Consider the following 70,815-nt stretch of genomic DNA (forward strand, 5'->3'; position numbering starts at 1 on the left):
GTCACTTTTGTCCTAACCCACTAATACTCCTCTCTTTCTGACCCAAATTGCAGGAATCCAACTGGTCTTGCTGCCACCCAGGACCCATTTTGTGTCAGTAAGCCCCCAAGTAAGTCCTTCCCTGTGCAAGCTGAGATCTCTCTGCCTCTCTTCCTTTGGTCTCATGGCACTTGGAGCCAGTCATCATAAACCAGGACTAGGCAGTCCCAGAAAAAGGGCATGGGCACTGCCAGCCTCTACTTTGTCTCTTTCTAGGGTTGCCAGGTGGTGAGATCAACAGGTTTGCTCCATGTGCTCCCACCATGGTGGACACCACATCCCAGAGCAGTTTCACCCCCAAGCATGGGCTGAAATATCCCAAACCATGAGCAGAACCAAACCCGCTTTTCCATAGGCTGATGATCCCAGGTGTGTGTTGGAATAACAGAAAGCTGAACACACTGTGTGACAGAAAGACAAATAGAGGTTGGAATGCTTTCAGCTAGATGGTTAGGGCAAAGACAATTATTCATTATGAGTTCCTTGTTTTCCAAGAGTGGTGCATTTAATTGGCAGTCCTAACAGGTGTCAGGTGCCATGGGGACACAGAGAGAAGCATTGTCAAGTGTTCGTGGACTCTGTCTCCTGGGATGGCTTAAGTCTCAGTGGATTGGTTCTGGATGGTGGGACCCAAAATCCCCACACTACATTACGTGGTCACATCACCCACCCAACCCAAAGTGTCTGTCGTGGTGGTGGAGAACCCAGGGCGCAGGGTCTCAGAGGCTCAAAACAGGTGCTCAGAAACCAAGTACCGGAGAACAGTCAGTATTGGGGAGGGTTGGGAGGGAAAGTGGCTGGGCTTGGGAAGAGAGTCTTTGGGAATCTGGGGAGGGGCAGCGAGGAGCTTCCTTCGTTTGGTCTCAATGTAGCGCCTGGTGCTTTTCAAAACGAAAGACTGCAAATGTTCTCCACTGGAATTAAAAAAAACAAACCAGGGAGTCTTGCAGAATGTATGTTTCACAATTTTATAACCAAACTACAAATTGCTTGGAGTTACAACATCCTAATTTGCTGCCTTAGGTAGAAACCTCTTTATGAAGTGAATTCTATTAAAATGTTTTTAAAATCTACCACACTTTTAATTTTATATATTTATCTCTGATGTGCTATTAGACTCCTTTTTTTTGCTGATGTTTAATTTAGAGACTTCTGTTTATTTAAAATGATAGTTTACTATTTTATTTTCTTGTATTTTCCTAAATTATTTAACTTTCTTTACTCATTTTACTTTGTTTAATAATAGTGCTAAACCTGAATATTCTTACATTGTGATGCTCAGGGGTTTGAAAATTGATAAATTTTAAAGATCACTGATTGAAATTTTGGCACTCCTAATTACCTTGCTTTTTGTTTCTGCTTTCAAGTCGTACTGCAATATATTATGGGATCAAACATTTCTACTCTGATGTAATCACATCTTCATTGAATTAATACCTAGTCAACGATGCAAGTTTGGGCTTTGCATATTTTTATGAAAATATATCAATACCTACAATCAATGTGGACTGTCATGTTATTTCATAACTCAGATATGATGTCCTCATGTGGTAATAAAACATCTGTGTAATGACTTCCCTCCACCAACAGGAAGCACACTTTGCATCCACTTGGAGCCAAAGGTTAAAAATGTAAATGACTGTAGGAAAAAGAAATTTAAGAAGGTAGAGAAAATAATCCACTTCCTAAAGATGGTTTTGGAGCTTGGTGGTGTCCAGAGTGCCTAAAGGAGTGGTGAAGCAAAGAATAAAAACCAGATCCAAGACCAATCCCCACCCCACCCCACAACCCTGTGCACGCGCACACAACAGAAGAAAGAGGAATGAGCTGGTTTGGGGGATCAGAGAAATCAATTCAGCTGCTGGTTTCAACAGTTGCCAAGTAGTTGCCTTCCACCGACAGCCCTCCAGCTGACTGTTTGCTAATGCTGACCACATCTGCCACGAGACCACCACACACCCATATCACACTCTCTAGGGTGATGAAGAGTGGTTTTTCTCTCCCTTAGTTGAGTAAAACCTTCAACCAAACCTCAGTGCTCTCTCTGGTTGGAGTTATCTGAGTTTTTCCATTTCTGTAACGACAAAGGCATTGGTTTATGTTAGGCATAGTGGTCTGGGAGGAATGGGTGTCCTTGTATTTCTTAGAGCATGATTGTGTTTGCAGTGTTCTCTACTCCACAGAGCATCATCACCAGCTGAAAGGCGAGGAGAATTTGCATTCTATAGGTTGCATGGTTGGGAGGCAGACCCAGGCCACTAGACCTGAGGACGGAGCTGCTAGGAACCCAACCCAAGATCGGTTTTTGCAAGGTGTGGGCCTGTCACTCACTTGAGACAGTCATCTTTCTCAGCTGAGCCTCAGCCTCAGGAGCACACTGAGCACGTGGGGATGGTGAGGAGTGCTAGTGAGAACAAGCAGGCACTCCCTAGTAACCCACACTCACTAGTACACCAGCACACACCAAGATAACAACACATGTTAGTGTAACAACACACACTAATATAATAAGGCACACTGATCAATACAACAATGCACACTTGTTAATAAAACAATATACCCTCATTACCCAATATACACTAATATAACAAGACACACTTAATACAAGGTACCAAAGTCCAGGGGAAGTAACTTTAAAAAGGTGTTTAATGATGTTTTTCCTCCCAAATAAGCATACTACAAGCTACACTGGTGTATTTCATATAGGAAAATATTGAAATTTGAAGGAAGCTGTATATTCAGAGAAGAAAGTTCAGAGAATATTTAAGCAATAGAAGGCTCTGAGAGAGTCAAGGTAATGAAGACAGAGATGTTGAGATATTTGTAAACAGACTCAGTTTCAACATGTCGATGAATGCCCTAAGTGATGGTGCTACATTGCATGAAGAACGTCACACTCAGAAGGCAGGTTCTGGGCCTTCCCCCAGCTCTTCCATCAAGCCTGATGGGAGACCCGCATGTCTAGCAGCATGATTGGGTTGGTGGTGGCCTCTGCCCATTCAGGATAGTGTGAGTTTGAACAAGGTCTCTTGGAGGCCCATCAGCAGGTGCAGATTCTATGTGGACCCATGGATCTGGTCCCCCTGAGGGAGCTGCACAAAGGAATGTGATCAGCAGCTGCGTCCAATCTGGAGAGAGGAAGCAGGATCAGAGGTGAGGAAACTGGGTGGGGCTTGATGGCTCCACAGGTAAAGACGAGATTATAAGAGAGAGAGTGCTTTTCCTGGTGATTTATTGTGAGGCTATTTTGTACTGATGGAGAGATGCTCATGGAGCAAGTTATTTGGTGCAGGGAACCAAAAGCACAGGTGGAAAAATAAGCTTTAAATGGGTTGAGAGAATCCTCTGCCATAAGGGGGAAGGGCTTAGCAGAAGTGGATTTGTGTATGTGTGTGGAGGGAGGGGTACCAGGGATTGGACCCAGGGTGTTTAACCACTGAGCCACATTCCCAGCCCTTTTATATTTTATTTAGAGATAGGGCCTTGCTAACTTGCTGAGGCTGACTTTGCATTTGGGATCCTCCTGCCTCAGCCTCCCAAGCCTCTGGGGTGACGGGTGTGCACCATTACTCCCAGCTATAATTGTTATTTTTATAACGGTTTTGTTTTTTTTTTAATTGTGATTTTGTTAAGTGTTAGACAAGCCTGTTGACTGCTGCTTCCCTGATCAAGCAGAAGGTCCCAGAGTGATGCTCAAGAAGGAAGGCCCCTCACACTGGGGAGATGCAACCTCTTCTTCCTGGACCGCCCCCAGAGGTTAGTCAGCTCCTCAGCTAATTGCCTACGGGACGTCGCTTTCCTCAGAAGATGCAGCACCAGGAACAAACCAGGGCCCTTTGATGAGTCTTCTGTTTCCCACCCAGGAGTCCCTGTCTCGCTGAGGTGGCTTTTCCAGGATTGGGTCCTGGAAACGTGTCTCAACAGACCTTGATTTGAAGTCAGTGACCTGTGGTCTGGGAATTATTTGGACATGGACCCCAAGGCTTGCTCTCTGAGGACAGGAGAAACGTGAGCTCTGCCCCTCACAGTGAGTAGGCCGGTGGTCTGTGCAGCCCGGGTGTCCGGGGTCTTGCTGGGGTCATGGAGTCCACGAACCTCACAGTTCCCATCCCAGTCAGCTGCTTCTGTCACTAGGGTGATGGTGATGTTGCCTGGGCCAGGGGAACTTCTGGGATTCAGAATTGTATCTTGTAATTTCTCATAAATGCAAGCCAGTGTCATGCAATTGCTTAGTATGACACCAACCCTCAAGAATTAAAATAAGAACACCATGGATAATGATGGCTGCGATGACTAGAAGGATAGATTCAGAGGCACTAGACATACAGGTGACACAGGTGCGCAGGCAGACGTGTAGCTAGACCCACGGCTCTGCACCCCAGGGGAGCAGTCCAACCCTGGAGCTCCAGCCCTGCAGAACTGCTGCAGAGGAATGGCTTACCCTGGCTTCTTCTTCCAGGAGGGAAGCTCTGCAGGCCTTTGAAATCGGGAGCTGCTGGCTCAAGCAGGGGAGTGGCGTCTGTCAATCAAAATGACAGAGTTTTAAATGACAGGACTGTGAGTCCCTGTGGATAGCAGCAAGGCTGGAGCCTCCCACCCCTCCAGGCTCTGCCACTCGCTGTGCAGAGCAGATAGACCACAGCGACTAGTCAGGAGAGTTCACGGTGCGAACAAGAAATGGTCTGACTTAAGGGGAAAAGGCAGCAGCATTGGTGTGAGAGTCAGGGCGTCTTCTCATGGGCCAGGAGACAAAAGGTGAGTCAAGAGGAACAGGACTTGATGTGGAAAAAGGTGTTATGATCAGCCTCTTGTTAATAACCAAGGGCTGTTTGGGACACTGTTTCTCAGGCTGTTTCTGCTGTGGCAGATCCGTGACGAGGGGGGACCTGGGCTGCATCATAAGCCAAGTATCTCCTACACAGAGCATCAGGTCTTTGTGAGCAGGCACAGTAAGTGCTGCTGGTTGGAAGGCATCTTTGCTGTAAAATTACAAACAGAAGAGGATAGATCTCCCTTTCCTCATTAAAATGTAAATGTTTATTACATTTCAGTTTTTTTTAATGGTCAAAATTCTGCTTTTTCCTCAATTTTGCTATTAACCTAAAAGTATTCTAAAATAATAACCTAAAATTTTAAATACACTTGAAAAAGTTTAAATAAAAGAATAAAATGGATTTGGGGCTGAATGCTGCTGGGTGAGAACCAGAGGTGTTGCAGAGGACAGGTTTTTCTGACTTGTGGTTCTGGTCTCCCTTTCTGGGGTCCCTCCAGGGAAGCACTTGTATATTCTCAGACTTGAGGTTCAGCAAGAACTGGAGTCTGCATGTCCAGGGCATCTTGCTTGAACACAAGGCCAGGCACTTCACCAGTGGGTGATCGTCTGACCTGGTCCTATGATGCCTGAGCAGACACAGGGTACAGTAACCACCGTTGCTCTTTCCGCTGGTTGGCAGAGTTGCCCTGGAGGAACGGTGCATCTGGGAAGTGTGCTAGGCCAGGAACCTTGATTCTGCCCCTTAGGAGAGGCTATGAGTACCCCGTCAGCCCATGGCACAGCTCTCTGCCTGCGGTGGCCGGAGGCTGCCCTGGGCTGGTGCCACGGTACAGGGTGTGGAGCCAGCTTGTGAATGAAACCCCATGTGAGGTTCTGGGCACAGGCAACCTCTAGGGTGTGGTGGGCAGGCCCCAGAGAGCTGCTCTCCCACACCAGGCCGGCAGCACAGCAGTGCCCTGAGACTGAAGGGTCATGGGGAGAGTTGGTGTCCCTGGCTGGTCATGCATGTCCCTGTCTTGCCAGCTCTGTCCTGAGCATTCCTGTTGCCTGATGCTTCAGGCACAGGTGTTCCTTGTGCCTTTCCCAAGGCTGCCTTGTAGATGCAGCAAGAAAATCTCAAGGACAGGTGCCCGTCTTTGAGTGGGTGGTCAGTACCTGTGTAAGCCCAGCCCTTCTTCCCCTCTTGAGTCCCCCCAGGGGCAGCTTCTCACCACACCTGGCATGCACAGGGCTCCCTAGGAGGAGGGCGGGAGGGGAGGCTCCTGCTCCCTCTCAGAGCTTCCTTACGGCCCCACAGCAAGTGAATAAAGGCTTCGCTGCAATTTCATTTGGGTCTCTGTTGCTCTCTCTGGCATCTCCAGCACCTCCCCACCCAGCCATTCCTGAGGTTGCCCACTTCCTGTTTTCCTCAATGTCCAGAAAGGCCTAGTGACTGTGCGACCCAGGACACTGGGAAAGTGCAGCCAGCCTCTCGCAGCACGCTGACCCCTTAGCGCGCACTAGACATCCATCAAGTCTTGGTAAATAGGGCCCCTCCCTTTCCAGGCAGCTTACAGTGTTTGCAGGTTTTCATGAGGTCAGTGGCGTCTGGATTTGGGGTAGACACAATTTAAGGATACAGGAGGCATAAAATGCATCTTACGAGGTTGGGGAGCCGGGACAGGGATGGGCAGGGCCAGAGCCAGGAGGACCTTGTCTCCTGAGATCCAGGATCTTGCAGTCACTCTCCCTGTGGGTGTCACAGGCAGCAGGTGAGAGAAGGTGCAGCCACGTGGGGGGCAGCCAGTGTGGGGAGCTGCAGGGTGCAGGGCTGCCCAGAGGTGCAGGAACGTGAAGGGGCCACTCCACCCTGAAGAAGGGGCCACTCCACCCTGGAGAACGAGGTTCTTCAGCTCACAGGAGCGTGTTACTAGCTGCATCTCTTTCCTCCGTCTGTGCAGTGCCAGGCTCTATACCAGCTTTGGCACAGCCGCTAGTGTGTCCAGGTTCTTAAACCAGGTCCTTTGCAGTCTCTTGGCAATTTTTTTTTCTCTCTCATCCTTCTGCATGAGCAGAAGGCTCTCTTCCAGAGGCACCCAAAGCCAGGTCCTCTGCAAGCCTCTCATGGGTTTGTGTGGGTGGTGTTGGCGGACATCTCGGCCAGCTTCTGCAGGCCTCCGGGGAGCCTCTGCCTGGCTCCCATGTTTAGTGTACAGATCCTCCACTAGGAATAGGCTGAGAATGTCTGAGAGTCCTGGAAGCCGTACTTAGCATGGCCCGGGCCAGGACGCCCTTGCTTCTGCTTCCCGTGCAGGGAGCAAATCTGCACCCAGGCGCATCCCTTTCTCAGAACCTGCGCGCTGAGCTCCGGGTGTGGGTACGCAGCAGGCGTCACCGGCTGATGGGTTGTGACATGAATTTGAATTGGGAGTGGTGGCCAATCAGACAATTTTTCAGAATGAAAATTGTATTCTGTTATTTAACATCTCCCTCCTTTTCTCATCTGAAAACAAAATGCAGACTTGTCCTGTGCCATTGGTTTATCCCCCTCTCCATTGGAAACCAGCTTAGGTTTATTTGGGCATTTTTCACTCCACGGTCCCGGTCAGGGAAGAGTGTCATTCAGGTGGTTCTAGGTCTGTGTCCACCCTGAGCCTGATACCTCATGAGGACCACCGCACCGTTCTGCAGTTGGCCCTACATGGTGTCTTTGTGTCAGTGCCATCCGAGAGGGAAGCCTTCGGCCCTGGGAGAGTCTCAGGCCAGCGTGGAGGTGGGAGCTGGAAGTGTCCCTTGGCTTAGTGGCCGTCAGGCAGACTCTGTCTGCTTTCTCCCAGGCATAGGTCTTTGTGAACCTTTCACAAAGGGGGCTTCTGCACCCCTGTCCAACTCTCTCTCATGACCTCAGGCTCCTTGGCCTCTCTCATATAAGTTTTGCATTTCCTTAAAATTTAATTGGTGGGGCTGGGGATGTGGCTCAAGCGGTAGCATGCTCGCCTGGCATGCGCAGGGCGCTGGGTTTGATCCTCAACACCACATGAAAACAAAAATAAGGATATTATGTCCAATGAAAAAACTAAAAAAATAATAAATAAATATTAAAAAATTCTCTGTCTCTCTAAAAAAAAATTAATTGGTGTTTTGCTCCAGTCAAGTTAAGGACTTTTAATAGATTTGTGTAAGTACTCTTTTAAGTGAATTTTAAAAGAATGATATAATGCATTTTAACTCTTTACTAGTAACATATATATTATTTTTCAGTATTTCTCTTTTTTGACCTTTGAAGACTTTTAACCAAATTTTCTAAATAATACCTAAATAAATAAAGTACATTTTTAACAATGATCTTCATCTTTGGCATTCAGTTATGTAAGTGTTCAATCTGGTTTTGTCTCCTGGACTGTGAAGAGAAGGGCACAAACGGAGTATGAGCACGTGTGGGGGCGGCCAAGAAGGGGCACTCTTTCCAACCCCCACCTGCGCCTGTGATCAGGTTTTCGTGAAGATTTTCGCCAGTGGCTGGCACAAGGCAGAGGCCCGTCACCCCTTCATCTGAAGAAAGCCTGTTTTCGTGGCAGTCACGGCACAGTCTTTACATACAGGCAAACACCCACTCCGTCTCTGGTCATCAATCACCAGCTCCAAAGCTGAAGGCGTCTGTGGTTTCCCATGGACAGTCAGTGGGCTGGAGGGAGAGGCTGTTGACCTCCAGGGCCAGCAGCACAGAGGGCTGGGTCTGCTGACCCCTTGGGCTCTCACAGGGCCTAGGCCCACCCTCTCGGGTCTCCTCCTTCCCTCTGCAAGGGCAGCTCCCTGGGAGGCATGAGCTGGGCCAATGGGAGCTCCCCCACGGGGTTCATTCTGCTGGGCTTCTCCGCCCACCCCCGCCTGGAGGCTGTGCTCTTCGTGTTTGTCCTGTTCTTCTACCTCCTGACCCTGCTGGGAAACTTCACCATCATGGCCGTCTCCTACCTGGATCCCGCTCTCCATACCCCCATGTACTTCTTCCTCAGCAACCTCTCCTTGCTGGACGTCTGCTTCACCACCAGCCTGGCGTCCCAGACCTTGGTGAACCTGCGAGGACCGGCAAAGACCATCACCTACGGCGGCTGCGTGGTGCAGCTGTACGTGTCCCTGGCTCTGGGCTCCACCGAGTGCATCCTCCTGGCTGTCATGGCCCTGGATCGCTATGAACCTGTCTGCAGACCCCTGCACTATGTGGTCATCATGAGCCCGAGGGTGTGCCAGCAGCTGGCCTCCACCTCCTGGCTCAGCGGGCTGGCTAACTCCCTGATCCATGCCACCTTCACCCTGCAGCTGCCGCTCTGCGGCAACAGCAGGCTGGACCACTTCATCTGTGAGGTGCCCGCTCTCCTCAAGCTGGCCTGCGTGGACACCACTGTGAACGAGCTGGTGCTCTTTCTCGTGAGCATCCTGTTCCTCGTGATCCCACCCATGCTCATCCTCATTTCCTACGGCTTCATCACTCGAGCGGTGCTGAGGATCAGGTCTTCGGAGGCCAGGTACAAAGCCTTCAGCACCTGCTCCTCCCACCTCACAGTGGTGGTCATTTTCTACGGCACCATCATCTACATGTACCTGCAGCCCAGTGACAGTTATGCCCAGGACCAGGGCAAGTTCATCTCCCTCTTCTACACCATGCTGACCCCCACCTTGAACCCCCTTATCTACACCTTACGGAATAAGGATGTGAAGGGGGCGCTGAGAAAGCTCCTCTCAGGAAAACTGTGTCCCCTGCGGACATGATGTGCCAGGAGCTGCCTGGGGATCCACACCAGCCTCTGCCAGCCAAGCCCAAGCCCCACACTCCACGCCCACAAAACTGCCCCTGCCTCTGTCCTCATGAGGGTTCACGAGGACTGAGCTGTCACGTATTCGCTGGGCCAAGAGCTGAGCCGAGGGAAAAAGAGCATGCTTGAGGTCCCTACTCACCCCTGATCTGCAGATCAGTAGGTATTGTTCAGCCCTTCCTCTCCGTCAGTTCTTTCTTATCTCAGACGCATGTCAAGATTCCCAGAAGGGTCAGAGGAATAAAACGTGTCAGGTGTTTTTTCATGACCTGGTGCATCTCCTTCCTGGTCTGAAGGTCCCAGCACGCATGGTAGACACAAGTATTTTGAAAGAAAATGTGATCTAATACTGCTGTTCTGACCATCTCATGATTTAATCAGTAAGACTAAGGAGAGCTCAAACAACAGCATTTCCTCTTGTGAAAAGCAGCTTTATTGAAGAGTGACTGATATGCAGAAGGTGTAAATATCTAACGTGTACAACTGAATGAGCTGTCTCCTAAGCAGACACCCTGAGAAGGTCACCACGGTCACGGTATTCAATGTGTCCACCACCTCTAGAAGTTTGCTTGTGCCTCCCTTTTGTTGTAAGAACCCAACGTGAGATCTACCCTTTCAACATTTTTGGTCCTGGGAACTGGACCCAGGGGTGCTCTACCCCTGAGCTACATCTCCAGTCCTTTTCATCTTTTGAGACAGGGTCTCAGGAAGTTGCTGAGGCTGGCCTCAAGCTTGGATCCTCCTGCTTCAGCCTCTGGAGTTGCTAGGATTGCATTGCTGGGATCACAGGTGTGGCCACAGTGCCTGGCTCCCTCTCAACATCTTGTTAAGTGTGCAGAGTAGTATTGTGCTCCTTGTGAGCTCCCTCAGCATGCATGACTGAAACTTTGCATCCATAGAAGAGAATTCCCTGTTTTCTCCTCCTCCAGCCACACCCTGGAAGCCGCCATTCTAAGCTGCACTTGTGCATCTGGACGACTTCCAATACCTCTTGGGAGTGGAATCCTGCCCCAGCTCTCTGCAGAGCCCTTCAGGGGCATCTGCCTCCCCCTAAGTGGCAGAGTCCTCTTTACTAAAAGCCAGAATGATAGTCCATTAGGTGGATATACCTTCTCTTTCTCCCTCCCTTCTTTCCGTATTTTAATTGCCACATGTCACACAAGTGTATACACAGTGTACTGTTTTGATATAGCTACATTTTGTGAAAAGGCGAAGTCCATGTAATTAAAATACACGCTGGGGCTGGGGTTGAGGCCCAGTGATAGAGCACTGGCCTAGCATGCATGAGGCCTGGGTTCAATCCTCAGTACCACCAAAAAGTAAAATAAAGATATTGTGTCCACCTAAAACTAAAAAAGTAAATATTTAAAAAAATAAAACCCACACTATCTAACATGTGTTTTGCTGTTTTGTGCTGAGGCTGTGTAATATTACGTTCTTAGCAGTTTTCAAGTGTAAGATAAACTGCTCTCAGGCACAATGGTGGCCCTGTGCAACGGATCTCCTGGCCTGGGTCCTCCTGTCTGCCTGGGGCCACATCTGTGAGGCATGAGACCCCGTAATCCGTTCTGGTCTCATCTTTGTGGGTCCGACTTTCTAAGGCTCTGCAGATGCATAGACAGGAGCTGGTGTGTATCTCGGCTCAGCCTAACAGGTCACTTCACACACCATCACCAGGTCCCCACGCCGGGGCCAGTGGGGGACTTCCCTATTCCTCGGGGCATGACCTGCAGGGTTCGTGCTGCAGGTTCTTTTCTGGGTGTTCCGATGGCTGGTGGCTGCACCTATGGTCACTCCCTGTGGCTCAGCCATGCGCACTCCCACCAACCCTGCAGGGGTCAATCTCTCTCTTTGCTGATGTTTGCTGCCTTCTGTTTCTATACGTCTTCTGCTTGACTGGGTTTGTGATAGAAGCTCTCCATGGAGTTCTTCCACTCAGTCGTTGCATTCCTCAGCCACAGATGTCCTGTTTCTTGTTTTATGGCTCCTCTCTGTTGACATTGTCCCTGTGCTGATGTGTTATTGCTTCGTTCTTGGTGTCTGCTCTCGGGGCCCCTGAGACACTTCTTTGGAACGGTGGCTTGATTCACAGGTCTCTCTCCGTAGTGTCAGTGACTGGAGATGTGCTCGCGAGCCCTGATGTCCCATGCCCTTCGCAGCTTTGTGCCGGACCCTCTCTTAGGACGTAGGTCTGGCTTCAGTGGGGTCAGACCTCACAGTTCTGCCACCGAGAGACCCCGGCAGCCCCGGGCCTTTTCCAGGTAGGAGCGTGTTGCACTCTTGTCTCCCGTGTGAGGACGCTCAGGCTGGCGTCTCCCAGGGCTGAGTGGGCTAGTGTCACCTCCAGCCTCTTTCCCTGCAGCACTGTGCTGACCTCCGGGACACCACCGCGGGCTGCGTGCCTTCCCTTCCCTCCTGTGGCAGATGTCTCGGGGCCGTGATCTGTCTGCCAGCCTGGTAGAGTGCGGGGGCCATCCTGAACTGCCCATCCTTTCCAGAGGGCAGGGAAAGACCTGGAGGCCACATCCAAGCCCCTGGGGGAAAGTGTCGGGCTGCGCTGCTTCTCCCAGTCCCACATCTGTGAACACGGCCCTCAGCCCTGCCCTCTACCAGGCAGTACTCAATCCACACAGCCCGCCAGCAACTGAGAGCTGTCAGGCCATTTCTTTCCTCTCATCTGCCCCAGCACCCGCATTGCTCCACTTCCCTCAGAGCTGGGGAGGAGTGAGGTGTGCAGCCTCGCGGTGCAGGGACAGGCGGGCATGACCTGCACACCTCACTCCTCCTCCTCAGGACCTCTCAGCTCTGCTGGCCTGGGTAGAGGTGGACCCTAATGAGGTGGACTGCTCTCCTGTTAACTCCCTGGCGTCACTGCTGGGTGTCTGGGGCTCTGCAGGTCTCCTGAGATGTGTGGCCACATGTCGTGGTACATGCGGTGTGTCCCTGGGGCATAGAGCTTCGTACTCTGCCACCTTCCTGCTCATGCAGCACCCTGGTATTTTCTTATAACTCTTGCGACTCAAGGAGAGAAGTGGAGTCAGGTCTAAGGAGACCCAGCTCAAGCTGCGGAGTAGAGAAGTCCCGGTGAGATTGGGTCGCACCTGTGAACCCACAGCCTGCTCTCCATCTGTGGCCCATGGGTCTGTGCAGACAGCAGCAAGTGCTTTGCACGTGTGTGTGTTGTTTGTAGGTGTGCATGCGTGTGTTGTAGTAGCTGGAGAAGAACAGGGCTACGGGGACAATGTGGCGATTGCAGAAGACAGATTTCATCAGCTGGGTAATCGGCACATGGGCTCCTGCGGTGATGGCTTTGACCTGTGAAGTGAGACACCACAGTTTGTTTTGTTTCAGACAAAGTAGTGGCCTTTCTGGGGAAGTTAATGATTTTCTCCAAAATTGGCATTAAATTATGTGTGTGACCTATTTTAAAGTTAGATTTATTAAGTGTGTCCCTGAGTGAGGAGAAACCACTTCCCAGAGCAAAACAAGGCATATCACTCTGCAAGTACACAGAGACCCGCTTCCAGGGACACTGCCAGCAGGGCCGACCACGCCTGCAGAGCCGACCACGCCTGCAGAGCGATGGCCACAGACCCTGAACAGCCAGCGAATCTTCAACAAGGAGGGAGCAGAAGGGGCCATCACACAGGACTTCACATTACGTCACAGCCAGCATACACGAGGCACTGTGGGGGGGACAGAGTGGCCCTCACACTCGAGGCCACATGCTGATGTTCCTCAAGTTTAAAATGGACGATTATTATGAACCTGGCTCCTGAGGGGAGGGAGGCCTGAGGCTTGGCTCTGCTGGGGTGGGCTTGACCCCTGGGTCCAGAGCTGGCTTTGAGCTTCTGTTCGTGGAGGACAGTCTGGAGGCTGTGTGTGGCTGACCTGGAGACTGCGCCACGGCCTCTGGCTTGGTGCTGGGCACTGCCCAGATAGGTCTTCTGTAACAGCCCTGAGCCCTGGTTCTGCTAGAACATGGTGCCATGGTGGACAGTCTGGCACTGGGTAGGCCTAGAGCTAGTGTCCATGGCACAACAACAAACCACTGGGTGGGCCCCACCTCAGAGGCTGCTTCTGTGGGACAAAGTGGCTCCCAACAGCATGGAGTCCGGCCTGGATTGTGGGTCCATGGTGAAGCTTTGGGGCAGGGGTAGGGTCATGGATTCACTTTGGTTGAGGTTGGGGGCAGGGAAGGCTGGCCTGTCACTGGCTGGGCCTGGCTACTAGATCTCTAGGTACCAGGTTGACCGTGAGGCGTGTGCACAGACAGGACCTGGAGCCATCTTGGGCTGCTCTCCCACTCTGCTGGACCTGAAGCCTGGACTCCCGGGTCTGGTCTGCACTGGACGGCTGGGTAGCCTGGTGTCATGGGCTGACCTGGTGGTGGAACAGGCTCAGGACTTCAGGTAGGTCAGGGGTAGGTGTCATGAGGGACCCTCTGGTTGTGGGGTCAACCGGGAGGCATGGTCCAGGGGTCCTGGCAGAGGGCCTAGAGCTACTGGGGCCAGTCCATACATGGGGCAGCCTGGAGCTGGGCGTGTCTGCAGCCTGGCCTGCCAAGGCTGCTTGTGGTAGGGCGGGACTGGACACCAAGGCTGCAGAGTTGCCTGGACCTTGGGCCCTGGGGAAGAGCCTGGCTCTAGGTTTCCCTGGGATGGGCCTGGCACTGGGGTCTGAAGCAAGGTCCAGAGCTTCTCCTGTTCGGAGACCGTCTCCACGTGGTCCTTGTGGAGTAGGAGAGGAACCACAGGCAAGGGAAGCTGCCACCTCCCTCTCCTGCTGCACACAGGAGCCACCATCTCTCCCCCAGCTCCTCAGCCTGGTGTGATTGGGTTTTGGCACGAGTGGCTGTTCAGGTTAATATTTCTGTGAAGGGACGAGTGTTGGAAAGTCCTAATCCACAACCTTAGCAATTAAAAGAGAATTGTTCAACAAATGAGGAAATAAACTAAGCAGCTTTAAAAAGTAAGGAAGGCTAGAAACACTCCACAAAATTAATAATGTATATTTATCAGAGACTACCTGCAGAGAAATACCAAACTACAAACAGGAAAACGATGTTCCACTCATTTCCTCCACAAAGAATCAGCATTCCTAATATAAAACTAGTTCCTACATACAAATAAATATCAACTCGACTTTAAATGAGGCAATATTTAACAGTACCACAAACAGACATCCAGTGGCCTCAGTTCTGGTGTGGGTACAAAACGGCATCACTCAGAGTGAGGACAGGCGCATGGACCAGAGCATCAAGGTCCACCTTTAAGATCAATTCACAGAAGATGCAAACACAACATTAACACTCGTCCTCTCCGTACACTTATTTGACTTGAGACAGGAAGGGCTGAGGAAGGACATAGGAATAGACCCATTGGGTTGTAGTTTAGGAAGAAAATAGAGGAACAGAAATTGAGTCCCAGGATCCATGTTTGGGCTAATGTCTGTGGTCCACATATGATTTTGAAGCTTCCCTTGCTTCAGAAAAATGCTGTGTGTAATTGAACTTTGGGTGCATGCGAAGTACTATACAATCAATTTCCAGTCTTCTACCTTCTTCCACATAAAGGAGGTATTTCCCACTAGTGCTGTCCACTGGGATTAATCAAAGTTGTACTTTGGTTTCTTTCTCCCAAAGAACATATTTTTAATGCAAGGAAACTTACCCCCAGAGAGCTCAGAATCATGCAAAATTTCTCTCACTAGATCTCATTTATTGGCCAGCATTTTTTTTTTAACAAAGACCATAAACTTGGCATTGTGAGGTGAACACCAGGCATGGTGCTCACCAGGTGTGTTCCTCTAGATTAGGGAAAGACGAAGATACCTTGCTCTGACCAGGGCTGCAGCACACCGTGAGATCAAGCCATTTCTCCATTTGGCCCTGAGAGATACTCATAGAAGCTGAGGTTCCATCTCAGACGAAGGAACAGGGGTTTGGAATTTTGAACAACTGAAGTTGCTCCATGACCCAGTTCACTAGCAATCAGTCCACACCATGCAGTAAGTCTGATCCCAGAGTTGGTGAGGAAAATGATAGAAATGCTATTTTACTTCTTTATCAGTAGGTTGCACTTTTGGATTTTCACATTATCTCCTTATCTGCTGTCTAGATGGAGGACCATGAATTTTAGAATAAATATTCATTTCTTTCATTTGTATGATTGTTATTTCAGATCTTGGCATGAATAGTGTATAATTGCCCAAAGTGTGGGGCAAAAGGAGCATGGTCTTCTAGCAGTCTCTACTTATGGCTTTGAACTATTCAGCAGTAACAGTTAGGGAGAGTGTGTAAGTGTGTGTGTGTGTGTGTGTGTGTGTGTGTGTATGTGTGAGGTTGAAGGGGTGTTCTGTGCATAGATGAAAGTGTTTACATTGGCTGAATTCTTAAGCATCCTCTTCAATGAGGCAATCCCAGTGTCTTGGCCCAATCCTGCTCGGCAGAGCCCACACCTGGGTCCTCCATCTCTGTCCCCATGATCGCTGTCTGGATACAGTCCTTTGAAGCCCATTTGAGTGAAGGTAGAAGTCATCTGGCTGCAGTAAGCCACAGTGAAGACAGAGCCCAGTGTGAGTTTGCTCCTCCAGCTCACAGGAGCCTTCCTCTGTGCCCTTGGCTGCGGTGTCCCTACAACATTGGGCTCATGGGCAGGTGGAGAGAGACAAGATTCCCAGGGAAAGACCCCTGGCCCATGCCCCTTGGGTTTCCTTCTGGGTGTTCTTGTGGACCTGCCCTAAGCGGCTCAGCAGTCAGTGGCTGCCCAGAGGGGAAACAGGCAGAGGAGGAGGTTGTACTGCTGAGAAGATGAGGGGATCTTTTGGATGTGCTGGAAAACTGTGGTGCCGATGGTAGCTGAGCTTTCATAAGTACACACAGGTGTTGAAACTCCTGCAGTTCTGCAGGGAGTTGGTTTGTTGTGCATACATTCTTGATCATGAACTGCTACGGGCAGAGAGTTCTATTGAGAGTGGCTTGACACACTCACAGAGACTGGGAACGTGGTCAGACGCCATTTCACTGGACTAACCCAACAAATACAGTGGGGGCCAGACACTGGAGAAGATGGTCACCGAAACTGCTCAGTGCTTCAGCCGTGCGGCCAGATGCTCAGGATTCTGCTGCTGGGTCCAGGTTGCGGATGAGAGCTGAGGGCCAGGGCATGAGAGGGAAGGCCCGTCCCAGTTGCGGCCCAGCAGCCCCTGAAGTCGGCACACCCTGATTCTCCTCCTGTTTCCACACGCTGTCTTCTAAACACCAGTCTGAAAAACAGCAAAACACCCATCAAGACCTGACCCAGGAGCAGCTCCCACCTGTCTCCAACAGCGCATGGCAAGGCCAGCGTGTCCAAACACCACCTGTGTCCCTCGTACCCTCTTGTCCACCAGAGCAGCTGCCCCCTGATGCTGTGCTTGGTTGCGTCCTCCACTAACATGCCCCCTTCAGAGCTCAGCAGCTGCTTCTGATGAGGCACGGAGCCCCGGGAGCTGTGGTGTGCCCCTGCGTGAGGCATCAAGGGGGGCGGTGCTCTCAGTCACTGTGGGGCAGGTGCCTTCCAGGTCACCGAACCCACTCACTCCACTGTCACCAAAGCTGAGAAGCCCTGAAGACCCCCCACCCCCCACAGCAACAAATGCACACTTCCAAATACGTCTGCTCCACAGACGGGAGCAGCCCTGCTGATTTCTCCCCACCTATGGGTACTTCTCTCTTCTGTGGATACTATCTTTGTGGTCAGATCCTTTTCTTCTCATGGTCCCCTGTAATTTTCTTTTTTTGTTTTGACTTTATAATTTTTTAGTGTGTTTTAATTAGTTATATATGATAGTAAAATGCATTCATGCACTTTGACATTTCATACATAAATGGGTTATAATTTCTCATTCTTCTGCTTGTATGTGTTGTAGAATCACATTGGTCGTGTAGTCATATATGTGCATAAGGCAGTAATGTCTGTTTCATTCTACCACCTTCCTATTCCTCCCCTCCCTTCACTCCCCTCTACCTAAGCTAGAGCAACTTTGTTCTTCCCTAGTGTCCCTGCCCTTATTATGAATTAGCATCTGCATATCAGAGAAAACATTAGGCCTTAGGTTTTTTGGGGTTGTCTTATTTCACTTAGCATGATATTCTCCAGCTCCATCCATTTACTGGAAAATGCCATAATTTCATTCTTCTTTAAAGATGAGTCATATTCCATAAATATATAAACCAAATCATCCTTGAAACTCTAGCCTGCTTAGACAGAAGACAGAAATTAAAGGGATACAAATAGATAAAGAGGAACTCAAACTATCACTATTAGCCAATGACATGATTCTATATTTAGCAGATCCAAAAAAAGTACACCAGAAAACTTTTAGAACCAATCAATTAATTCAGCAAAGTAGCAGGATATAAAATCAACACCCATCAATCAAAAGCATTCCTATTCATTAGCGATGAATCTACTGAAAGAGAAATTAGGAAAACTACACCATTCACAATAGCCTAAAAAAAAATTGGGAATCAATCTAACAAAAGACGTGAAAGACCTCTACAATGAAAACTACAGAACACTAAAGAAAGAAATTGAAGAAAACCTCAGAAGACGGAAAGATCTCCCATGCTCCTAGATAGGCAGAATTAATATTGTCAAAATGGCCCTACGACTTGAAGTGCTACACAGATTTAATGCAATTCCTATTAAAATCCCGTGTCATTTTCTATGTTAGTTTCATCTCTCCAGGTCCCTCAGGTCCTTCGTTGTATTTATTGAGGTTGTACTTTGTATCGAGTGTTGTGCTGTGTGGTCGAGATTTCAGGTAGCAAGATAGTTTCCACCTGTGCATTTGTGTGATCTGTCATGCAGCAGTCACCTGCCTGGCTGCTTCAGGGACGTCATTGCAGGCAGCCAGGCAGAAAGAGCTGTAACCCACTCTTCTATCCTAGGAGGAAGCCGAGCAGCTGCAGGTGGGAACAGCAGCGAGGCTGTGGTGTTTCTCCTCGTGGGGTTCGCAGACTCCTGGACGGTTCAGACCACACATGCGGTCCTGTTCTTACTAGTTTACCTGGCGGCTCTCACGGGGAACCTCCTGATCATCACAGTCACCACTGTGGACATCCGCCTGCAGACCCCAATGTACTTCTTCTTAAGACACCTGTCTTTCTTGGATTTCTGCTTTATCTCCGTCACAGTCCCCAAGTCTGTCGTCAGTTCGTTCACCCAGGACACCTCCATCTCCTTCTGGGGGTGCGCCCTGCAGGCCTTCTTCTTCATGAACTTGGTGTCCACTGAGACAGCCCTCCTAACGGTGATGTCCTATGACCGCTGTGTGGCCATCTGCTGGCCCTTGCACTACGAGGTCATCATGAGCCAGCGTGCCTGTGTCAGGATGATGGCCCTGTGCTGGCTGAGTGGCGGTATCTCTGGGCTCATGCACATGGCGGCCACTTTCTCCTTGCCATTCTGTGGGTCCAGCCAAGTCCATCACTTCTTCTGTGACATTCCCCAGCTGCTCAGCCTCCTGGACTCCACAGCGATCCTCCCTGAGGTCCGAGTCATGGTCTTCGTTACCAGCCTTGTGATTTTGTGCTTCAGTCTCATTACGCTGTCCTACGGGTACATCTTTTCTACCGTCATGAGGATCCCGTCCAAGGAGGGCAGGTGGAAAACGTTTTCCACCTGTGTCCCTCACCTCGTGGTTGTGACCCTCTTCCTGGTGTCCGGCAGCATCGCCTATGTGAAGCCCATTTCCAGCTCACCCTCCATCTCTGACCTTCTGCTGCCTGTGTTCTACACGGTGGTGCCCCCCACCCTGAATCCGGTCATCTACAGTCTGAGGAACAAGGAATTGAAGGCAGCCCTGAGAAGGCTGAGAAGGCAGTGTGGCATGGGGGCTCCACCAGGGCCTGCCCTGCGTGCCTGACCTGGTCTAGCCAGGAGCCTCGGGGTTCCCCACCGGGAGTCCCAGGGGTTGCTGAGCTTTTCTTTCTGTCTTTTTTTTTTTTAATGAAATTCAGCTGTATTCTAGCAAGACTTTCCATATTTTATTTTGTTGAACCCTGGATGGCACTTAATGTTACCTTGGACTGTGCCAAATATTAGTACTTATGGTCTTTATTCATTTTTTATGTGTTATTTTCCTAAGATTTAATAATTAATATTTTACTCATTAACATATCAATTATCACAAAATAAAAGTGTACTATAAATTAAGTATGTATAAATAAATATATTAATCACAGTAGAACAAGATCACAAGTATTAAAATGAACCAGATGGGAAATGAAGCAAAGCTGGTGTACTCAAAATGTTTTAGATGTGAGAAGGTGTGATCAGGCAGACCAAAGCCTCAGGGGCTGTCATCATAGTGAATTGAGGGTACATCCATCAGGAGGAGCCCAAGGTATACGATTTGCTCAGGAAAAATGGCAGAAGGAAACGTCCACGTTGGCTTGTTTTAATGACACAGTATTGGGCTCATGGACCCTAACCATCCCCTCCCAGGGGAGGCACCAGCTGAAAGGTCTGTGAATGTCTGCAAGTGTGCACGAGCCCAGGGCACTGTTCCCTCTGTGAGTCCATGCTTAAGTGCCCCTGTGAAGGGCATCATGACCTTGCTATCCATGTTTAAAATTTCTTTAAGTTTTATTTCTACTGAACAAATGAAAGTTGCATGCATTTTTGGAGCATAGTGTAAAGTTTTGACTAGTTTGCAACGTATAATGGTAAATCAGGCTCATATTTCCAACACCTCAAAAAATTATTGTTTCTTTCTGGTGAGAATGTTTAAATTTTCTTTTAGCTATTTTGGAACATAAAATGCAGCATTAGCTGTGGTCACAGTGCAGTGAGAGGTCACCAGAAGCTCTTCCTCCTGCTTACCACACATGGCACCTCTGACCCGCATCTCCTTCCCCGGTCCACCTCCCTGCCAGCCTGGTCCTCACCCTCACTCTCCTGCTCACTTGGTGGGCAAGTGTTCAGAGCCACGCATGAGTGGGGTCAGTCCTGCTCCTCATGCTGGGCCTGTTCCAGTTGGCAGCTGTCCTCGGTAGGAGCTGTGTTCAGAGGGGAAACGGTGACTGCTAAACCTTGTCTCAAGAGAAAAGAAAACTCTAAAGCCTTTGACTGACCTCTCCACCCCCAGGAGAAAAATACACCATGTGTAAACCAGCAGGAAAGACAGATGATAAAAGTGATGGCAGAAATTGATAAAAGATATTAAGAAATAAGCATGATGAGCAACACTGGAAGCTGTTCCTATAATAAATTTAAAAATTGACAAACTTCTTTAGGTCACCTAGAAAAAATGAAGGAAGACTTGTATTAATAAAGTCAGGAATGAAAGAGGAGAAACAGATACAGAACTCACAGCAGATAATTTTAAAAGTAGCTCTACAGAAAAGCTGTGAACTGCTGTGTGCTGAGTGGTATTCCCTCAACAGAGTGCTGGGGTTTCTGCCGCCTCAGAAGATGGCTTCATCTGGGAACAGGGTCACAGCAGGTTAAATAAGATGGGTTTGTTGTTGTGGTTAAGATGGAGACCCAGCCAGAGCCACAGGAGGGAAGGGCACATTGTCCTCCAGGTGGGAGAGGTAGAACCAAGTTGCCCTGATGGCAGATGCCGTGATGCTATGCACAGAAATCCTGAGACTCTACCCAAAGCCTGTTAAAACACACCCAGGAAAGCCACAGCACACAAAACCACATGCAAAACCCAGCAACGTCTAACAACAAAACCAGGGGAAGGGACTTCAGATAATTCCACTTATAATAACGTGAAAGAAAAGAGACTACGTAAATTTCACAAAGTCGGGGGAAGATTTATGCTCTGAAAATTGCAATCATTAATGAATAAACTAAATAGACACCAGCAAATGGACAGAGAACTTGTGCTCAGGGACTGGAAGCACCAGTATCACTAATTGGCCCTGCTGCCTAAATGACCCGAGGTTAATGGAATCCCTGTGCATTGGAATTTCCATACAGAGACTCCAATGCAATTTTTCATAGCAATAGAAAAAAATCCTAAAATTCACCTAGAACCACAAAATACTGACTAGCCCTAAGCTGCAGGTGTCATATTCATGGCTTCAAAATATATTACAAAACTAGAGTTATGCAAGCATCGTGGTACCATTATAGCAACAGCCATGCAGCCCAAGGCACCACAGTCGAGAGTCCTAACATAGATCCTCATGTCAGGACTTCCTGGCCTGTGGCAGGACTCTCAGGAGCACACAGTGGACAAAGGAGCTCCTAAGCTAAGGGAACATTGTGCTGCCAGGTCTCGTGGGGGAGCAGGGAGACACTGTTCAGAGGGTGTAGTTCTTCAGGCAGGAGGAAAGTTCTAGCCTCTGGTGCATGCAGCATGCCAACTGCAGGATGTGTTTTGTACTTGAAATGTGTTGGGATGAGGGTCTGACATCTTCTCCTCAGACCCACATGTGCAAGGTCACCATGATGTGATACGCATGTTGACCAGACTAACAGGTGTCATTCAATTCTCATGTTGCATATGTGCATCAAACTCCATCCTGCTCATCTTAAATGTGTATGATCTTTCTGTCAGTAATAATAAATCAATAAAGGTTGAAAAATACAAACATATCATGCAATCTTCAGTCTGTTGTCCCCTTTGAGAACCTTGGTGGCCACATATTGAGGCTACTTCACAAGGTGGTGGAAACATGGCTCAGGAGTCCAGCTGGGAGAGACTCCACCAACCACCTCTGAATGTGTCTTGTATTGGTCATGAGGCCTCTGAGTGGCAGGGATTGTGTCTGTAACACATCCTACAGGGCTCTGACATCACTGTACTTGACGTATTTCCAATGCTTTGCTCTGCTTTCTACCCCTTCAAAGGACAGTTAAAACTGTGGAAACCAGGGCTCAGGAAGGCATTAATCTGCCTGCAGACTGCACAGCTAGTTCTGAATCTGACAGAGGCCAATGTGTGGTTTCTAAAGTCAGTGTTGCAAGGATGTTTACCTGTGTCTCCATGTTTTCCAGGGCAACATACATTTATAATCATGCTGTATAATTACATTTTCTGTATATTTTAAAATTGTTTTACTGTGGATATCCACACTACTTGTTGAATAGATTTTTGCCTGTAAATTCTTTGTTGTCTTGCCAACAGAGGCATATGTGTGTGTGTGGTCCTCAGTCTGCCATGTGCCATTGGGTCTGTTTATCTGCTGATTTCACAAGACTGGGATACCACAGCTGCATGACAAGGCTTCCAGTTAGAATATGTCAGGTCACTTTATTTTCTTACTGTTTTGGATGTTCTGCAGGGATTTCCAAGTTCATTGATGATCAGCTTGTCACTTTCTCTAAGTGATTGTTGGAATATCTCGTTTGGAATTCCTGGAGAACTGGACTCTAAACATAGTGAGCTCACAGTGGTGACCAGCGTGACAGGTCTTTCCATCTGTGTACGTCATCTTCAATATCTCTCAGCCGTGTTTACAAGTGTTCACTGAAGCAACAATGTTTAATTTGCAAATGTTGTGGAGTTTTTCTGATCTCCGGATACTGATTTCTGATTTAATATTGTTACTGCCAGAGAGAATGTTCTACAAATGATCCATAATTTTAAATGGATTAAAACATGATTTATGGCCTACCACAGGGTCTGTTTTGGCGAATACTCTATTTTCATGAAAGACTGCGTTTTCATGATTATACCTGGCGTTCTCTTATTGGTTAAGTCCCGTCATCAGTGATATTTAAACTTCTGTGATGTGAGTGACTTCGTGGATCTACCACGTAGGAGAAGAGGGCAAAACCTTTCAACAAGGGCAGCTGTGTTTACCTTCAGTCTGGGGAACTTTGACAACAGGCAAGGCACACTTGAGGCTGTTTTATATTCCTCATGAACTATGTCTAGTGTCATTATAAACTTGTCCTGTGAGGCACAGCCCATCTCCGTAGGCTGGCTCTTTTCCTTCAGCTGGCCTCTTTGGCCCTCTACTCATTGAAAGTCCACCCCTCTTTACGTGCCTGGCCACACATTCCCTTTATCATCTCCTGTCTTACAATGTCTTTGCTGTTCTTTGACTCGGCGAGGAGCTGCATCCCACAAGGACTTCTGTAGGTGACAGAAAGGGAGCGTGTGTGTTATATGTGGCTCCCTGGAGTTCATGATATACACGTGAGTGTGTGTTAATGTGACCGACACTCCCTCGGTGTCTGTGTGGTCTGGTTCCAGGGCCCCTGGGGATGTCATGCCCAGGATGCTCAGTCCTCTGCCCAATGGGCCACAGCCGAAGCACTTATAGGTGCTCTGTGTAAACCTTCCCTGGATACAGAGAGTTGTCTGCCCACTGACCATGCTGCTGACATCTGTCACTTAGAATTCTACCTCCAGCAAAAGCATCCCTCAAAAAATAAAAGAGGAGTTAAGCCTCTCCAATCTCTGGGTTGCTCAAGATTCCTAAGACACTGGAAATGCCATGTCCAAGTTCAGAACTCAGGAGCTGCTTCTGAGGTGGCACTGAGCCCCGGGAGCCTGTGGTGTGCCCCTTGGTGGGGCATGGAGGAATTCGGTGCTCTCTAAAAGGGCTGACCATGGTTGCTCTTTCTGTACAGAAGGTGTCTTCCAGGTCACAGAACCCACTCACTCCCACTGTCACCAAAAGCTGAGATGTGCTGCAGACCACCCCTCAAGAGCAGCAACTGTTAGGCTTCCACATCCATCTATGGCACAGACTGGAGCGGTACCAGCACTTTCTCTCCATCTGGGCTTACTTTTCTCCTTTGTTAACACAGCACCAACCTCAGAAGGAAATCAAGCAAATGCCACAGACACCTGTTTCATGGAGGATAATTCCAACAGTGTGTCTGTGTCTGACCCGACCTGCTGTTGGATTGAGTGTTTTTGCATCTGTGCATTTCAGTGATGTTGAGCTACTCTTTTCCGGTAGCATCCTTAGTTGGCTTTGGTATCAGGGCAAAGCTGGCCCCATTGAGTGAGGTGTAAGTCCTCCATTTCATTCCAATTTTAGGGAAGAGTGAGAAGAATTGGTCTCAGGTCTCCCTGGACATTTTTCTGACTTCTTCCATGAAGCCGTGTGGTTCCAGGCTCAACTTTGACGGGAGAGTTTCATTACTGACTTTATCTCCTTACCCATTACTTGTCTGTCTGGATTTTCTGTTTCTTCTTAATTCGGTTTTTCCAGGTTGTGTATTCCTGGGCATTTACCTATTTCTTGTAGGTTGTTTAACTTGTTGGTATGTTCCTGCTCAAAGGAGTCTTTCTAGTCTACATTTCATTTCTAGTCATTATTATTTCCTTCCTTTTCTTGATTTGGGGTTTATTTTCCTCTACTTTCTTGAAGAGAAGCATCAAAGTGTTTATTTGAGTTATTTATTGGTTCACTTTTGGTGGAGGCATCTACTACTGTAAGCTTCTCTTAGAAATGGGTTTGCTACATCTCAAGATCTGGGCATGCCCTGGTTCCATTTTTCTCAAGATATTTTTAGACTCTATTAATTTCTTCATTCACTCCTACAGGAGCCTACTGTTAGTTTCCATGTATTTGTGAATCTTCCAAAATGTTTCCTATTACTGATTTCTAGCTTAATTCTAATATGGCCAGAGAATATGCCTGGTAGGACTCCTACCTTGTTAATTTGGTGGGAGTCGATGTGTGGCCGGCCACAGGATCCAGCCTGCAGAATGTTCTGTGATCCTGGAGGACAGTGGCCTTCTCTTCCCTCGGGAAGTCTTCTGTCCTGCCTCTACTTGCTGGGTCTAAGCCCCCGTCCCAGCCCACGGTTTCCCTCCTACTCTGTCGGGAGGACCTTCCCTGTGGACGGTGCCTGCTGCGGGGGGGCCCCCCTGCTGTCACCTACAGGTCTAGGTGTTGCACTGTTGGATGCTCCTGGGCCTGACAGGGCTACCTCCTTGTGGCTCCACCCCTCTTCTCTCTTGAAGTCTGCTCACCGCTGCTCTGGCCACCGCTCCCTCAGATGCCCTGGCAAAACACTCTCAGCCCCTGGTCAGTGTCCTCTGGGCTGAAGTGTGTCCCTGTAAGCAGGGTAGTTTGGGATTTTTTTCATCCAGCCACACTCTGTCTCATTTTATGGGTAGTTTGGTTCAAGTCTCTATGAAGTCATTATTGAGAGGTGAGGACCTGCCGTTGGCATTGAGTGAAGTCTCTCTGTTTCATGGTTGTCTAATTTTTGTCTTCTGAGCTTGATTTCCTCTTTGGGAGTTGCTGCGGTCTTGTGGTGACCTGCTTTGCATCCTTGCTTTCTCTCTTCTGGGTATCTGTGGGGGCTTTCCTTTGTGCTCATGAGGCTAGTGTTAAACGTCTTGCAGTTCTCAAGTCCTAACTGAGGTGGATGCTACCTTACCTTCCATCACAAGTTCTCCAACTCTCTCCTATGTCTACAGCTGAGGTCAGTGGACAGACAGTCCCATCAGCCAAAGAAACAATGTGTGTGATTCCTCTCAGAGCCCTTAGAGCATGGTTTTGGAGGCAGCCTCAAGGTCAAGGGGGTGTAGCCAAATCCTTCTGGGAACAGAGTCTGCCGTGGGTGAGTCTCCATTCCCACGACAGCCCTCTCTGGGCTCCCCCAGGGTTTCAGCTCCCCTTGGCTGAATCCCAAGCTTCACCACAGGAGAGCTTTGTCCAGGGACGGATACAAAGGGTTGTCTGCCCACTGACCATGCTGCTGACAACTATCACTCAGAATTCTACCTCCAGCAAAAGCATCCCTCAAAAAATGAAGGAGGAGTTAAGTCTCTCCCAAAGAAACAGAAGACGAGGCGCCAAGTTACCACCAGACTTGCCCTGTGAGAACCAAGAGGGAGTGACCCCTTAGAGCCCCTTCATCATCCCAAGGTGACCATGATGAGAGCTGTGCCCAACAGGAGGCGGGAGATGTGCATACCTTTATTTATTTACTTGACTATTTTAATAGACAGTTGCACATGATGTTGCTGGGCTGTAACACATGGACGGTGACTTCAGCAGCAGACCCAGGAGGCGGGTGAGGCAAACGTCCTGAAGAGCACACACAGGAGGGCAGCACAAATCCACAGGAACAAACAGAAGGCCCAGAGAAGGCACCGAGGGTCACTGAAGCAAACTTGCAAACACGCAGTCGGAACAAGTTCTTCTCTTGGCTTCTATCAGTTACCTTAAATAATAATTATGCAAACACATTAATGGGCGTGTAGCACATATTGATGTAAAATGTATAGCAATAAAAAGACAAAATGGGGAAATGATAATGTTACCTAACACCAAAGTTTAAATTCCTCACTGGAGTGAAGTCAATATAAATCTGAAGTTTTTTATATATATATCCCCAGAGCAACCATTCAGATGCTGTTACTTTTATTTATCTCAAAGTAGCTGGAAGAGAAGATTTTGAGTATTCCCACCACAAAGAAATGATGAATCCCTGAGGGACAGACATGCTAGCTGCCCTGACTGGATTGTTCTATGATGCATACATAGACAAAACATTACTCCATAAATATGTCCAATTATTGTGAGTTAGGAATAGAAGTAGAAATAAAATTCATATTAACGAGACTATCAGTCTCAAGCTAGTTAATGAGTATTGCCAACTCAAGAGGCACACTCATGGTGAATGAGAACCCCAAAATGTTTAAAAATTTCTCTAAATTGGCTAAGATTTAGATGATGCTCAGCATGAATGTGAAGCTGAAGAAAATTTTCTAAATCATTGCTAATAGAAACAAACTTTGGTCAACCATGCTTCTAGAGGAAACCTAGGGGGACACTTGGAGATGAAGGTACAGGCAAGATTTCCTGAGCAGGACCCCCACAGCCCAGGAAAGGTCAGCAGGAACCAAGAACTGGGGTGGGGGTGGGGGTAGGGGTGCATCACATTAAAAAGCCTCTGCACAACAAAGGAGCAGGAGCCTGCATGTTGAGAGCCACAGCCAAAGCGCCCCAGCAAACTTCCAGCTGATTGGCTCCTCTGGGGTGATGCTCATTGGGCTGTTTCCCCGCCCTTTCAGACCACGGAGCTGCTCATTGGGGGACTCTTTTGGCTCCGCCCATGCGACCCAGCCAATGGACCTCAAGAGTGGGAGGAGTGGGGGTTGAGAGGCTTGCTGGAAGCCGGTGGTGGCAGTTGGGCTCTGAGGGAATTCCTGAAGAGCTCGTGTGGTGCGGCGTGTGTGTGTGTGTGTGTGTGTGTGTGTGTGTGTGTGTGTGTGTGTTTTCTAAAAATAAAGTTCATTTCTGCTTCACAAGTGGCTCGTGAATTGTGCCCAGCCAGACTGCAGAATAGGGAGGGCTTTGCCAGCTGCTGATCTGACAGAGTTTATCACCCAGAATGTAGGAAGAACCCCAAAAATTAACACTAAAGAAACAATAGCCCAATCCAGAAATGGGCAAAAGAACCAAGCAGACGCTTCTCAAAAGGAGAAGCACCAAGGGCCACCAAACAGGAAAACCTGCTCCACACCTGAGCCCTCAGAAAAAATGCCCATCAAATCTACCCTGCTATCCCGTCTCTCTCCAGCCACAGTGGCAGCCAGCGAGGACACAAAGAATAGCATGTGCTGGGGAGGACACGGGGAAAGGAACTCTTACACACCACAGAGGGACACGAATGAGTGCAGCCAAGTGGAAATCCGCATGGAGATGCCTCAAAAAGCCCCAAATGATCCAAGACCCAGCTGGGCCACTCCTTGGCATTTGCCTGAGATCACTGGAGTCAGCTGCAGAGATCCGTGCACACCCAGGCTTATGGCAGCACAGCTCACAGCCGCCAAGTAGGGGACCAGCCCAGGTGCTGTCGGCTGAGAGGATGAAGAAGGCACAACCTATGGATGCACAGTGGGGTTTTGTTCAGCCATAAAGAAAAATGCAATTATGTCATTTGCGGGAAAATGGATGGAACTGGAAACCATCATTCTGAGTGAAACAACCCAGACACTGAGACAAAAGTATCACATTTTCCCTTAAATATTGTAAATGAGAAAGGGAATGGAAAACAGGGAGGCCAAGGGAGTAGCAGGGAGACCCTGCAAGGGTAGTGGTCTGGGACTGGACTTGTCAACCGTGTGCTCATGATGGGCCAACAAAACCGCCACTCTGCACACGCCTCCTGCACCACAGGGGGCACCAGCCAGGAATGGAAGTGCTGGGCTTTCGGCCAGTGAGTCCTGGAGGTCATCCATATGGCATCCTGCTGGGGCCAGCAGCCCTGCGTTCCATACTGACAGCTCCCAGGACAGCTGGTGAGAGGTCGTCATCCCCCAAAGGAGGGGCGGTGGGGACAGCAGGACAGCAGCAAACTCCAGGAGTGATGGTCAGGCTCCAGGTGGGCTGGAGGCTCTGCCTTCGAGGCTCGTACCTGCACCGACTTTCGAGGCAGACCCACCATCAGTACAGCCTCTGATGTGTCAATCCAACCTTGAGGGAGTGGTTTAAAAAACAAAAAAGAAAGTACGAGATGGTGTTGTGTTGTCAGTGCTCCACGGCTGACGCACTGTGACTGTGGCAGAAATGAATACTTCAGAGGAACAGACAACAGCTGCTGAGCCCCACTCACTGCAGCACCCCAAGACCAGAGGTTCTGTCCCCAGGTTGGAGGCCTGGCTTGCTCCCTAGGAGTCCTGCACATCCTTGTGGAACTCAGGTGCACCCGGGCACACCTCACACAGAGATGTGTTTCCAAGCTCCGCGCTCAACGGGATGCAGCCTAGGTAGTCAAGGTTTTGAGAATAAACAAATGGAATGGGGCCGAGATGAGAGGCAGAGATGAGGAACAGGGTGGAATAGCCCCTCAGGCCACCCACTCACTTAGAAGTGTTGGAGGGGGGCTGGCCACAGTCTCCTGTGCAGTGGCCACCTTGGGCGGCCAGGCTTCATGGGCAGTGGCATCTGCACTGCTTGTGGGATTGTGCCCTCGCCTTCTCTCTGCCAGAGACTGGCTGGGTCCCTTCCCCACTAGCCTCCGTGGCCTTCGGAGGTGCCTCGCCTCCTGCCATCTCCTTCCCATTCCAAGTGTAGGAAGATGAGGAGCCGAATACAGCCTCCTTATTCTTAGCCTCCATCTCTGTGTGATTTACGCTCACACTAAGTGCTGAAGCTGCTGGGTTGTATCTGTGACTGGCATTATGATGTCTCCTGCACAGGTGCCCACCAGACACCAGCCTTGGCCCTCAGCCTGGGTATCGCCTTCCTTGGGTTGGTAGCTGCTGACTGCAGCTGTCACAGTTCATGCTGCAGGTGCTGTGGACACGGACGAGTTTGTCGGAAGCTTCCCTCTCCCCAGTTATCTAATGAAATGGCAGATTGGATGTTCACAGAGAAATGGGTGGACATGCTGAAGTCAGGGGTGGAGCAGACAGCCACATCGCCATTGTAATATAAACAGATGATTTCTGTTCATACAATAAAAATGAACATTAAACAATGAAATGCTTCTGTGTTAAAAAGGACAGTCAAGTGTCTCTGTAGAGTGAGGTGTGAGTGAGGTTCCATCCCACCGTTGAATCCAGTCATGGTGCATGTGGAGAAAGACTTCTGCTGCTCAGCCTGTCTCCAGTTAAAACTCAGTGGGACCAGCACAAGAGCCAAAGCCACTGTGAACCACATTCACCACCAAGGAACCGTGGGTGCAGGAGATACTAACTCGTTTTGTCCAGGCTAAGCTTTTGCTCCAAATGGTTAACCGGCCAGTCCATCTATTCATCTGTCTCCTTATCAAAATGACCCAAGGACCGCATTATGGACATTTTCTCCATGGTTTTTCCATGTGGACTAGAAGACCCCCTCCCCCACATCTGACTGGCAGCTGAAGCCACCAGGCACTGGTGGGCTCTGTAGAGGGTCCTTCCCAGGATGCTCTTGATCTCCCTGTTTTTCAGACTGAAGATGATGGGGTTCAGGAAGGGGATGCCAGGGTGTAGAACGCAGCTGTGGGGCGGGTCTGAGGGTGGATGCCTGTGCGGCCAGACTCAGATAAGTGACAGGGAAGAAATGACCGAGAGGGTGAAGTGGCCATCTGGGGGAGCAGGCGGGAAGTGCTTTTTTTGAGCTTCTGAGGAGCACATCTGCATCTCAGTTGACAAGATGTTGACATTGAAGGTGAACGCAGCAGAGCCATGCGGACACTCACAGCCAGGGCCACCGACTCAGAGAGCCACACAGCCCGGGAGGAGATGCTCAGTCTCTAGGCATATCACAGAAGAACTGGGGGCTCACACTGGCCTCTGTGAAGGGAATCTGGAGAGCATCCCAGTTGGATGGCCCAGGAGCCACCTGCTGCCTGCACGCACAGACAGGGGTCATGGTGAGCCCCCAACACAGCCGGCAGCAAACGGCAAGGTAGTGGTGCAGGACATGACCACAGCGAGAACTCCCAGGACCAGAAGATAAATAGGCAAGTTTGGGTGGCACGGGCTGGAAGGGAGATCTGTTTCCTTCCTGTCACAGAGTTTATGATTGATTGGAATGGTGACAGAAATGTGACTAGTACCTAAAGGGGTTGGTCATAATACACGCACACAATGAAACAACATGATTTGATCAATTCCATACCCAGTTCCTTCCCTCCCACCCCTCCCTCCCCCGTTCCCTTCCTCTGTCCTACTGGTCTCCCTTCTGTTTGTTTATAATTTGTTCTAATTAGTTATAGATGACAGTAGATTGTACCCATGGAGCACAATTCTCCTTTTGACACACTGTACACATGGAGCACAGTTCTCTTTCCTCTGGCTGTAATGGTGCAGAGTTACTCCAGTAGTGTGACCACACGTGTATGGCGGGTAATAGTGTCCGTCTCATTCCACTGCTTTCCCCTCCCCACAGCCCACTCTTCTCCTCTCTCCCTCTACATAATCCAAAGTTCCTCCATTCTTCACTACCCCACCCCCTACTATGGATCAGCATCTGTTTAACAGAAAACATTTGGCCTTTGGATTTGGGGATTGGCTTATTTCACTTAGCATGATATTCTCTAATTCCATCCACTTACCTGCAATGCCATGATTTCATTTTTTTGAAGGCTGAGTAATATTCCATTGTATATATATATACACCACGCTTTCTTTATCCATTCATTTGTTGAAGGGCATCTAGGTTGGCTCCATAGTTTCCCACTGTTATGTATAATTATAATGTGCCAATAAAAAGGGGGAAATAAGAATATAAGTTGCCAGTCGTGGTGGCACATGCCTATAATCTCAGTGACTCCATAGGCTGAGGCAGGAGAATAGAGAGTTCAAAGTCAGCCTCAGCAACAGCGAAGTGCTAAGCAACTCAGTGAGACCCTGTCTCTAAATCAAATACAAAATAGGGCTGAGAATGTGACTCAGGGGTCAAGGACCCCTTAGTTCAATCCCTGGTACCTTCCTCCCAAAAAAGAATTCAAGTAACAATAAATGTTGATGAGAATGTGGAGAAAAAGGCACACTCATACATTGCTGGTGGGACTGCAACTTGGTGCAGCCAATCTGGAAAGCAATATGGAGATTCCTCAGAAAACTAGGAATGGAACCACCATTTGACCTAGTTATCCCACTCCTCAGCATATACACAAAGGACCTAAAATCAGTATACTGCAGTGATGTAACCACATCAATGTTTATAGCAGCTCAATACACAGTAACTAAACTATGGAACCAACCTAGGTGCCCTTCAACAGATGAATGGGTAAAGAAAATGTGTTATATATACACAGTGGAGTATTACTCAGTCATAAAGACAAATAAAATTATGGCTTTTGCAGGTAAATAGATGGAACCAGAGACTATCGTGCTAATGAAATAAACCAATTGCAGAAAACCAAAGGCCAAATGTTCTCTCTGATATGTGGATGCTAATACACAATAAGAGGGAGGAGGAGAATAGAAATTCATTGAATTAGGCAAAGGGGAATGAAGGGAAGGGAGAAGGGATAGCAATAGGAAGACAGTAGAGTGAACCAGACATATCTTTCCTATGTTCATATATGAACACACAACCAGTGTAACTCCACATCATGTACAATCACAGGAATGGGAAGTTATGCTCCGTGTATGTATAATATGTCAAAATACACTCTACTGTCATGTACATCTAAGTAGAACAAATAAAATTTTTAAAAAAATCTAAAAGGAATAGATTGCCTATAAAAAATATCTCAAGCTCCCCGGCTTCGTGTTCCGTCAAATGACGGCAAAGGTTAGAAGATTCCCAGGCAGAGTTCCCACACAGATCGATAGGAACAGCAGACCGTGCGAAACGCGGACTCCCAGGAGCTTGAGATGTCCCCCAGAAGGAAGTTTGTGAAGAAGTTGGGGTGTTCAGGCTGGCTAGTGGGCTCTCAGAGCCTGAAGTCAACTGACCCAGTGATAAGATGATGCCACAAACAAGAGGGAGATCGTCCTCACCTGTAGGGAGTGAAACCTGGGTGGTGAGTGGGTAGGTTGGCTGGGGGAAACCTGGGCAGTGAGTGGGTAGGCTGGCTGGGAGAAACCTGGGCGGTGAGTGCGTAGGTTGGCTGGGGACACAGGCCTCACATTCAGTGTAATCTAATGTGCTAAGCCTAAGGGCTGGTCAAAAGGAATGAGGAGGACTGGAGGTGAGCCCAGTTGCAGCATTCTGGCCTAGGATGGGTGAGGGAGGCCCTGGGTGCCTGCTGAAGTCAGGATGTAGGGGAAAACAGAGATGCTAACAACATTGCCTGGTGCACCACACCTTAGAAAATAGAGCTTTCTTCCAGTGGGATATGAAATATCCCAAATGTAATATAAATACAAACATTAAAATATAAGATCACAAAGGAATGAGCGATAGATGACAGATGACAGGTGCACCTGAGGACTGGATGTGGCTCTCTGCACACCACGGCTCTCCTGCTGCCTGAGCCTATGGCCCAGGGTCTTCTCCATCACGGTGTGTGTGTGTGTGTGTGTGTGTGTGTGTGTGTGTGTGTACCGGGCCGCAGGCTTCGCCCTCCTCCTCCTGCGGGCACTGCGGTGCCTCTGAAGCTCCCCGGGCAGCGAGTTCCTAGCCTCTTCTGCAAAGCTGACCCCTTCAGTGACCGGCTTCCACAGATTTTTTTTCCCAGTCCAGAGAGATGGATTATTTTGAAAGTCTTTTGTAAGAGAAAAACCTTAGGATATGAATCTTAAAAACTCGGAAGAGAGGAGATCTTCTCCGCCCCCGCTACCGGCGCCCCCTCTACTGCCGCTAAGCCAGAGCCGGCCAGAGTAGTGCCCTGCGCTGCGGTCCTCCTACGAAGGACTTAGACGCTCTCGTGGACACCTGACCGTCCCTCAGCAACCTCGGTACTCCAGCCCATGCGGCCCAGTTCTTCCGCGCACCAGCCCCGCCGGGGTCCGTGTCCTGTCTCAGCAGCCGGACCCGGCCCGAGCCCGAGCAGTAGCCGGCACCAAGTCGGTGGTGGGCATAGACCTGGGCTTCCAGAGCTGCTACGTCGCTGTGGCTCGTGCCGGCAACATCGAGACGATCGCTAACGAGTACAGTGACCGGTGCACGCTGATTCCATAGGAGAGTTTACCTAAATGATAATAATGGCCATCTGTGGTGGGGTGAGGATTGTGGAATTACAGGGCTTGTATTTCCTTTGGTCCTAAGAATCGTTCAATTGGAGCAGCAGCTAAAAGCCAGGTAATTTCCAATGCAAAGAACACAGTCCAAGGATTTAAAAGATTTCATGGCCGAGCATTCTCTGATCCGTTTGTCGAGGCAGAAAAATCCAGCCTTGCTTATGATATTGTACAGTTGTCCTCTGGATTAACGGGTATAAAGGTGACATATATGGAAGAAGAGCGGAATTTTACCACTGAGCAGGTGACTGCCATGCTTTTGTCCAAATTGAAGGAGACAGCAGAGAGTGTTCTTAAGAAGCCCGTTGTTGACTGTGTTGTTTTGGTTCCTTGTCTCTATACTGATGCAGAAAGACGATCAGTGATGGATGCGACACAGATTGCAGGTCTTAATTGCCTGAGATTAATGAATGAAACTACTGCAGTTGCTCTTGCATATGGAATCTGTAAGCAAGATCTTCCTGCCTTAGAAGAGAAATCAAGAAATGTAGTTTTTGTAGACATGGGGCATTCTGCTTATCAAGTTTCTGTATGTGCATTTAATAGAGGAAAACTGAAAGTTTTGGCCACAGCATTTGACACGACACTGGGAGGCAGAAAATTTGATGAGGTGTTAGTAAATCACTTCTGTGAAGAATTTGGGAAGAAATACAAACTAGACATAAGTCTAAAATTCGTACATTATTACGACTGCTCAAGAGTGTGAGAAACTGAAGAAATTGATGAGTGCAAATGCTTCAGACCTCCCTTTGAGCATTGAATGTTTTATGAATGATGTTGATGTATCTGGAACTATGAATAGAGACAAATTTCTGGAGATGTGTGATGATCTCTTAGCTAGAGTGGAGCCACCACTTTGTAGTGTTTTGGAACAAGCCAAGTTAAAGAAAGAAGATATTTATGCAGTGGAGATAGTGGGTGGTGCTACACGAATTCCTGCAGTAAAAGAGATCAGCAAATTTTTTGGTAAAGAACTTAGTACAACATTAAATGCTGATGAAGCTGTCACTCGAGGATGTGCACTGCAATGTGCAATCTTGTCGCCTGCTTTCAAAGTCAGAGATTTTCTATCACTGATGTGGTGGCATATCCAATATCTCTGAGATGGAATTCTCCAGTTGAAGAAGGGTCAAGTGACTGTGAAGTCTTTTCAAAAAATCATGGTGCTCCTTTCTCTAAAGTCCTCACATTTTATAGAAAAAGAACCTTTCACTCTTGAAGCTTATTATAGCTCTCCTCAGGATTTGCCCTATCCAGATCCTGCTATAGCTCAGTTTTCAGTTCAGAAAGTCACTCCCCAGTCTGATGGCTCCAGTTCAAAAGTGAAAGTCAAAATTCGAGTAAATGTCCATGGCATTTTCAGTGTGTCCAGTGCATCCCTAGTGGAGGTGCACAAGTCTGAGGAAAATGAGGAACCAATGGAAACTGATCAAAATGCAAAGGAAGCAGAGAAGATGCAGGTAGACCAGGAGGAACAACATGTTGAAGAGCAACAGCAGCAGACACCAGCAGAAAATAAGTCAGAATCTGAAGAAATGGAGACTTCTCAAGGTGGATTGAAAGACAAAAAGATGGACCAACCACCTCAAGCTAAGAAGGCAAAAGTGAAGACCAGTACTGTGGACCTGTCAATTGAGAATCAGCTGTTATGGCAGATAGACCAAGAGATGCTCAACTTGTACATTGAAAATGAGGGTAAGATGATCATGCAGGATAAACTGGAGAAGGAGCGGAATGATGCAAAGAATGCAGTAGAAGAATATGTGTATGAAATGAGAGACAAGCTTAGTGGTGAATATGAGAAGATTGTGAGTGAAGATGATCGTAACAGTTTTACCTTGAAACTAGAAGATACTGAAAATTGGTTGTATGAAGATGGAGAAGACCAGCCAAAGCAAGTTTATGTAGATAAATTGGCTGAATTAAAAAAATTAGGTCAACCTATTAAGACACGGTTTCAGGAATCTGAAGAAAGACCAAAATTATTTGAAGAACTAGGGAAACAGATTCAGCAGTACATGAAAATAATCAGCTCTTTCAAAAACAAGGAGGACCAGTATGACCATTTGGATGCTGCTGATGTGGCAAAGGTAGAAAAGAGCACCAATGAGGCGATGGAGTGGATGAATAACAAGCTAAATCTGCAGAATAAGCAGAGTCTGACCATGGATCCTGTTGTCAAGACAAAAGAGATTGAAGCTAAAATTAAGGAGCTGACAAGTATGTGTAATCCTATAATTTCAAAGCCCAAACCCAAAGTGGAACTTCCAAAAGAGGAACAAAAAAATGCAGAGCAGAATGGACCAGTGGACGGACAAGGAGATAGCTCAGGCCCTCAGGCTGCTGAGCAGGGTGCAGATTCAGCTGTGCCTTCGGATTCAGACAAGAAGCTTCCTAAAATGGACACTGATTGATTCCTACACTTGTTTATATTAAAACAGACTATTATAAAGCTTTAAGTTGTCAACTTTGTTCTAAATATCAACTAGAGCAAGTGAATACTGGAGATTTCTTAGCCAGTTTTTAGGGAATTTTGGGGGTGGGGTGGGGGATATAGGTAATGTACGGAGCATTTTGACTTTTAAATAGGTACAGAAATTAAGTGCATTGTATCTTTTTTCATAATGGTACTATTTAGAAGCCCAGTTAGTCTTACTGAGCTTAAGCTTCACTCCTTTTATGTTTAATCATGCTTCTTCAAAATAAGTTTATTTTAGAAAGTTGAGCTGTAGTAAAAGCTATAACTAGCTATCAAGCTGGCTTTTCATTATGACATTCATGGTAGGAGCTCTAATTATGCTTCAAAAATCTGTTGTGGACATTGCCAGAAAGACTTTCTGCCTGGCGTGGGGTTAGGGTGGGCGCTCCCTCTGTTCTTGAGGCCAGAGCGTGGTCTGGTGTGGATTAATGTAGGAGAGCAACAAAGGCACACTGATCTTCACCCTTCCCTTCCATCCCAGCCTCACCCTCTTCCTTCCTCCCAAGGAAAGAGCTCCCATTACAAATGGCATGGCTGCTTTTGGGATAGAGAACCCCCTCACTGGGAGCAAATTGCAAACAGAATTTTAGACTTGGAGGTGCTTCTTTAAAGTCTGTTCACTAACACCTTAAGCATCAAAGTCTAAATAATTTTCTCTTTAGAAGATGTACTGTTGAATATAGGCATGGTAAATTAAACTGAGGAATTGATCCTTGCTCATTATGGTATAAAGATTTGTATCCTGGCCTGTTAGTGAGAGATGTTCTATGTAAACTTGAGGTATAGTTTGAACTCCCAGGATAAAAGTAACAAGTTCTTTTTGGCTCATACACAGTCCACTTGTGTGTTAAGTATTAATATCCGTCATGAGTCTGCCAATTTGTATGTGTTAAACAGATGACAGATCATTTAAAAAACAAAAATACACTGGATTGTACTGGATGAGTCTGAAACAAATGAGTGTTAAACAATATGCCCATGTTAGAGCAACACCTCCTTAACTTTAGCTAATGTCAGGAGCACCAAAGCATTCCTCTGACTGCTTTTTGGGGCGGTGTGGATAGGAGCAAGGCATTTTGGAAACTTCAAGGGAAGCCTATTAGAGGCCAGAGCTGGTTCCTCCTGCCTATAAACTGTTACAAGCTTTGTTGGTTATGTTTTGTATCTTTGTAATAACTGATATTCTGTATAACAGAGTGCCTCTCTGTTAGTTTTGCCCTATGTTGTTAGAACCAAGACTATACCTGCATAGTAGAAATAAATTTCTGTCCATCTCTGTGCAAAAAAACAAAACAAAACAAAACAAACAAACAAACAAACAAAAAAACTCGGAAGAGAGCATGTTCTCCATAAAGGTTTCTGGAGTGGTAATTCAATGACTAAATAAATCTATCTAAAAACATGTGCAAGATAAACCAGCTAATAAATAAGTAACACAGAGTCTGGGCATTTCATTCTCCAATCTAAATCAACTTAACCAAAAGTGCCTGAGTTCCAAAGCCACCGCCCTTAGTGCTAAACTTGCACAATAATTTTTGAAAAGGAGAGCCGAGGTGGAAGCAGGGGACCTCCCGGGCACACACCCCCCAGGGAGCTGCCCTGGAAAGAGCCCACGTTCAGGATGATCCTGGTGATTCTGCCCAAGGAGAGAAAGCAGAGAAAAAGACCTGGTCACACATCCAGGAACAAGGATGAGGTCCCTGGAAGGAGGAGCCAGGGGAGAGGTGCAGGGTGTGGACCCCCAGCACCCCCGGGGGTTCCTGTGGGCGCCACTGGATCAGAGGCCGAATCCGTGGGAGGCTGAATCACAGGAGAGAAGCTAGGAGCTTCGTTGACGTCACGCATAGGGACAGCCAAGGCTGGAGAGTGAAGGTGGCTTCTGCTGTGGATGGAGGCAAGGGGCACATGCTGGGCAGGAGCCGTAGGACAAGAGGCTTGGGGACAGAGTCTAGGGGTGTCACTGAGGCTTGTGTGGCCAGAGGGAGGGATGGCAACGGTTGGTAGATAATAAGGGTCACTTTGCTGAGTTAATGTATTCAGGTTCATTTGTAATTTATTTTTAAATTGCTGAAAAAGTACATCTTGAATGTTTCATTCCCCCAAAGGGTAAATGCAGCAGGTAATGGATTTGGTGGTAAATCGCATCTCACAAATACATGTATACTTGCTATTTGTCAACTAAAAATTAAATAAACAAGTAAAAAAAATCTAGAAAAAATTTCCCCAGAAGGCTTGAATTTCAACATAGACGAAACCTACCTTGTGATGTAACAATAACTGAAAACACAATCAGAAATACTAATGTGGCATTTCACAAACCCACCAACACAATATTACTGTGTCCTAGGGCTAGAGTCAAAAGGAAGGGGCATCAGAATAGAATTTTCTTTTTTATTAACCCTGGGGATTAGAAATCCATATATCTGTATATTCAGATATCTGGAGGAGAATAAACCTCAGTGGAAAATCTACATATACATTTAAATAGAAAGGAAGAAATGGTGTAAAGCTAATGCAAATCCACACATGCAAAGAATCCTAAAGATAAAACCCAAACTTTGTAAGACTGTTACTTGACTGTAATTGACAGTGATGTGTTTTCTTTGGAAATCTCTTCAAATGACCCAGGTACAAATGGATTTAGAGAAGAAATGTGGATATGTTGATTAGCTTGATTGTGGTGAATATTTCACAATGAACACTTAAGTCCTACGATCACATGCATGCAATTTTAATTGTCACATACATATAAATATAGCTGGAGAAAAAAACATTTGTAGAATTCTCGATTATGAAAACATTGAAAATATGGGGCTATTTCAGGGATTAGAGGAGTGTGAACCAAGCTCAGATGGTCACTAGGGTTGCGCCTGGATGCCGAGAGGTTCATGAGGCCCACATTCTTGCTGTGGCTTCCTCACTGAAGAATAAGTTCTGAGACAACACAGTCGTGGAGGGCCGGCTGTCAGGTCCCAGGCTGCGTTAACTGAGCTGGGTTCCCATATGCTTCTGAACTACAAAGAGGACACTTGGTGATTCAGTTGGAAGCAAAAAGTCCTTAATGTGCGTTTTAGTCATCAGGACGCAGCTCTTGGGCATCAGAAAAGTAAAACTACATCCATCTGGAAGAGCGTGGATTTGTGTGTCTCACCTGATGAGAAGAGCTCACCCAGCCGGGTGAGCATTCCTTATCTGCTGCTCTCCAGGTTAATTCCAATCCCAGGGTTCATCTGTCTCTGTTCTATGTTCTGAATCCCTTTTCCTCATTACTCACATGTTTGAATGAAAGGAGCAGGGCATCTTTTCATTCAGAGCTCAGGAAGAAACAAAAGCTTCTCAACTACAATCTCTCTGAGGGTGGGTGGTTTATGTCCTGTTTTTCATTGAGCAAAGCAATATGGATTTGGGAGCCTGGGGGAAGCCGACTTCAGGGGTCTGGAAAGGGTCTCAGTGTTGATCTCCTCCCTGTTTAGGAGTCTTCCTGCATTACCAGTGAGGGCTTTGTGTTGTGGGTGCTTGTCTTCTCAAAAGAGAAGATTTTTGATCAAGTTACAAGAGTTGGTAACAGTATAGCAAAGCTTATTAGAAAAGAAAGAAACAAAGCAAGGAGACCATAGTTTGGCTCAGAGAGGAGACTGATGGCTCTGATTCCTTTGAGTCCCAGGTTTTAACTGGAGTTTAAGGAAACGTTTCTGGGGAGTCCCACAGATGCACCACCTCTGAGCTCTGGATCAGACCCCTAAATCCCTACCGTATGATTCTACCCAGAAGTGTTCGAGCAAAGCCCAGGTTTGGAGAAGATTCACAGTCACAGTGAGAGTCTGTGACATGCTGAGGACCTAGAGGCACCGTTGGGCCATCTTGGCCTGTGCACACGGGTCCTAACTGGACGAGCTACCCAGCCCTGGAGGGTGTTGGCCTCCACAGTCTCTGGCCAGGGAGGTCTGTGTTATTATCCTGGCCAACGCTCCTCCACCCTGAGAACTAGGCACCTTGGCACCGATTGCCAGACATCCCATTACCTTGAGTCAGAGCAGGATCAAGGTGACTTTATATGAACTAACTGACAATCAGAAACCAAAACCAAGCTGGGAGTTAGCAAGTGTGCCCTTTTGGATCAAACATCGCCGTCCATTTCTCTGGCACTCTGTCGACCTGCCACCTGCTCTAATCACTTATCTCTGCTCCAGCCTCAGGGTGAGGGTGAACAGTGGGAGTTCCCTGCCCAGCCTCTCACATGCTCTTCCAGGGTGGCAACACCCAGTGCCCAGAATTCTCTGAAAAGCACGTGTACCTGCTCACGTGGGCATTCACAAGGGCTGGCCTCAGGCCTCAGTGTTTCAGGAAGCTGCACTTACAATATAGCGTCGAGCAATAAAATGAAGACCAAACTGTGTAGTTCACCATCACAAGTGTAAACAGCAAACGCATAACACAACTGACGAGAATGAAACATAAGTCAGACTGCTTTCTAGTGATAAATTGATATTTGTTGTTAGCTAAGAAAATCTTTGATTGGGAACTCGGTATGCCTGTTGAACATCCTACTGAGTGCAGCATTAATCTCCCTGTTCCTCAGACTGTAAAGGATGGGGTTGGTGAAGGGGGGGACCATGGTGTAGAACATGGCTGTTAGTAGATTTTTAAGGGATCCTTCCGTTGCCACGGGCCCTAAGACAGCCACTGACCCAGAAATCACAAACAGGAGGAGAATCGCCAGCTGTGGGACACAGGTGGATAAGGCTTTGCTGCGGGCTTCCGCCGAACAGATCTTGAGCACGGTTGAGAATATGTTGATATAGGACATCAAGACGAAGGCGACACACACCACCACGAGGCCAACACTTGCGGCAATGATGACGAACTCAGAAAACTGGACATCAGGAGATGAGAGGCTCAAAATCTGAGGCATATCACAGAAATACTGGTGGATCAGGTTGGTCTTTGTAAAGGGAAGCCTGAACATGGAGCCCGTGTGGATGGCAGAGTAGACCAGCCCGCAGGCCCAGGAGCCACCCGCGGCCTGAATGCACATGTGCGCCGTGACCACCAGCCCGTAGTGCAGAGGGTGGCAGATGGCAACGTAGCGGTCATAGGACATGACCACAAGGAGCGCAAACTCTACAGTGGCAAAAAGTATGTAAAGGAAGATCTGTGCAGCACATTCCTGCAGTGAGATGATCCGACGGCCTGTCAAGGAATTAACAATGGATTTGGGAACAATCACCGAGATGCTGCCAAGGTCTAAGAGGGACAGATTGCTTATGAAGAAGTACATCGGAGCGTGAAGGCGTGAGTCTGTCACAATAAGAGCAACGGTGATAAGATTCCCCGTCAAGGCTCCCAGATAGATCACCAGGAACAGCAGACCTTGCAAAACCTGGAGCTCTGGGGAGCTGGAGACGCCCACCAGGAGGAAGTAGGTGAAGGAGGTGACGTTGTCCATGCCTGCTAGTGAGCTGTCCCCAGAGCCACAGGCCAAGGAGAGGATGCCACAGCCAAAGACACACAACCTAGGTGGGTGGAGTAAGGCATTGAGGTCAGGTGAATGCTCTCCTTCTGCCTGGATTTTCTTCCCCGAATCTCCTGATACCCTACTCTTTCTAATCCTCCTAGGATGAGAGAACCAAGCACATGAAGTATTCAAAATGAAACCCAATCCCATGTCCCTTCCACTTGTTGATACATCTACTCTGTGGTGTAGAACCGCTTTCTAAACCCTCACCCTGAGGCAGGGCATGATCAGGATCCCCCTTCCCTCCATCTGAGGGGTTATCCCAGACATTCTCGAAAGCTGCTGGGTCGCCCTCTGCCTTGAGCATGCCCTGAGCCCCTGAGCGGTGGCTGGCTGCTCTGGAAAGTGGTTCCATAGCCAGCTCAGGGGGTGAATTTGAGCTTCCTCTGGAGGTGAGTGGATCTGAGGGAGACCAGGTAGGCGGAGCAGCCCCTTCACTTCCACTGTCCTTGAACCCAGGCTTGAGCCCATCACCGTGAAGAGCTGGTCTGATCCAACACCTAAGGTCCACTTCTGGTTGCCAAGGGGTGGCCAGCTCCCTTGCCTACCCCTCCTCCGCACCTTCACCAGGGAGTCCTGGGCCAGGAATCTAGTCCCCTGAGGGCAGTCCTCCTCTGGACCTTGCTCTGCTTGTTTCATGGCTTTTGCTAAAAACGCTTGCTCTCAAGGAACCGTCTCAAATTCAGTTTATTACCTGCACTCCTTCTGAAGCATTTCAAATCATAAACAATCTGTTTAAACCTATCTTCTCAAGACTAAAATTAGTTGTATGGTAAGATCTGATCGCAGCATGACTCTATTTTCATCAATTAAAAAATCCAGGATTGAGAGATAATACTGATAAAAATGTTAGCATTCGTCTTTTTAAAACACTTTATATGTAACTTATTGGCCATCAGAAAAACATTTATGATTTTTCTACCTTTATGTGCATAAAAGTAACGATGTGCAATATATTGATATGATTTTTTAGTGTTTTAGCAAATATTTTATGCTAATTGCTTTGATTGTACACAGTTTCTCTATCAGCCTCCTTTTACCAGGTGAAGAGAGTCCACGATCAGAGAATATTCTTAGCCAGAAGCCCATGTGGGTGGATGAGGTGGATACTGACTGCCCTGCAGGTCGCAGCTGCAAACCACACTCTGTTCTTGGTGTCATTCACCAGGTGACACCCTAGCAGGGGCCAGTAGAAATCTTGTCATGTTCTTGGTTCTTAAGATTGTCCGCTGTCTCTTTGGTCCAGGTGAATGCTCACATTTGCCCTTGCTAACCTCACCTCACATTCTACCCTTCAAGGTGCACCTGCACGGCCTCCTGACTACTGCGCAGTACAGAAAGTCCAGGGTGCCCACTCCCCTGCATGTGTGCAGTGATACTTGGAAATTACTTGGTTCACAGTTTTAAAATAAGGGCAATAGAATACACCAAATTGCTAATTCCCCACCACTGTTAACACTTGAACACAACAGGATATATAAATGACCTGCATTATCATGTTAATGCCTCATAAATCCAGCCTTTATAAAAATCATTCATCATAATATCCACACTAGGTACCTTGGAATAATATCTTTTTTTTTTCCATTTTAAACACTACTTTTGCTTGTATGACTAGACCTCCATGAAATGGCATCATAGCTTTCTTCTGCATGTAGATTTCCTGGTTGACCTTCTGAATCAAGCTCAGGAAACTTTTCCTTCATGGGGCCTGCTGCTCTGTTCCAAGGGAATTTTTCAATCACTTTGGCTTAGGCCCCTTGACCTGGACAGTGCATGTATAAGGCCTTCAGGGAGCATTCTAAGAACTAGTTGCCTCTGCCAGGCACAGTGGTGCATGCCTGTAATGCTAGTGGCTCGGAGGGTGAGGCAGGAGGATGGCAAGTTCAAGGTCAGCCTCAGCAACTAAAAGAAGCCCTAGCACCCTTAAATTCAATCTCTGATACAAAAAAGGAAAGAGAGAGAGAGAGAGAGAGAGAACTAATTGCCTAAAATAAACACAGAAATCTAAAACTCTATTCTGTGAACTCATATACATCTGTGAAGTGGAAACATTTAAGTATGCTTTAGATTTTGGAGTCTACCAAGCTATTTCTTTGCCAAGAGAATTGCACAAATGACAGACACAAGCTTACCTGTGAACCAGGACCACGTAGCTGACTTCCCTTGCAGAAATATTGCTTTTGCATAAATTAAGGAGAGGGATGAGGTCAAGGAGTGAAATATAGAAGCTGCTTCTCAGTGAGACTCATGCGCAGATCCCGAGGACAGCCCTGCTGCTGAATGATGTATAGGGACACCAGGTCTTTAATAACAACAGCCAGGGTCAGGCTTTTGCTGATCTCTGGAGACCTGTCTCAACCTCCAAGTAGGTGGAGTTTCCTCCAGCTGCTAACTGGCAAGGATTCCGTGGCCATACCACCGAGAGTCATTAAATTCCTAATATTTTTAGAAACAACTTTGTGTGTGACACTTAATAAAGGGAAGTGCTAAAAATGTTTTGTATATAGCAAGAGATTCAATAAATTTTCCAATTCATGTCTGGCTATAAAATTAATTTATTCTCTTTATTCTGCATGGGTTGTTTCAAAAGCTAAATAAACTTAAAACAGAACACAGAAAGTTCATTAATCCTGAACACACTCAGTTTCCAAATTGCAACCATTCTTTTAGAAATCATAATTGTTGCATGTTGGCATAGGATCAATGAAGAATGCTAGCAATTCTATAAAAGTGTGATTAAAATAGTCCTTCCCTTTTGAATCGGGTATAAGTGCAAAGCAATATTTTTCTTATCATTCAGCCAAACCAGCCCAGAATAGCAGAATGAGCAAGGGAAATATACAAGAATTCATGGTATTGTCCTAAGGCAGAAATTAAAGATATTTTCAGAAGAAAATAATAGTTTCTGTCTTCTACTAATTTTGGTTCTTGAATACAAGGCATTTTGCATAAAACTCTTCTGGGAAGTTAACTAGTTACAGGATGGCTTGTTTGTCAAGTCTCATGATGGTGTGGTGTTAAGTTTTGTGCATCTGAGTGTTTTCAAACCTTGCCTAAAATGCCTGGATGTCACATCACATGCCCCCCCCCTCCTGTCCTACCCTCTCCTGGAATCTGACACTTCTGGATTCCAGGATGTAGCAGGATCTACAGCTTGGCCTTTCTGTGCCTGGTTTGCCTCGGTCAGCATGGTGTCCTCCAGGGTCACTGTGCTGTCGTAAGTGACAGGATTTCCTGATTTTGAGGCTGGAGGTTCTCCACTGTGTGTTTACACCTCAGGTCCATTTGTTCATTGTATGGTGGAGGCCGAGGTCCATCTGTACCTTCTCTGTCGTGAACACACTGCGGTGAGCGCGGAGGGCAGACGTCCCCTCCCAGACATCCCCTTCAGCTCCTTCCGGCTCCCACAGGAGTGGGGTTACTGGACCTTGTGTGCTCCTGGCTGAGGCTTCCTGAGGAACTTCTGTGCTGTTTTCCATTACGACTGCCTTAAGGTGTCTTCTCACCAACAGGACACAAGGGCTCCTTCTTCCACTTGAGGACACATATGGTCTCTCTGTTTGTTCACAGTGCTGGGGATGGAGCCCAGGGCCTCTTTTGTACTAGGCAAGCGCTCACCCCTGAGCACACGGAAGCTTTTTCCTCCTGGTGTCAGCAGTTTTGCCCTGCATGAGGGAGTGTCCGGGGGATTCGATTTGCAGCCTACGTTGTCAGTGGTGGTGAGCTTCTCTTTCTTGTGCATCTGTCGGCCATTTGAGTGTCTCATTTCAGAAATGGCTGGCCAGGCCTTTGCCCACTTGTGGGATTATTTCTTTCTTAGGAATGGGTTCGTGATACCTCATCAGAGGTGTGGCTTGCAAGCATTACTCCATTGCGTGCGTGTAGGATACTCGTTAATCCGCTGATCTGCTGCTGACACGTGCCTGCTTTCCAGTCGTCAGCACTCACATATGGGTCTTTGTATGGACCTCTTTCCCTTCCTCTTGGGAGTGGGATTCCTCACTACTAGTGGACTTCGTGAGTTTCTTTCATGATAACTCTACATTTAATCATTTGAGAAATTGCTACATTGTTTTCCCAAATGGAGGAGCTATTTGAGGTCACTGTGAGAGGCGAGGTGTGGTTCCAGTTTCTCCACATCTTGCCAGAGCTTCTGTCATCTCACTTGATTCTCACCATTCTCCTGGGTGTGGAGGGACACCTCATCCTGGTTTCTATTTGCAATCTTCTGTAAATCAAATGCAGCATCTTTTCATGTGCTTTTAACTATTTGTAAACCTTCCTTTGAAAAAACGCCCATTCAGATCTTTGCCTACTTTTAGCTGGGCGTTTTGAGTTATAAGTTATGAGAATTTCTGTGTACCTTAATTGTCACTCCCTTATCAGCCAGGTATTTTGCAATTTTTTTTTCACTATGTGGATTGTGTTTTCAATTTAATTTTTGAATTATGATTAAATGCACCTAAAATAAAACATTCTGTCTTTGTCAGTTTTAAGTCTAAAGATCACTTGCAAACACTCTTCAGTTTGCAAGACAGAAAGCCCAAACCCTCAACAACTTTCGATTCCTCCCTCCATGGGCCTTCACCAACCTTCGCTCCATCTTCTGTCGCTAAGAATTTGGCTAGGTTATTCAGAATATAATTTATAATTCAGAACAGTTCATTATTTTCCAGTTCCTGACCAATATTAAAACTGACATTTGACTATTCAGTGAAGGAAAGCATGTGGGATAAAATACATGTGTATATGTCTCTACACACACACACACACACACACACACACACCCCACCCATGGCACAGAACTCAGAGTGGGCTCTTTTCACACTAGTCAGCAGTTTAGTTACTAAGGATGTGGACATGCAGGTGGAATGCAAGACAGATTTTTCCCTGTATTATTTTCATGTTTATGTTTGATTTTTTAATAGTACTGTATTTTGAAAAGTTTCAAAGTTATATTAAAAAATGAAATGATACAGCAAACACCTATATTTCCTTTACTTGGACTTATTAACTGTAATATATTGATTTTTCTATGAATTTACCTGTATACATGTGGATACAAAATTTATTCACACGGATTCTTTTAATTTCTAATCAGTATACTACAAGAAAATTGATTTATTGATTACAGGCTTAAATCAATTTGAAATTCCAACCACTTTGTGTCTAACAACAGTTTTCCATGCTTATGGTAAATAATCTTAACAACATAAAAATGAATGTTTGTGCATAAGATTGTTCACCCTATCTGACATGAATGGAATATATACCAATTTGGTAGTGAAATGATATTTTACAGGAATGATTACTCTGATTACAGCAAACTCTTGTGAAAACATCAATTTCTTCTTCACCTTTGTCTGGTCATACAATCAGTGGGAAAAGTTTTGTTTTCTTTCACTCTAGGCAATTAAAACAAACCCTTCGTCACCGCTCCACAGTTCAGGTCCATTTTCACACCTATGTGAAATTGCTCAGCTGTGAGTGCCCACAACTGCATTAGTAACTGGGACTTGTGCAGCTATTCCCACCTGGGTCTGCACTGTTGTCATAGGGGAGGTGGGAACACTATAAACTACAGTGCGACTTTGAACACGAGCCTCACGTAGAGCTGAGGAGTGGCTTGGGTTAACTGATGTGCTTTTAGTTCTCTGGTCATCTGGCTTTATTCCTGAAATTTGGTATTGCTGAGGACACCTGTGGACCAGGAAAGGTAGGAAAATTGTGTGTTCAATTCTGGACATTGAATGGTAAGCTGTTGGATTTTGTGAAGATAATATAGGGTGAAAATGCACACATTTAAGACGCCGGTTAAAACAGCATTAAACAAGCAAAGAGAACGTTTTCAATTATTTAGAGTACCTAAATACATGTGTAAAAATAGTTCAGCTCAACTCATAAAACATGCCCACACTGTGCATTTCCACCACCTTTGCATGTGAGGCACAGAGGTCTCTAGATACTGTTTCTGACCCAAGGTCCTGAGTGTGTGTCCCTGTGAAACGGGATCATGAGAGTTAACAGGCACTGAGATGCCACCAACCAGGTGGCAGGTACCCTTTAGAAGTGTTTTTAAATTTTTTTACTGGGTACAACCCACGGAGTCAAAAGGGAAGCTATATAACTTGTTGCTTGGCAATAAAGCTTTAAAGAAAATTCTTCTTTGCTAAACAAAGTTGAAATATAATGTTTTCTGATATCATTATACTGAAAATTATGTGTTTTAAATTATCTTAGCATCTATCAGTGGTTGTTTGTGCTTAGTCAATGCTTTTCTTTTCTGTATAAATTGGAAAACAAAAGTGACCCCATGCTGAAGAGAAAAGCTGTACGTATGGTTCACTGTGCTCTGACCGCATGTGCCCAAGGGCAGGCCAAGAACTGCTAAGGCGACAGGCTTCTGGGTAGCTCCTGGTGGACTGACCCTGGCTGCACGTCCTCTCCCTGATGGTCACCACGCCCCTGGCTCTGACTCCAAGAAGCCCATCTCTGCCTGTGTCCTTCACTCTCTCACCTGCCCCTGCTTCACCAAGTGACCACAGATCACACATGGCATGCCTGTCCTGAGGACGAACCCGATTCTGCATGTAGGGCTCTGGAATCCTTAGGTAAGTGGGAAAGTTCACGGAGCTTCATCCCCAGTCATTATTATTAGCAACCTGTAAGTTGTGCTTCTGATCAGATGGCAAATGCCTAGGATTGAATTGTGTTTAATTTAGTAGGAAGATCCTCACAGGAAAAAATCTGGACTCTATATCATGAGTTTGAACACATTTTAAACATTCAAGTGCAAAATTTAAGGAGATTTATTATCTTTGTGAGGACAAGCTGAGTGTGTAACTGAAAGTTGGTTCATGGTTATAAAGATATTATAGACTCATGTCTCATAACCCTGAGTTTTAAAACCAAATTGTTCAGTGTGTATATAAAGAAAAACAAGTATTTAATATAAAATGAATATTTACTCTCTGAAGACACTAATTTTCTTGAAATAAAAAGTACTTCATTTAATTTATGTTTTTATTTCATTTTCAAAGTGTTACATATAAAAAGGTGGGCCAGCTGAAACTACATATCTCTATAGACTCATGGACATTGGAGAATTGTAGAATTGTCACAGTAAATGGTCTCTTTTTCTAATACATATTTTTAGTTTTATTTGGACACAATACCTTTATTTTTATTTATTTATTTTATATGGTGCTGAGGGTGGGCCCCAGTGCCTCCCACGTAGGCGAGCATTCACCCTCTGAGCCACAACCCCAGCCAGTAGATGTTTCCTGTTTTAACATTTTCTTTCATTCAGTGGAATTCTTTTTTTTTTTCAAAGCTGCATAATAATACCCAAGGACTTTATGGTTATCACAGCAATGTTCTTTAGTATGTTCCACGAGACAGAGAGCTCATCATGGAGAGTGCTATGTAGCTATGGTTCACTGTGGACGCTCCATGAGGAGGGAGGACTGATGTGTTAAGTAGGATCCATGATTCCTGTTTAAATCCTGCAGGTAGAAAGGGTGAGGAGGTAGTTTCATTCCGTTTGTATAAATAAATCACTGTGTATGAGTCGCATTAATTATGCATTTTACCTTAGCAAAGAAGTCTTCAATCGTCTTATCAGGCAATGCAGAAAGAAGGGGGGGTCACAGACAGGGACTTCTGCACTTTGTGTTCTAGCGGTCTTTTCTGAATTTCCAGTCAAATGTGTGTGTTAAAAAATAAATGAAAGGGGCTGGGGTTGTAGCTCAGCAGTAAAGTGCCTGCCTAGCACATGTGAAGCACTGGGATCAATCCTCAGCATCACATAAAAATAAATAAATAAAATAAAGGTATCATGTTCATCTACAACTAAAAATATTAAAAAATAATTAATTAATTAAAAAACAAAGAAAATTTTAAAAACAACCAGTTTTCAAAGGGATAGAAAAACCTCACACAAGTGTGGACCCGTAGACCTTCATTTAAAGTCATGTTGTAAATAGTTTTAAGAATTGCAATTATGTGAACTCTGATGAGACACACTAGTGAAACTAGAAAATTAAATTTTAAGAATGAATAAAACTAACACGTTCTAGCATATGTAATTTAAACCACCTTATTTCCCTAAATATATTAAGCATGTGGCTAAGTATGCAAGTTTTATATTCAAAAGGTACGTGTGAACAATGTGAGTATATATGTGTTTACACACATATACATGATATAATTTCCTGAATGGAGACAGACAGACACTTTCAAACAAGTTGGTTTATGTCTTCAGGGTGAGTTTAATTTTATTAAGTTATGTTTATGTTTGAGTGATGATGACTTGTAGATGAAGAAGCATCCTTCCTTTGATTTTTTTCAGAATGGGAAGAGCCTGTCAGAGCAGGGTGTGCACCGCTTATCACACCACCCTCTCTCCATCCTTTCAAGTGCTAATTCCTAGTGTCTACTGAAGTGCACACACCAAGGAACAAAGCACAGCTTCTATGTCAAGTTCTTTTTTTTAATTAATTTTTATTGTAGGTTGTTCAAAACATTACATAGTTCTTGATATATCATATTTCACACTTTGATTCAAGTGGGATATGTACTCCCATTTTTACCCCATATACAGATTGCAGAATCACTTCAGTTGCACAACCATTGATTTACATATTGCCATTTTGGTGTCTGTTGTATTCTGCTGCCTTTCCTATCCTCTACTATCCCCCCTCCCCCCTCCCCTCCCCTCTTCTCTCTCTACCCCCTCTACTGTAATTCATTTCTCCCCCTTATATTTTTCCTCCTTTCCCCTCACTTCCTCTTATATGTAATTTTGTATACCCCTGAGGGTCTCCTTCCATTTACATGCAATTTCCCTTCTCTCTCCCTTTCCCTCCCACCTCTCGTCCCTGTTTAATGTTAATCTTCTTCTCATGCTCTTTGTCCCTACTCTGTTCTTAGCTACTTTCCTTATATCAAAGAAGACATTTGGCATTTGTTTTTAAGGGATTGGCTAGCTTCACTTAGCATAATCTGCTCTAATGCCATCCATTTCCCTCCAAATTCTATGATTTTGTCATTTCTTAATGCAGAGTAATACTCCATTGTGTATAAATGCCACATTTTTTTTATCCATTCGTCTATTGAAGGGCATCTAGGTTGGTTCCACAGTCTTGCTATTGTGAATTGTGCTGCTATGAACATGGATGTAGCAGTGTCCCTATAGTGTGCTCTTTTTAGGTCTTTAGGGAATAGACCGAGTAGGGGAATAGCTGGATCAAATGGTGGTTCCATTCCAGACAGACACTTTCAAACAAGTTGGTAGTATTGAGACAAACTATAAAAATAAACACTTGGAAATAATACAAAGCAGAACAAAGCAGGTGTCAAAGGGAAGGTGGATTTCCACTGAATTCTACAATCCCCAGAACAGCGGAAACCCCTCAAATGTTTGATGGAGAAGGTAGATTTTAAATTTCTCCATCTGTTCAGAAGATTTCCTCTTGGTATGGAACCAAGGGTGAATATTTTAAGAAATATCTTAAGTACTGTAAAGGACATGTGTCCAACAGGGGTTCAAATAGCTGCACCTCCTTGTCAGTAGGGCTGACAGGTCATGTCCACCACTTGCCCACTGCTTCCCAGAGCTCCCCAGCCCCGGGCTCCCTGCTCTCTAGACATAACCGGGCTTGTTGGCTTCCTTCCCTCCAGGAAGGCCCTGTGCAGGGAGCAGATGGACGTGGGCAACCTCAGCACAGTGACGCAGTTTGTGCTCATGGGACTCTCCGACCTCCCCGAAGTGCGCTACCCTCTCTTCGTGGTCTTTGCTGTCATCTACCAGATCACCTTGGCGGGAAACGGGGCCATTCTCTTGGCCCTTGGAATGGAGAGAAAGCTGCACACTCCCATGTATTACCTTCTGGCAAATTTGTCCCTCCTGGACATCTTCTGCTCATCGACCACCGTCCCCAAGATGCTGCACAATCTCTTGAGCGGGGAGAACAGCATTTCTTTCCTTGGGTGTGCAGTGCAACTCTATTTTCTGGTGGCCCTGATGGGGACCGAAGTTTTCCTGCTGGCCGTCATGGCTTATGACCGCTACGTGGCCATATGCTTTCCTCTGCGTTATGCTCTCATCATGACCAAGGTGCGCTGTGTCCAGCTGGTGTGTGGGACCTGGGCAGCTGGGTTCCTCAACTCTCTCCTACACACTGTGTCCACCTTCCGCCTGTCTTTCTGCAAGTCCAACCTGGTCAACCAATACTACTGCGACATCCCACAGATTGTGGCCCTCTCCTGCTCTTCCACATACATGGCAGAGATGCTTGCCTTAGTGATAGGAGGCATCTTTGGGACTAGCGCCTTCCTGACCACCCTGGTCTCTTACGTGTACATCATCTGCACCATCCTCAGGATCCAGTCAGCAGAAGGCAAGCGCAGAGCCTTCTCCACCTGTGCGTCCCACCTCCTGGTGGTCTGCCTCTTCTACGGCACAGCCATCTTCACCTACATGCGCCGCTCCTCCAGCCAAGACTCCCTCTCCAGAGACAGACTCGTCTCTATGCTCTACGGGGTGATCACCCCAATGCTGAACCCCCTCATCTACAGCCTGAGAAATACAGAGGTCAAGGGAGCTCTCATGAGGGTCCTATGTGGAGGAGCATGTTCACGGCAAGTAGAGCATTAGAACAGAGCGACTCCATGCTCTGCCCAGAGTGAAGTCATGGGAAGAATTCATAGAATAGTTGCCCCTCAATGGTACAATGCCTGTCTGTGCACCCATATGTAATTTCAGCTGACCTATCCATTTATGTGTATCTCCATCTCAAAACTTCGGGACCCTAACATTTGACATCCAATAGTGAATGTCTTGGAGAGGAAAGGAGGACTGTTGATCCTGGGTGGACAGGATGAAAGCTGGGCTATCCTAAGTTCACCTGGACCCTTGCCCACCGTGCACGTACTTGTACCTCAGCCTCCACCTGCTCCTGAGTCTGAATCTGTCCTAACCATCCATCTATTGTCTTCCTTCCACCTCTTCCTCTTGGCCGCTCATCTGCTCACCCTGCCATGCTCCCTGTTATGGTTTGGATGTGAGCTGTCCACCAAAAGCTCATGTGGGAAACATGCAAGAGGGTTCAGAGGGGAAATGACTGGATTGTGAGAGCCCTAACCCCACCAGTGAATCGATCACCTGATGGGATTAATTGAGTGGTAACTTACGCAGGTGGGTGTGGCTGGAGGACTTGGGGCACTGGGGCCATGGCTTTGGGGTATATATTTTTGTCTGGTAAGTGGAGTCTCTCTCTCTCTCTCTCTCTCTCTCTCTCTCTCTCTCTCTCTCTCTCTCTCCTTCCTGGTCATCATCTGCCACACTCTTCCACCATGTGTGCCTGTGTGACTTTGTCATCATGCTTTCCCCATCCCCGAGTCTCAGCATTTTCATGGACTGCGACTAGAGAGCTGTCATTTCTGCTTCATTCTGTCCTTCTGTCTTCTGTAGAAACAGGAAAGCTTTCTTTCCAGACTATTACTTATGTTAATTACACCACTTTTGGTATGCAATTATTTATTTTTTAAAATATTTTTTTCCAATTCTGAGCATCCCAATTATGTCCCAAACAGCCTCTGCTCAGAAAAGTAAATTAGCAGCATAACTCTTATGAATGACTATAGAGGTTCCACAAAAGAGAAAAATAGACTACCTGTTATGGTTTGGAAATAAGGTGTCTCCCTGAAGTTCTGTTGTACGATTGTGATGTGTCAACCCAAAATAAAATTTAACAATTAAAAAAATGCATTGCAAAGTATCCTGTGTTCTTTGCTTGGAAGAATTAATATTGGGCGAGATCCAAGATGGCGGGCGGGAGGGAGGCAGCATTCTGTATTGCTCCCTGACTTAGGTCTCAAGTAAAGTGAATACGGCTTCTCTGCAAGTGATATTCCTGCTCCCTGGAGGGAAACACGGCCACCGTGCCCATACAGGGATCTAGGCCTCCGCATCAGAGTAGGTCTCCCAATTACTGGCCCACACAGGACTACTGGGCAACCAAGTGGGTCCATCAGCACCCGCGCAGAACTCTCAGCCACTCACCAGAGCAGAAATTGCTTATGCCACTCCCCCACAGGACACCTGGCAGCTTCTCACATGCAGGAATCTGGCTACCACTCCTGTGTGGACCCCCATCTACCAACGCGGGGCTGCCCCATCACCACCATCTTGGAACTCTGCAGCAGCGGAGATAGTCCCCTACATGTAGTGGCCTGCTCCCGAGAACTTCCCACAGGCTCTGAAGTCAGCCAACAGCCACACACTGCACACCACAGAGTCGTTTCTGAACTCGTCATCCAATGCCATCACGGCTCCCCCCACATAACCCGACAGCCCACCGCTGAAAGCAGGCACCTCCATCTTGGGTCACCTTCATCACCATCTTCAGTAAGGACAACTTCCAGTTTGGAACTCTGGCTGGCCAGGAACCCAGTTTCTACTCAGTTTCTTCACCATTCGGAGGGTGGAGATACCAGTAAACAACAGACGACCCTCCCCTACTGAATGAGAAGGGAAGCAGGAAAGATACTGATCTCCATCAAACAATCCCTGTGGCTTCCTTCAAGATTTTTTTTTCCTCTCCCTCTCTATTCTCCCACCCTCACATCCCCAACATATGTGAAACCAAGGGCTTTGCATGAATTAGGATACCGAGGACTGGGACTTCTGACTAGCATATTACACCTGTGTTGTATACCCTTTATTTCTTTTTTCCATCAGTTTCTACTATCTTAACTTTTTTATTTTTCTTAATATGAATGTGTGTTTGTTTTATGTACTCTACTGTCTTCCCACTTACTTGTCTACCCAAATTTTCTTCCTCTCCCTTCTCCTGCTACTAACCTTCCTCTTTAGATTTCTCTTTCACACTTCCTAAGATACAACAACTCTATCTCCTCACCCACTACCTCCTCAGCATATCATCCTACTCCTCGCCCCTGGTTCTTTGTCCACCATCAGAAACTGTAAACCCTTTTACAAATCTACTGAGTATATTGTAGATAACAATTGAATTCACCATTTCTGGACATTGTGACCAAACTGTAAGTGTCTTAATGGCAAACATCAGTTTTTAGGGTGTATATTGTTTATATTGGGATCTGATAACACTGTCCTTCACCTCAAAGGAGAGGTATCCCTACAGGGGATAAGCCTATAGGGTAAAAGAGTAACATCTAAGATCCACAGAGATAGAAGGGAAGACACACAGCAACATGAAAAGACAAGGGAAGAGAGTGCCCCAAACCAATCAAGATGCTACGTGATTCGAACCTATGGCCAGCACAGCAGAAGGAATGACAGAGAAGGAGTTCAGGATTACATAATTAAAATGTTCTGTGAATTAAAGGAAGAATTAATATTGTTAAAATTACCATATTATAAAATCTGCAGATACAATGTAATCCCTACAAATTTCTAATGTCATTTTTATAGATTAAATTTTATATAAAACCACAAAAACCTTGAGAAGCCAAGGAAATTATGGGCAAAAATAACAAAACAGGAGGAATAACACCAAGCTGGAGTTAGCTTTAGGAAAAAGTTCATTTTTTTTGTTGAGATCAATTGGAAAGTGCGGTGAGTATTGCTAAAATTTGAATTTTATGTCTTCCAATATTGCTTTAAATGTCCCCTTCCAAAGGTTAAATATTCAACATGATACTTTAGCTTGATCTAATTATTCCATGTTTTATTGAAAATAATAAATGCGTTATATCTAATACTATAACTACCATGAATTATTATTATCATTAAATAATTTCAAGTATATGAATAAAAATTAATTCTAATTGTGATTCAAACACACCAGAAGTGATGAAAGAGTAAGAAGCAGACACCGGCCGCGAGGTCAGAAGGTGTGACTGCGTGGCCCTTACACCAGCCCCAAACTGGAATGAAACGAAATAACTCAGAACACAGCAATTCCCTGCAAGTAATCAGAAAAAAGGGGGGGTCGACAAACAGCCTAACAGAAAGTAAAAGTAACCGTTCTAAGGACAGTGAGAAATATTTATTTTTTATTTTTATTTATTTTTTTTAAAGAGAGAGTGAGAGAGGAGAGAGAGAGAGAGAGAAGAGAGAGAATTTTTTTTTTTAATATTTATTTTTTAGTTATCGGCGGACACAACATCTTTGTTTGTACGTGGTGCTGAGAATCGAACCCGGGCCGCATGCATGCCAGGCGAGCGCACTACCACTTGAGCCACATCCCCAGCCCGTGAGATATATTTAAACACACTTGTGGATAACTGAGCATTGTCAGGAAAAACAGAATAAACCTTAAACAGATATGCAAAAGAGAATGAGGAAAAGACCAAAGCAGAACACTAAAAAAGCGGCAGGCAATAAATACTGAGGAGTAGAAGAATGTGGTCATTGCAGGAGAACATGGTGAAGAAAAGGACAAGTGTCCATTTTGCTTAATTACCTGGAGCAGGCCTGGGGAAACTGACTGTGAGCAGACAGATGGATGCATTGAGACCTGAGCTCTGTACGGCACCATTATAGAGGTGGGAGGAGAGGACGCCCTAGTGGTGAATACAGGACAGCAGGGCGGTCCTGTGCCCTGGATGCCACAGATTTTGAATTATAACCGGCTCTGGAGACAGAGTCTTTCTGTCCCGACAGAAGGCTCCTGTCAAGAGGACGCACAGCAATTTTAAATACACATGCACCCACTACAGAAAAGGGCTGTGTAGGAACATGGACAGACCTGAACACAAACGTCAAGAGCAGTGAAGTAAAGGTCGGCGCTCAGACTGGACCTGGAGTGTCCCCAGGGCCTGGGTGGTGAGAGCCTGGGCTGCAGTGTGGCCTGCTTGGGTGGTGGAGGAGGACCAGTGGAAGCAGGGTCAACACCCTGGACATGCCCTGGAGATGCTGGCCCTGTCCCTTTCTGCATCCCCATGCTTCCCAGATGCCAGGAGTGAGCAGATTCCACCACCTCAAGTCCCGCCATGATGTACCTCGCCATAGGCCCCGAAGACACAGGGACAAATGACCATTGGGGAAAGCTCCTACACCAGGAACCAAAACAAAGCCTTTCTCTCGTTAAGTTGATTGTCCTCCAGCATTTGACGGCTGTGGAAAGCCAGCTGACAAGGGAGGGACTTTGCAGTAGAACCTTCCTTCCGTTCAGGAAGACCATCTGGCCATCTGGCCTGCAGAGAGCAGAGGCACCCAGGGGGAACCACAGACCATTCCACTTAGGAGCTGCAGAACCTCCCTCTTCTACAAGACCATCCCTTCTGAAAAGCTGGAATAACTGTACTGGAATGTCCACAGCAGCTTGGGAGACTCTTGTCACAACCCTGGCTTGTGAGAGAAAGAGGTACCAAGAGACCCCAGAGTGAGACCTGAAGAGAGAGGGAGTGTCCTGAGGTCCAGTCCAGGAGGGTTCCCAGGCTGACGCAAACATGTGGCGCACATGCAGCGCACCCCATGGTGACGGGAATCAGGCTGCTTCAGGTGGAAGCTGTGTCCGCGCAGCCGTGGCTCCCTCCCTGCAGAGCAGACAGAAGCCGTGGGGACTTGTATTTCTGTTCCTTTTGATGTTTGTGTCTGACTTGGTCCTGTTGAGTCTGAAACTAGAGTTACTGAAACAGTGAAATGGGTTAATATTTACTTGTTGCCCTCACCACATTCAGTCATTGCAAACGCTCTCTATCTATCATCCATCTGTCCTTCTGTCATCCATCTGTCTGTCTGCCATCTATCTGACTTACAGACAAAGAGCTTCTATTGCTCAATCAATACCCAACTAGGAAATCAAGTTGGGGTCACTATTGGAATGGGGTGCACTAACACTCACGGGTCTGACCCTGCACGCGCAGGTGTCGTGTGGGCGGCACACAGCTTCACAGAGGAGACGTGGAGTGGTGCATGGACGACGTGTGGAGTTTGCCATGGACCTGTACATGTGTCAGTATCTTGACAACAACACTCTTTGCTCTTGATGACAAGTGCATTAGCAGGAAATGTCTTGCTTTACCTCACCCAGGGCCATCATTAGAATCAAAGATGGCACTCACAGGATTTAGACTCATTTTTAAACTTCCTGAGATTGATTAGCTATGAGTTTCTGTTAGTCAGTTGGTTTCAATTTGGATCATGTGCAAGAGAAGAGTATTCCCCCTAGGATCATTATCGTTACTGTCATTTTTCCTGGGGGAAAAGGGGTACAATATAAACCAGGCTAAATTCCTGACTGCATCCAAATGCAAACGATGAGTTTGCTTTTCTTTCCTGATGTGATGTGCTGTCCAGATCATCTGGCCTCCTGGTTGAGTATTTTTATGGGTAATATAACCTCCTACAAAAGAATACTTAAAAGTCATATTGCCTTGATATGCATATGGTAAAATAAGTCATTTTAATTGCAGGAAGTTTAGGTTATATGTGGGCTATTTGTGCTTCATGATTTTCTTCTCTTGTTCTCTAGCTAGTGGAAACTTGAAATAACTCTTTGGTAAAGAGAAAAGCTTCCTGTGCGGTGTACATGACTTGGGCCATATGCAGAGGGGTAAGTCAAACAATGGAGGGTGGGATATCTGGGTGATTTCCCAAGGAGGTGATGCCCGCCAGCCCCCATGTGGGTTCCCATGGTGTGTGTGACCAGGCGGCCACCTAGAGCACCTATAAGGCTGCATTTCATGAGCACTCTTCTTAATCTCTAGTCAGTCCATCAACTCCTGATTCCTCACATTGACAAGGAAGGTTCTGGAACTTCTTCCTCAGCAAAACACTGAAAAAAAATATGACTCTTATTTTTCTAATTAGATGGCTGATTAAACAGGATTTAGTTAAGTTTAGTAGAAGGAGATTGCTACTCCAAACACAAGTTCCCTCACCACATGAGCAAATTCTACGTTCCACATGTCAAATCAGGAAATTTTATTGAGTTTTAAACAATCAAGTGCAAAATTTAATGAAAATGCAACATTTTTTGGAGGATAATTGTTGATTATGTAGCTTTGAGGAAGGACCGGAGCATGTTATCAATCTGAATGATACTCATTCCTCATAGTGTTGTTTTTTTTTTAAAGTCAAATTTGCAAATGTAAAAAGAAAATTATTAACTATCTAGGAAGTTAGTGTTCACTTTCTCAAGTTACTGCTCCCCAGGTTAGAAAAGTGCCTTATTTATTCACTTGAATGTACTAATACGGCCAGGCCGTCAGAGCCTCGTTTGGGGGTTCTTCCTGCCAAGGAGGATGTAAGCTATCTGAGAAATTAAAGCCTAGAATAATTAATGAAGAACAAAAGACAAGGTCAGAAAGACAGATTCACCAGGGGAGTCCCTGATAGGTCCAGTCCACACAGGAGCTGGAGCCAGACAGTTAGGAATGGCTCCCATGTTGACTGATGGGGCACATCAAAGGCAGGGATAAGGTTTCAGGGTGGAGTCTTGCTTCCTTATGTCTTGCAGTCGGCAGGTTGACTCGCATCTTGGTCGGTCACACCCATCTCAGAGGGGCTGTGCGGCTACAGCAGGTCACCCAATCTCCAGTGCTATGTGGGACCTTTGGCAGAGCTGAGGGGGAAGTTCACCTGCACCAGGCAGTCTATCCCTGTGGGGGTGCCATGGGACATTCCAGTGCCAGACCCATCCCCTCACTGGCTGTGATGTGCAACACAATCCACACTCAGCCCATGGATAGCTCTCAACATACAAGTACATTTTAAAGATATTAATACATAAAGATGTAGACAGGAGTTTTAAACTTGGTGGAATTGAGAGCATTCCAGACCTAAGAGTTGAGTTGACAGGTGGCTTTTCCCTGAACCATTCTCTCCCTCATTACACATCCCTCCTCAGATGAAGAACAATTACTGCCAATCCATGACTTATAACAATTTTCTTCCCTAGGTTTTGATTCGAAGAGATCACTAAAAACTGTTTATTTCCAAAGAACAGTGTTAACAAACCTGGTGTTACTTGAGGAGGGAAAAATAGAACTCTTGCAATTCTTACCCAAGTCTTACAGGAAATAGAAAAGCAGACTTAAAAGCATTTCTTGCCAGGTCGGAAATGTATCCTTGTGTCTAAGTGGTAACACCCATGTTCTCTGAGAAAGAAAGCATTCCCAGCTGCTACCTAGCTAAATAGATCATATGAGGACCAGAGAAAGTAACTTTTGTATTTTATTTTCTGACCAGTTTTATCTTTGAATTTTCCATTGCATACATGTAGTGTTAGAGGGAAAAAAATCCACAGTGCTTACTTGTGGAATTGAGTGAAGCTTCCTGAAAAGAGGCGGTGACACTGGGCTTCTGTGGGCCGGGCAGGGCCATGCTGACCCGGGAGGCCGCTCTGGAAGTTGTGTGGGGATGCTCCTGCTGACTTTTTCCAGGTCTGGGTACTTCTAGTGCAATCCACTCCTTCACCTCATGTTTCTCCATATGTCTGCAGATTCTAATTCTGATTTAAGTGCACATATCAATGATTGCACCCCTAATCAGAATGATAATATATGAGACATAAATACCTATAACAGGTAATATGAATGTCCAGGACCTTCTAAGGAATCTAGTACCAAGGATAGCACCACCCAGGGCAGCACAAGGCAAGTGTCCCAACAGAGGACAGAGCCCTGCTCAGAGCTCGCTCCACTGAGACTTCCCACAGGGTGGTGAAGGCTGGCACCAGAATCCCCAGGTGCTCAGGCAGCGTCCTCTGGAAAAGGAACCTAGCAGGACTATTTCAAGAAATGGCAAGAGTACAGCTGTGTCCAACAGGTGTTTAAATAGCTGCACCCTCTGGTTCAAATAGCTGCACCTCCTGGTCAGCAGGGCTGACAGGTCATGTTCACCACTTGCCCACTGCTTCCCAGAGCTCCCCAGCCCCAGGCTCCCTGCTCTCTAGACATAACCGGGCTTGTTGGCTTCCTTCCCTCCAGGAAGGCCCTGTGCAGGGAGCAGATGGACGTGGGCAACTTCAGCACAGTGACACAGTTTGTGCTCATGGGACTCTCCGACCTCCCCGAGGTGCGCTACCCTCTCTTTGTGGTCTTTGCTGTCATCTACCAGATCACCTTGGCGGGAAATGGGGCCATTCTCTTGGCCCTTTGCACAGAGAGAAAGCTTCACACTCCCATGTATTACCTTCTGGCAAATTTGTCCCTCCTGGACATCTTCTGCCCATCAGCCACCGTCCCCAAGATGCTGCACAACCTCTTGAGCGGGGAGAACAGCATTTCTTTCTTCGGGTGTGCAGTGCAGCTCTATTTCCTGGTGGCCCTAGCTGGGAGTGAAGTCTTCCTGCTGGCCGTCATGGCTTATGACCGCTACGTGGCCATATGCTTTCCTCTGTGTTATGCTCTCATCATGACCAAGGTGCGCTGTGTCCAGCTGGTGTGTGGGACCTGGGCAGCTGGGTTCCTCAACTCCCTCCTGCACACTGTGTCCACCTTCCGCCTGTCTTTCTGCAAGTCCAACCTGGTCAACCAGTACTACTGTGACATCCCACAGGTTGTGGCCCTCTCCTGCTCCTCCACGTACATGACAGAGATGCTTGTTTTAGTTGTAGGAGGCATGCTGGGAATCAGCGCCTTCCTGACCACCCTGGTCTCTTATGTGTACATCATCTGCACCATCCTCAGGATCCGGTCAGCAGAAGGCAAGCGCAGAACCTTCTCCACCTGTGCGTCCCACCTCCTGGTAGTCTGCCTCTTCTATGGCACAACCATCTTCACCTATGTCCGCCCCTCTTCCAGCCAACATTCCCCTGCCAGAGACAGACTCGTCTCTATGCTCTACGGGGTGATCACCCCAATGCTGAACCCCCTCATCTACAGCCTGAGAAACTCGGAGGTCAAGGGAGCACTCACAAGGGTCCTGTGTGGAGGAGCACGTTCACAGCAAGCAGAGCATTAGAACAGAGCGACTCCGTGCTCTGCCCAGAGTGAAGTCATGGGAAAACGGTTTTCTCTCAAGATTTGGGGTAAAGTTCTGTACACACAGAAATTCATAGACATACATGTAGGTGCACATTTAGCTGTACGTATTTATGTATCTCATTCTTTATTAGGAATTAAAATTTGACATCCAAAATTAAAATTCTTTGACGTTTTAACAGACCGTCTGCTAACTTGTATCCATGCTACCTTTCCTATGCCCATCCCACATCCAGCCTGTCTGAGCCCTAATAGAGCTAGACTATTTCATCTGTCTTATTTCCTTTTCTAATCAACATCCAACCGTCTCTCTGTAGATCTTCCATTTAAACTCCTTGTTTCTGTATTTTTAGCTGAAAATGGACAATCTGTGGCCATGAACACTTAGGAGGTTCTCAGGGAAGTTATGGTGCACACACGTGTGTTAACTGAGCTGCATCCTTACACAGCCCTCTCCTCATCGCCCTGCGCTGTCCTGTGGTGGGAGCTCTTGACACCGACTTGCGTGACGAGTTTGAAATGCATGCTCTGTTACTGGCCATGCTCATCATGTGCTGCAGCAGGTCTCGGGGACACGAATACCTGGCCTGTGTGTTGAGGCTCCGAGCCCTGAGCACTCATCTCCCACTCTCTCCCTCCCTGGTAACCCGCCCTCCTCTCTCTCCTTTCTTTGAGTTCAATTTCTTCAGGTTCCACGTGTGAGTTAAGAACATAGGGTATACATATGGTAACATACGGTATATATATTGTAACATATGGTATTCATATGGTAACATACGGTATTCATGCGGTATCATATGGTATTCATATGGTATCATGTGGTATTCATATGGTATCATGTGGTAACATACGGCATTCATTTAGCATAAAGGTCTTCATTTCCATCCAAGTGAGGAATTTTAAATCAGGGGAGTGCTGGGGGCAAGATTTTTTGGCCCTGAAGCCTGGGTCCACCAGACACAGTGTGGTGCTCTCAGGCCACCTTCCCAGGTGGCTGGGATTTGGCTTGGGTTTGCATTGATTTGTTCAAATTCCTATCTTATTTTTTGCATGAATCCACATCTTTCCAAGAATGTAGTTCCACACCTTAGGAAAACCCTCAGGTGGAGCATTTTTCACACCCGGTCGTGGGCGCTGTGACAGAAGTCACGTCTCCCCTGCACAGGGTGCTGCCGTCTGTCAGGAGGAGGAAGGCTTGTCCCCTGTGGGGTCTCAACAGTCTGCCTAAGCAGATTCCTCACCTCCTGCTGAAAACCTCTCTGCCCACCATCTTCCCCATCCCAATTTACTCCGCCTCATACTTCAGGGTGTACAGGTCAGAGCACAGAGTCGCCTTGCTACTACCTGAACCTGAGTGTCCCCTAAAGCACCTGTGCCGACACCTAGACCCCAGCAGGATGGCATCTGGAGGGGGGCCTCTGGGAGAAAGCAAGGACCCACAGTTGAGCCCTCAAAAGTGGACTCAGAGGCCACATGAGGGACAGGAGACCCGCCTCAGTCTCCCAGCCATGTGTGGCTACAATGAGGTGGTGCCACCACACTCCAGGTGGCAGATCCCACCAAGAGCCTGATGCAACCCCACAACCAGGCTCCAGGACTGGAGGAATTTGTCACGTAACCCCTCAGGTGTGGTGTTCTGTCCTCACTGTCCACAGATGCAGTGCCCTCTTCTGCAGACCCAGCCAGAAACTCAGTGCTCCCACCCAAGGCTGCGGCTTCTGGGTGCATCGCTGAGGCTGCCCCCCAACTTCATCCTTCTCCTCAGTGTGCTTCTCCGCAATGCAGGCGTGCACGTCCTGGCAAGCGTCCCCATATTCAGGACAGGACTTCCAGTGTCATCCTGTGCCAAGCCCAGGTGCTTCATGGGTGACCGACTCCCAGGCCTGAACTCAGTGTCCTGGACTCGCCCCCACCTTGCCCCCATGGCTGGACTGCCTTGCTTCTCACGCTCATTGTCACTAGGGAAGACTTCACACTCACGGTCCTGTGGCCTAAGTCCTCTCCACCATCTCCATGGCTCGCCCCCTCCTCATGCCGCCGAGGCCTTCCTCACTAACACCTCACCCCCACACTCCTGTGGGCCCTTGACACTGCCTCATGGACTCCACGTTCCCAGCATTTATTTCCCACTTTTACCCTAGAATATGAGGTCTCCATCTTCCAGACACACCTGCAGTACCCAGCATTGCTGCATGCTCGAGACCCCCGTGGACACTAGTCTGCTAACTAAAGAGCCATGAGGCCAGTGTGGCTCTTGGCATGACCGAGGGGTCACCCAAATCCCAGCAGTAAGCATGGGCACAGAGAGGGCTGGGCAGGACAAGAGACACTGCTGCTGCTGTGCCTGGCCCATCACCCAGACCAGGAACAAGAAAGCCAGGCCATTGGGCCAGGCAAGGTCAGCTGACCTGAGCTGATGAGAGCAGTAGCTGTGGCTGCAAGACAGCCCCAGCAAATACTGGGCATGACGTTGCATGCTCGTCATCACAGAGGCTCAGGAGGCTGAGGCAGGAGGGTCTCAAGGCCAGCTTCAGCAATTCCATGAGGACCTAAGCAACTCAGTGAGTCCTTGTCTCAAAATAAAAAAATAACAAGGTCTTGGATGTGGCTCAGTGGTAAACTGCCCCCTGGACTCAATCCCTAATACCAAAATACAAAAAAATAAACAAACAGAAACAAAGAGCACCAGCGACTGGGCATGAGGGATCATTCAGGGTCAGTGTGGCCAGCGGGCCTTAGGACTGGGAGAATGTGGGCTCCAGGGTTTGGGATTGCTGGCCCAGGGGTGGGACGGGCTCCACTTTGTATCTGAATGTCAACCTTGCTGCTTGCCCATGGGGACATTTCCCCTCCCGTTCTCTCTCTCCCACTTTATGGCTGCAGGGAGAGCAGGTGAGCCTGTCTGTCCTGAGCCAAGCTGCCTGTCCTTTCCCTTACTGCCCACCCTACTGCCCAGCTGCAGACCTGGAAATGGGCAACGGATCTCTTGAGGATGAGGACCATCCCCCAGTACATCCTCTCACAGTTCCTGGAAAACAGCACTAGGGGGCAGCCTCGGGCAGCGTCAGCCTGTGGCCTCCCTCCTTCACCAGCAAGGCAAGAGAACTTCTGCTCTGCAGGGATCAGCACTGGACCCAGCTGGTGGTGACTTGGGTGTGGAGTTTCTCGGGCAAGTCACACAAAGTTCTGAACTTGACTGTGGTAGAGGTGCAGGACTCCACGGCTGTGCTAGACAAGAAGCACACAGGGGGACTGCGTCACAGTAAAGCCCTCGGGAACATCAGAGTGAAGAAAATGACACTGGACCAAGCCCAGATGGGAGCAAGGAAGAGAAAGAAACAGAAAACATTTAAGTCACGAAATGAGGTGACAGGAACAATTTCAAAAATTCAGTAAAATCGGTAAGCAAGAACGGAGAAGTCTGAGAATCTTGATTTAAATCCAAAAACACAAAGTTAAAAGAAAAAAAATCAGGAAAAATCAGGAAGTTTGAAGGTGAATGGGACCATGCCAACCCAACGCAGGCTTCAGGTTTCTTCCAGGGACAGGGCCCTGGAAGGGCACAGGAGGAAGTGATTCCATGCAGCCAAGTGGCAGGTTCAACTTTGGTCCTGCTATCCGTCAGGTAATAAGGCATTTGGACCAGAGACGGCATCTGCCCAAGTGCTTCACAGCACGCACTGGTCCACCCCTTGCCAGCCCTGCTTCCGGCAACACAAGAGGAAGGTCAACTTCCCTGTGACCAGGGATTGGAAATAGGAGGCCACCATCCTCCCCTCCTCTCGGGAGGTGCCCCTAACTCAGCACCATGGCAGTAAAGAGATTCCCCAAGTGTCCAGGTCCCCTTTCTCCTTGAAATGCAGGTGCCTGGACCCAAATGCCTCAACCCAGAATCCACCCAGGCACACCCCTCAGCTCTGCCCTGCAGGGCAGGAGTTTCATTGTCTCTGTTCTATCATTCTTTTATTTAAATCAAGCTACACTGACTTTATTCGCTTATCATGTTCACCACCTAAAACATCTGTTGCATATAATGCACTGTAATGTGAACAGATGATTCGATCAATCCCAATGAATGCTCAGTATCCCACGTAGTTAGGTCACATCAATAGCCTCACCATGACAATCTTCACATCAAAAGTGCTTTATTTTATAAATTTTGACTCATTTTTTTCTTCCCTGTCTTTCTTTACTTTTTTTTTTTTTTAATTGTAGTTGCCCAGGTACCAAGTGGTAGAAATTTAAGTTAAATGGGGCTACTCCTAAAAGCAAATTTTTAAAACCCCATCCAAATTTCAAGACTGCTGAGTCTCAAGTCCATCTTTTAACTGTTGGGCTAAGGATCACCTGCACAGTATTGAAGCTACACTATTCCAATAGGTTGTTAATTCTGCATGAATCAGGGCAATCTATTGGTCAGCCTGTGACAGTCCCGTGCACGTTAACTGAACATGGCAAACATTCACTCTTTCTAGATGTGAAACTACGGATCACGTCCCAGCAGTTTGGAATTTACCAAAGCTTGTTTCCTGTGCTAGTTAATCCAGGAAGCTCACCCATGGGTTTGTGTGACTCCATTGGGGATAAATGAGTCAATTGCTAGCAAAACTGTTAGCTGATCACTTACCCCCTGACAGCTTGCACCATTCATTCAGCGCTATATTGAGGTTTTCTGGAAGACAGATTAATGGGTCCCAGCTTCTTAGTAATTTAAGAGAAAACCATAAAATGTTTTGTGACCTCATTTTGGAATGCAAAGGTGTCCCAAGGGCACCCCTCGGGTCTAGCCTCACCACGCCATGCCAGCCTCTATCTCTGGGCATCATCCCAGCCTGCAGAGGATGTTTGGCTTCCAGTTTCCGTCCTCTGTGGAACAAGAACTGCTCATTCCTTACTGTTGTGTGGAAAAATGCTTCACCTTTTCTGTTCTGCTGAGGCTACAAAATTCACTGTTGACTTCTCTTCTACATCAGCTCTGAGGGCAAGTGCGTCTGTCACACAGCTTCGAGCACTGGACAGTAGAAAGCCTGACTAAGAACACTCGCGGCTTCCTTTGCTGTGACAGCGAGCGGCTATGCCCTCTGCCACACAACCTCTCCAGCGTGGTGGGCAACGAGGATGGCTGAGGCTTAGCAGGTTAGAGTGGAGACACTGGCCATGTAATGTCCATGCTCAGCTCTTTAAAATCCTGGATGTTGGGCAGCTATTCTTACGTGGTGACACTGGTTTCTAAAAGCAATTGTCCAAAGCTGGAAGAACTTAGTTCCTCTTATTACCCTCCAGGGGTAGGAGGTCTCTCTAGAGGCAGAGAAGACTGTACTTGGACTTTTCAGGTCCTTAACTCACTGCAGAAAAGAATTTAAGGAAGATTCAGGTCTCAGTGGCCAGGAAGAAGGCTGGGCTTGGGTTTCTTAGGGTGCACACGAGGTCGGACATGCGTGATCCCAAGGGGATGGGCATTCTGAGCCAGGCTGTGCCTTCTCAGTCCCGGGACCCTGGTCTGGTGTGTAGGCTCTGTCTGTGTCCAGGGGTGGAGTGGTCCAGCTGGTGACTGAGCCAGGGGGTCATGGACCAATCAAATGGGAGGCCCTATGCTCAGGAGGTTGATGGTCTCATTCTCTTTGTTTTTCTTTCCACACTTTATAACTATTTATTGGTGTATTAAAATTTGACCTAATAGTGCGGTTCCTATGCCTTATTCCTACATGCACTTAACATCATCCGCTCAGTCTCCTTCCTCAGGACATCTTGAGGTCTTGTTCCTGCTTTGCAACATTCCAAAAAACCTACAGGGAACTGGAAAGTCCCAAAGTTCAGTGATCCCACACATTCCAGCCAAAGAGGTGACGTCCTGGGATAGGGTTCAGTCCCCAGAGACATTTCTGCCACTTCTTGGAGATTTGTCTGCAAAACCAGAATGCAGAGTGGCCTTGATGGTGATCTTCAGCATTCAGAAGAGGAATGTGAGCAGTTTTTTTTTTTCTCTTTAAAAAAATTGATTTAGTTTGAAGCTGTGGTTAACCCAAGGGCCTCCTCTTGTCTCTTTCCTCCCTCCTGTAACTTAATGGAGGACATTTCAGAATTCTACTTTCTTCAGCACCAAAACAGAAGCGCCACAGTGTATGGAGCAGATCATGTGATACAGGTGAATGTGTCTCAGTGAAGTCCCCTGCCGTGCGGGATTACAATGCACCAGGACAAACTAGCAACACAGAAACACTTAAAGACCAGTGAACAGAATCAAGCCTGAACGGCCAGAAGTAAACATGCCAGTGTTGGGCTGGAATTCCAGGTGAGGAGAGGGCTCTCGCCCCCGGAGCACAAGCTCACAGGGAGCAGGAAGGCCTGTGGAGTGAACGGTGGCACGGAGTCACGAGGACAGGCACAAGGACTGGCATCTGTCACTGGCACCTGTCACCATGCTGTACTGGCTGCTCTTGGTGCACCAAGCACAAGAGGGATTTTTTGCGTGTAAGCTTTGGGGGCTTGGATGGGGCTCGGTGGCACAGCATTTGCCTGGCATGTGTGAGGCCCTGAGTTCCATCTCCAGCACCACAGGGGAAAATATGAAGCATTGGTGCAGAAATGGAAATAGTAACATCAGTCCCTCAGGAACCCATGGAAGCAAACGGGGAAATATTTAAAGATCTGAAAACAGGCCTAACTCAGAAACAACAGTAGACACGTGACAGACCCTTAGAAATCTTGAGAGCATAATAAGGAATATTTTTAAAAACTTTAGTGAACTTACACAATGGTGACATATTGCAGCATCTTCCTCCAGAGTTTGAGAAATAAATGAAGACACCCCTGGTCTCTATTTCTATTCATCATTTTGTTGGAAGGTGAAATAATTTCAGTAAAGCAAGAATAAGAAATAAAAGCGTTAAAGATGCAAAACAGAAGGAAAAAATCATTATTCATAGACAACATGACTTTTAATGTAGAACTTCTAAATTAATCTACAGATAACTATGAGAAGAAACTAAGATAGTCATATGAGAAAGAAATGAAATAAAATGTAGTTTAAAATATACTTGAGAAATCATCAATGTAACTATGAGAAATGTAAAATTGTTATTTGAAAAAAATAAAGAGAACACAAAATTTAGTTTGAGATATAATTTAGAATTCCTTCAAAAATTGTAAGGAACCCAACAAGTGATATATAAAAACTGTATTAGGAAAACTGGAAAATATTATGGAGAGAAATTTAAGGTGACTTAGATAAATAGAAGAATAGACCACGTGGTGGGTCAGAGGGGTTCACATTCTGAAAATCAGAAATCTCTGTCCCCAGTTTTCCGTAGCTGCAGATCTAGCTGAAACTCCTTCAGTTTGTTTTTCTGCATTGAGAGCCAGATCCTCAAAGAAAGGAGCAGTGCTTAGAGAGTCCAGTTAGGAAGAACTAAGCAGGGGGTAAAGTGCACTGAAGACCAGCTCTCGGGGCGCAGTGCCGGGCGGGTGGACTTGCTACAGGCTGGGCCTCTGCACTGCTGAGGCAGCCAAGGCCCCCAGACCGACTTCAGACCTGTCGCTCAAAGTGACAGGCACAAGATTTTTGAAGGGACAGGGGAAAGAGGACACTCTCAAGGAGAGCGAGTCCTCTCAGAAGGGAGAGGGACAGAGTGCCTCTTCTGCCTTCCAGTTTCACTGGGGCCTTGAAAGTCTCCGGAGTCCTGCCTGGTCCACCTCTTGACTCTTGGCTGACAGCATGGCACTGCATGGACCTCCTCCAGGAGAGGGTGGTGCGGCCCCAGAGCTGGAGTTTTTAAGAATATCGATTCCCCCTCTTTTGCCTCAATTTCCTGCCTCCTTAGTCATAGCCCTTTGAAGAACCCCATTGGGCTTTCTTATTGAGGGTCTTGGTGTTTGGGCTGTGACATAGTTTTGGTGAAAAGGGAGGGTCGTGACATGGTCCTAGAAACGTGGTTTGTCTCCATTAAACGTGGGGAGGTCTGACACACCAGGCCCGTCCACCAGGTGCCTGCCTGTCAGATGAGGCTCCCTGCGGCTCTCAGTGGCCCTGCACTGTCCTCCTGCTCTCCATTCATAATCCAGGAGCCACTAACAAAATTATTGCTGTGAAGACACACAGACCACTTGAACAGACTCCAGAAAAGCCACACATCCATGATTTACATAGCTTGTGCTATATGCCCATATCAAAGATGGCAGGATGGGGGGCGGGGCTGGTCTTTCCAGGATGCTATCTTATTATTTGTATGATCTTATAATATGAAAGTAATGTGGCACAGTTTCACTCCTGATTTTATGTGTGTGTGTGTGTGTGTGTGTGTGTGTGTGTGTGCATGAGTCTTGAAACAACAGATTATTAATACCATATAGCATTTCAAACACATGGGAGCAAATGGAGGTGGGGGCCACAAAACTCAGTGACAGCAGGAAACCCTGGTGAGGATACCAGGGGTGTCCTGTGTGGAGACTGTAGCCAAGATGCTTACACAGCTCATTTCCTCAGGTGCCCTGCCTGACCTGTCCCTATCCCAGTTGTATGTGTGACTGGCTGGCCATAAGCTAGGAAGTCCAGTCTGCCTACTAACCATTTAACTGGTTCATTTAACCATTTAACAAACTCCTCCTGTCTGAGGAGTGGTGAGGAAAAGCCAGCTCAGGAGCCCTGCAGTGCCTTCGAGTCAGCTAAGAAATCACACTGGCTTTCCAGAGCAGGGGTGTGGGTGGCTGTCGCCTGCCTCCAGAGTCTTTTCATCTGTTCTCCTTCCCAAAG

The 70,815-nt window shown here is 47.0% G+C and overlaps 5 protein-coding genes and 1 pseudogene across 5 annotated transcripts; 5 read left to right on the forward strand and 1 right to left on the reverse strand.

Moving 5' to 3' along the window:
- Positions 1 to 8,614: 8,614 nt before the first annotated feature.
- Positions 8,615 to 9,559, forward strand: LOC143386793 (olfactory receptor 2G3). The gene has a single exon (XM_076841627.1). It carries the CDS (start codon positions 8,615 to 8,617, stop codon positions 9,557 to 9,559), a length of 945 nt encoding a protein of 314 aa, XP_076697742.1.
- A 2,165-nt stretch (positions 9,560 to 11,724) lies between these two features.
- Positions 11,725 to 19,515, forward strand: LOC143386791 (olfactory receptor 14L1-like). The gene is made up of 3 exons (XM_077109426.1): positions 11,725 to 11,864; positions 13,845 to 14,015; positions 18,459 to 19,515. Exons 1-3 carry the CDS (start codon positions 11,725 to 11,727, stop codon positions 19,513 to 19,515), a joined length of 1,368 nt encoding a protein of 455 aa, XP_076965541.1.
- Positions 19,516 to 35,312: 15,797 nt separating this feature from the next.
- LOC143386790 (heat shock 70 kDa protein 4 pseudogene) lies at positions 35,313 to 36,566 on the forward strand (annotated as a pseudogene).
- Positions 36,567 to 41,126: 4,560 nt separating this feature from the next.
- On the reverse strand, positions 41,127 to 42,077 carry LOC143386789 (olfactory receptor 14I1-like). The gene has a single exon (XM_076841625.1). It carries the CDS (start codon positions 42,075 to 42,077, stop codon positions 41,127 to 41,129), a length of 951 nt encoding a protein of 316 aa, XP_076697740.1.
- Positions 42,078 to 51,852: 9,775 nt separating this feature from the next.
- On the forward strand, positions 51,853 to 52,806 carry LOC143386788 (olfactory receptor 5V1-like). The gene has a single exon (XM_076841624.1). It carries the CDS (start codon positions 51,853 to 51,855, stop codon positions 52,804 to 52,806), a length of 954 nt encoding a protein of 317 aa, XP_076697739.1.
- Positions 52,807 to 61,092: 8,286 nt separating this feature from the next.
- On the forward strand, positions 61,093 to 62,046 carry LOC143386787 (olfactory receptor 5V1-like). Its single transcript, XM_076841623.1, has one exon. It carries the CDS (start codon positions 61,093 to 61,095, stop codon positions 62,044 to 62,046), a length of 954 nt encoding a protein of 317 aa, XP_076697738.1.
- The last annotated feature ends 8,769 nt before the right edge of the window (positions 62,047 to 70,815 follow it).

Source organism: Callospermophilus lateralis, chromosome 5 (assembly GCF_048772815.1).
Source record: "Callospermophilus lateralis isolate mCalLat2 chromosome 5, mCalLat2.hap1, whole genome shotgun sequence".
Lineage (NCBI taxonomy): Eukaryota > Metazoa > Chordata > Mammalia > Rodentia > Sciuridae > Callospermophilus > Callospermophilus lateralis.

Bases quoted from the DNA above. Each gene is read 5' to 3' on its own strand.
- LOC143386787 (XM_076841623.1), top strand. From the start codon at position 61,093: ATGGACGTGGGCAACTTCAGCACAGTGACACAGTTTGTGCTCATGGGA.
- LOC143386791 (XM_077109426.1), top strand. From the start codon at position 11,725: ATGTGCTCGCGAGCCCTGATGTCCCATGCCCTTCGCAGCTTTGTGCCG. The intron at 11,865-13,844 runs GTAGGAGCGTGT...CTAGATCTCTAG, and splicing joins CAGCCCCGGGCCTTTTCCAG to GTACCAGGTTGACCGTGAGG. The intron at 14,016-18,458 runs GTAGGTCAGGGG...TCTGTCATGCAG, and splicing joins GAACAGGCTCAGGACTTCAG to CAGTCACCTGCCTGGCTGCT.
- LOC143386789 (XM_076841625.1), bottom strand. From the start codon at position 42,077: ATGGACAACGTCACCTCCTTCACCTACTTCCTCCTGGTGGGCGTCTCC.
- LOC143386793 (XM_076841627.1), top strand. From the start codon at position 8,615: ATGAGCTGGGCCAATGGGAGCTCCCCCACGGGGTTCATTCTGCTGGGC.
- LOC143386788 (XM_076841624.1), top strand. From the start codon at position 51,853: ATGGACGTGGGCAACCTCAGCACAGTGACGCAGTTTGTGCTCATGGGA.